The sequence below is a fragment of the Chelon labrosus genome, assembly GCF_963514085.1.
Source record: "Chelon labrosus genome assembly, chromosome: 11".
In the NCBI taxonomy this organism is placed as follows: Eukaryota; Metazoa; Chordata; class Actinopteri; order Mugiliformes; family Mugilidae; genus Chelon; species Chelon labrosus.
In genome coordinates, this window is record NC_140344.1 from 30,071,267 (window position 1) to 30,140,922 (window position 69,656).

The 69,656-nt window shown below is 47.3% G+C and overlaps 6 protein-coding genes across 10 annotated transcripts in view; 1 reads left to right on the forward strand and 5 right to left on the reverse strand.

Moving 5' to 3' along the window:
• gpia (glucose-6-phosphate isomerase a) overlaps window positions 1-5,616 on the reverse strand; it is a 6,678-nt gene extending 1,062 nt beyond the window's left edge. The window contains exons 1-16 of the mRNA XM_084555887.1: window positions 5,042-5,616; window positions 3,915-4,005; window positions 3,547-3,615; window positions 3,123-3,242; window positions 2,912-2,995; window positions 2,659-2,805; window positions 2,501-2,572; window positions 2,354-2,398; window positions 1,981-2,034; window positions 1,796-1,856; window positions 1,654-1,697; window positions 1,366-1,518; window positions 1,130-1,259; window positions 937-1,013; window positions 723-851; window positions 112-187 (exon numbers count right to left, since the gene is read on the reverse strand). Coding sequence (XP_084412013.1) covers window positions 112-187; window positions 723-851; window positions 937-1,013; window positions 1,130-1,259; window positions 1,366-1,518; window positions 1,654-1,697; window positions 1,796-1,856; window positions 1,981-2,034; window positions 2,354-2,398; window positions 2,501-2,572; window positions 2,659-2,805; window positions 2,912-2,995; window positions 3,123-3,242; window positions 3,547-3,615; window positions 3,915-4,005; window positions 5,042-5,160 — 1,471 coding nt within the window. The 5' untranslated portion in view covers window positions 5,161-5,616. The remainder of the gene's footprint in view (window positions 1-111; window positions 188-722; window positions 852-936; window positions 1,014-1,129; window positions 1,260-1,365; window positions 1,519-1,653; window positions 1,698-1,795; window positions 1,857-1,980; window positions 2,035-2,353; window positions 2,399-2,500; window positions 2,573-2,658; window positions 2,806-2,911; window positions 2,996-3,122; window positions 3,243-3,546; window positions 3,616-3,914; window positions 4,006-5,041) is intronic.
• A 1,863-nt stretch (window positions 5,617-7,479) lies between these two features.
• Window positions 7,480-15,831, reverse strand: lsm14aa (LSM14A mRNA processing body assembly factor a). 3 transcript variants are annotated; one of them, XM_084554436.1, is made up of 10 exons: window positions 15,521-15,831; window positions 13,996-14,159; window positions 13,075-13,234; window positions 12,503-12,571; window positions 11,542-11,730; window positions 10,485-10,667; window positions 10,228-10,396; window positions 9,752-9,790; window positions 9,365-9,605; window positions 7,480-9,268 (listed from the first exon to the last, which is right to left on the reverse strand). In XM_084554436.1, the coding sequence occupies exons 1-10, from the start codon at window positions 15,639-15,641 to the stop codon at window positions 9,248-9,250; spliced, it is 1,356 nt and encodes a 451-aa protein (XP_084410562.1). In that variant the 5' UTR covers window positions 15,642-15,831; the 3' UTR covers window positions 7,480-9,247. The 3 variants fall into 3 exon arrangements, with proteins under 3 accessions (XP_084410562.1, XP_084410561.1, XP_084410563.1); XM_084554435.1 differs by having other exon boundaries at window positions 7,480-9,271; window positions 15,521-15,830; XM_084554437.1 differs by lacking the exon at window positions 12,503-12,571 and having other exon boundaries at window positions 7,480-9,271; window positions 15,521-15,829.
• A 699-nt stretch (window positions 15,832-16,530) lies between these two features.
• On the forward strand, window positions 16,531-31,793 carry LOC311495102 (transcription initiation factor TFIID subunit 4-like). 2 transcript variants are annotated; one of them, XM_084554434.1, is made up of 15 exons: window positions 16,531-17,771; window positions 19,984-20,150; window positions 21,164-21,247; window positions 21,340-21,516; window positions 22,464-22,586; window positions 24,679-24,768; window positions 25,973-26,167; window positions 26,271-26,343; window positions 27,175-27,277; window positions 27,756-27,925; window positions 28,174-28,304; window positions 28,507-28,632; window positions 28,839-28,895; window positions 29,154-29,276; window positions 30,116-31,793. In XM_084554434.1, the coding sequence occupies exons 1-15, from the start codon at window positions 16,637-16,639 to the stop codon at window positions 30,275-30,277; spliced, it is 2,916 nt and encodes a 971-aa protein (XP_084410560.1). In that variant the 5' UTR covers window positions 16,531-16,636; the 3' UTR covers window positions 30,278-31,793. The 2 variants fall into 2 exon arrangements, with proteins under 2 accessions (XP_084410560.1, XP_084410559.1); XM_084554433.1 differs by having other exon boundaries at window positions 16,532-17,771; window positions 21,337-21,516.
• An 86-nt stretch (window positions 31,794-31,879) lies between these two features.
• On the reverse strand, window positions 31,880-34,985 carry LOC311496142 (BTB/POZ domain-containing protein kctd15-like). The gene is made up of 5 exons (XM_084555908.1): window positions 34,913-34,985; window positions 33,860-34,035; window positions 33,628-33,772; window positions 32,237-32,539; window positions 31,880-32,115 (listed from the first exon to the last, which is right to left on the reverse strand). Exons 1-5 carry the CDS (start codon window positions 34,937-34,939, stop codon window positions 31,954-31,956), a joined length of 813 nt encoding a protein of 270 aa, XP_084412034.1. The 5' UTR covers window positions 34,940-34,985; the 3' UTR covers window positions 31,880-31,953.
• Window positions 34,986-35,972: 987 nt separating this feature from the next.
• LOC311496287 (carbohydrate sulfotransferase 8-like) lies at window positions 35,973-59,006 on the reverse strand. 2 transcript variants are annotated; one of them, XM_084556085.1, is made up of 4 exons: window positions 58,647-59,006; window positions 50,733-50,926; window positions 38,580-38,620; window positions 35,973-38,485 (listed from the first exon to the last, which is right to left on the reverse strand). In XM_084556085.1, the coding sequence occupies exons 2-4, from the start codon at window positions 50,899-50,901 to the stop codon at window positions 37,499-37,501; spliced, it is 1,197 nt and encodes a 398-aa protein (XP_084412211.1). In that variant the 5' UTR covers window positions 50,902-50,926; window positions 58,647-59,006; the 3' UTR covers window positions 35,973-37,498. The 2 variants fall into 2 exon arrangements, with proteins under 2 accessions (XP_084412211.1, XP_084412212.1); XM_084556086.1 differs by having other exon boundaries at window positions 58,623-59,006.
• A 3,853-nt stretch (window positions 59,007-62,859) lies between these two features.
• tph2 (tryptophan hydroxylase 2 (tryptophan 5-monooxygenase)) overlaps window positions 62,860-69,656 on the reverse strand; it is a 9,008-nt gene continuing 2,211 nt past the window's right edge. Inside the window, exons 4-11 of the mRNA XM_084554438.1 lie at window positions 68,771-68,871; window positions 68,624-68,691; window positions 68,349-68,545; window positions 67,781-67,916; window positions 66,173-66,299; window positions 65,786-65,881; window positions 65,575-65,708; window positions 62,860-64,946 (exon numbers count right to left, since the gene is read on the reverse strand). Coding sequence (XP_084410564.1) covers window positions 64,772-64,946; window positions 65,575-65,708; window positions 65,786-65,881; window positions 66,173-66,299; window positions 67,781-67,916; window positions 68,349-68,545; window positions 68,624-68,691; window positions 68,771-68,871 — 1,034 coding nt within the window. The 3' untranslated portion in view covers window positions 62,860-64,771. The remainder of the gene's footprint in view (window positions 64,947-65,574; window positions 65,709-65,785; window positions 65,882-66,172; window positions 66,300-67,780; window positions 67,917-68,348; window positions 68,546-68,623; window positions 68,692-68,770; window positions 68,872-69,656) is intronic.

The window sequence follows — 69,656 nt, forward strand, 5'->3', positions numbered from 1 at the left end:
TTATATATTATGTCTGTGGGTTCGGGTTAGGAGGTAAAGCAGCTGTTCACGCCTCCTTCATCCTGATGATGATGATGTTCTTTGGTCACATGATCAGAGTCGTCCACTCACCAACCAGAGATCCCAGGATGAACGGAGTCAACTTCTTGAAGACGATGGAGTTACTGGGCTTGTTCCCCTCAAACACCTGGAGGAGCAGAGGAGGAGGTCAGTCTGAGGAGGAGTGGGAGGAGTCTGAGGAGGAGTGGGAGGAGTCTGAGGAGGAGGTCAGTTTAGTCTGAGGAGGAGTGGGAGGAGTCTGAGGAGGAGTGGGAGGAGTCTGAGGAGGAGGTCAGTTTAGTCTGAGGAGGAGTGGGAGGAGTCTGAGGAGGAGGTCAGTTTAGTCTGAGGAGGAGTCATGAGGAGTCTGAGGAGGAGTGGGAGGAGTCTGAGGAGGGGTGGGAGGAGTCTGAGGAGGGGTGGGAGGAGTCTGAGGAGGAGTGGGAGGAGTCGTGGGAGGAGTCTGAAGAGTGAGGAGTCATGAGGAGGAGTCTGAAGAGTCTGAGGAGGAGTGGGAGGAGTCATGAGGAGTCTGAGGAGGAGTGGGAGGAGTCTGAGGAGGAGGTCAGTTTAGTCTGAGGAGGAGTGGTAGGAGTATGGGGAGTCTGAGGAGTCTGAGGAGGAGTGGGAGGAGTCTAAGGGGGAGTGGGAGGAGTCTAAGGGGGAGTGGGAGGAGTGGTTACCTTGTGAGGCAGCAGCTTCTCCAGAGCGTCTCCTTTCAGTCCTCCGGCCTCCAGCTCCTTACGCGCCTCCTCCATCGTCTTCCCCTTCATCAGAGCTTCAGTCTGGGCCAGGAAGTTAGCCACCAGGATCTAGGACAGGTCAAAGGTCAACACAGTGGACAGACAGGCAGGGACAGGAGGCATGGACAGGGACAGGGAGACATGGGGGCGTTACCTTGTGGTGCAGGTTGTCTCTGATTGGATGCTGAGACTGAGCAGGAATGAGGAAGTCAGCAGGAATCATACGAGTCCCTGAGGAGGACATGTTGGACATTAGAGAGGACATGTTGGACATTAGACAACAAGAGGACATGATGGACACTGGATCTCTCCAGCTCTGTCTCCATGTCCGTCCATGTCTCAGAGACCTTGGTGGATCAGCTGGTAGAAGGCGTGCTGTCCATTGGTCCCTGGTTCTCCCCAGACGATTGGTCCAGTGTGGTAGTCCACTCTGCTGCCGTCTTTGGTGATGTACTTCCCGTTGGACTCCATGTCCCCCTGCAGAGACATAGACAGAGAGGACAGAGACAGAGTTGACTGATCAGTGATCAGAACAACCAGCTGTCTCCAGAGAGACGTCTCCTCCCGTCCCTGCGTCTCTGACCTGTTGGAAGTAGGCAGCGAAGCGGTGCATGTACTGGTCGTAGGGCAACATGACGTGAGTCTCCGCCTGGAAGAAGTTGATGTACCAGACGCCCAGGACGGCCAGGAGGACGGGGACATTCTGGTCCAGAGGGGCGCTGCGGAAGTGGTTGTCCTGCAGAGACAGATTCATGAGACTGATACGTAAACAAGAAGAGTTTCTATTTATTTCTGTTCTGATCTTTAATAATTAATTAGTCACTGATTCATTAATTAAATCATTTAGAACAAATTAAAAACGTTGTCGTACCATCCAGTGAGCTCCGGACAGAAGCTGCTCAAAGTTATCAAAGCCTGAAACAAACAAACATTTACATTATATTATATTATATTATATTATATTAATATTAACATGGATGTAAGTGTTGCTGGACTCTGGTCCGTCGTCGTACCGATGTGCAGAGCGATGGACAGACCGATGGCCGACCACAGAGAGTAACGACCTCCGACCCACTGAGGACAAACAGGACGTCACAGACAGAGACCGTCAAAATAAAAGCACCAACAGGAAACCTCTGAAATAAATCGGCTGATGGAATGTTAGCGAATGCTAATGCTAATGCTAAGGAACACTTACATCCCAGAACTCAAACATGTTCTCCGTGTCGATGCCGAAGTCCTTCACTTTGACCTGAAGAGAAAATGGGAAACATGAACTTTGAAGAGAACCAGGAACTAAACACAGTTCCAGCTGAGAACCATCAGACGTCTCAGAATTAATTAAGATTCATAATAAATGAAGTTGAGACGACTTGAGAACTTGATCAGAACCAGCGATGAGAAACTTTAGATCAGTCAGTTTAGTTCCTGGTCTCCTGGCTTTAGGGGAGCTAAAGGGTCCCCTGGTGGGAACCAGGCGTGCTGATGTGTGGAGTTAATCCAGTTTAATCTGGTTCCTGTAAACCAGTTCAGACTAATGGCTCAGTGTAAACGCTGCGGTAGGAACTCACTGCGTTGGTGGAAAGAGCCACGAAGTGTTTGGCTACGGCAGATTTCTGTGGAGGAGAGAAGAAGAAGAAGAAGAATCCTCAGACTGACCCAAGCTAACGGCGCCGTTAAGGTGCTTCCTGTAATCAGATTACTTCACATGCACTCACATCTCCAGCCGTCTGCAGGAACCAGTCTCTGGCAGACTCGGCGTTGGTGATGGTCTCCTGAGTGGTGAACGTCTGGAAACAGAAAAACACACAGTTCACTCACTGTGAGCATGCTAATGCTAGCTAACGTTAGCATGTTTAATCCGTCACGTCTGGACCTTGGAGGCGATGATGAACAGCGTGGTCTCGGGGTCGAGCTGGGCCAGGGTCTTGGCCATGTGAGTCCCGTCGATGTTGGACACGAACCAGACCTTCGGTCCTCCGGCAGAGTACGGCTTCAGAGCCTCGGTCACCATCAGAGGTCCCTGAACGCACCACGACAACACACGTTAACAGCAGCCGGGTCTGAGGGATGCAGTGACTGACTGACGATGAGCTCAGGTTCAGGTTCCTCCTGAGAACCGGACTCACCAGGTCAGAGCCTCCGATGCCGATGTTCACGACGTCAGTGATGCTTTTCCCGCTGAAGCCTTTCCAGGCGCCGCCGCGAACTTTCTGCAAACGCAACACAGACAGTGCAGTGATGGATCCCTGGTTCCTTAGCCCGACCAGAACCAGAACCAGAACCAGAACCGGCCTGTAACCCAACTCTGAACCCTCTAAACACTGAGGACCAGCTCACCTGACAGAACACCTTCATCTTGTCCAGAACCCGGTTGACCTCCGGCATCACGTCTTTTCCGTCCACATGGATCGGCGCGTTGGATCGGTTCCTCAGAGCGACGTGGAGCACGGCCCGGCCCTGAAACACGCCACACGTCCTCTACTTCCTCAAACGTCCTCTACTTCCTCAAACATTCCCTACTTCCTGAAACACCTTAAACTGTTGCGTTGTGTTGCGTTGTGTTGCGTTGTGTTGCGTTGTGTTGCGCTGTGTTGCGCTGTGTTGCGCTGTGTTGCGTTGTGTTGCGTTGTGTTGCGCTGTGTTGCGTTGTGTTGCGCTGTGTTGCGTTGTGTTGTGTTGTGTTGCGCTGTGTTGCGCTGTGTTGCGCTGTGCGTTGTGTTCAGGTGCGCTAGCTGCAGTCCTGATGATGTGTTCACTGTACCTCGGTGAAGTTGATCTTCTGTCCAGAGAACATCTTGTCCCGCGCCTCCTCCACGCCCCTGGACTTGGCCTGAAGACAAACAGTCGTGATTATCTGAAATCTGGAGGAACGTGTCTCAAACCTGATCTGAACAGGAAGTGGTTTCGTTTCGTTTGTTTCCTTCGTGTCGACATCGAGTTTCAGGACAAAGAAGCTCAGTTTCAAAATCTGCTGTTGAAATGTTCCGGTGGTGAAATCTGAGTTTGTTCAACGCCTCAGACGATAAGACACGGCAGCACCGAACCCTTCACACCTGGCTGGACGATTCACCTGGCTGAGTACAGGATGTGTGACTGGAGTTTCAAAATAAAAGCAGAATGCTGACGTACCATGGCGAGCAGCAGCGCCAGGACGTCCTGGTTGATGAGGTTCTTGGAGAAGTCCAGGAGGATCTCTCCATCGTCCGTCTGCAGAGTGGTGCTGTGGACACGGACGTAGAACTTTAATGAACTTTAAACTTTATTCATTTAAATAAACACTCATTTAAATATGTGAAATAAAACATGAAAACTAATCAGTAAATAGATTCAGGATCTTCAACATGAACTCAGACGATTCTTCTGATTGATCGACAGATTCTTTAAAACATAACATATATTGAACTAATCCATCTAGAACGGATGAACTGGACCTGGACCAGGACCAGGACCAGGACCAGACTCTGATGATGTGCCGCAGAGCACGTAGCCGCTCAGACGAGCCCTCGGTCGGCCGCACGAGGAGCTGAATCACCGCTCACTGCTGTTGTGTAACACGCTGCGTCCATTATCGGACACGTGCAACAGGTCGTTGGCACGTCCCGCGGATCAATACATTAACCTGTTAGCATTAGCGGCTAGCTAATTAGCGGCTAGCTTGGTGCTCTAATCATATGATTAATTACTTATGAGACGTGTCACACACACGAACCGACCGGAAGTAGAGACGGGAAACAGGTAGAGACGGTTCTGATGGGACACGAAGGATTTTAATTATTAACGAGCAACTAACCAGCAACTAACCAGCAGCTAACCAGCAACTAACCAGCAGCTAACCAGCTAACGAGCTAACGAGCTAACGGTGTCTTCATCATAATCCACAGTTCACAGACACCTGAGCGAGCGGGCGGGTCTGTCCGATAATGGACGCCGTGACATTAGCACGCCGCTAACCGCGGCACGGAGGCTCGTGAGGCGGAGACAGCGGCCCGTCGCCCCGTTTAACGGGCCGTCGCCCCGTTTAACGGGCCCACGGAGGAAGGAGGAGGCGGCTCGTGAGCCCCGAGACCCGGGGATCGATCAGAGATGATTAACGGGGACAGGACGGACACGGATGATGACCTTGTAGCTGTCAGGAAGAGGAAGAGGAGGAGGAAGAGGAGGCTCTAACATGATGGATCCAACATGCTAAGGTCATGTCAGCAGCGGGATCATGTCTGGACTCTTCCTCCTCCTCCTCCTCCTCCTCTTCCTCCTACCTGAACTTGCTGAATCGCTCCTTGTCTCCGTCGAACATCTCCCTCATGTTCAGGTTCGAGCCCTGGGCCTTGAACCACTGCTGCAGCTTCTGGAAGTTCGGGTCGGCGGTCAGAGCCATGATGGCGGCGGGGAAGGAGGAGGTCCTGGTCGGTGCTGGAGGTCCTGGTCGGTGCCGGAGGTCCTGGTCGGTGCTGGAGGTCCCGGTAACCGCTGATACTCCAACCTCTGCAGCTGGTGTGGACTGACAGGACAACGAGGAGGAGGAGGAGAAGGAGGAAGAGCCACAGGGGGCGGAGCTCCTGGTCAGACCGTCTGGACCAATCACAGCAGAGGCCGCGCAACGTCACGTACAGCGGGACAATATGGAGGAGGATTAGTGCCGTAGTACGCGGCAGCTTCCTCACGTAGAGCAACATGTATGTATGGAGGCGACTTAGTGCCGATAATATTAATCTAAACGGAATTCAAGCAGAACTGGTGCTCGAGCTGTATGGTGGTAGATTAGTGCCATAATACAAGCTGCTCATTCTATGTATGGAGGCGAATTAGTGCTAATAATATTATATTAGAAATTAAAATTTAATATTTAAACATTTAATAAAATCAAAAACAAAATGGAAGTCAAACGAGTCGTTTATCTGAGTTAACTGAGTTTTAGTTTTATTTTGTTTCATATTTCTAAAACTGCTAATTTTATCTTTAAGCGCTTTGTAACGATGATGATGTTGCTATAGAAATAAATGAATTCACCTTTATATACTTTAAAATGTGACCTTTGCTTGTTTTAATATTTTTATGTAGTGCTGTTTCAGTTTCTATTTTGTTGTAACTTTGTTTCTAAAAGCTCCAAATGATGTATTTAAACATTCTGTTCTAATTCACTTCTTATACTTTCAAGTTTTATTCAAATGTTTTATGACCTTTTAATGTTCTGAAAGACGCCTCTGAATGAAATGTATTATTAGTGTCTAACACATGAACTATAGTCAAAATTGACATGAAATCAAACATGACCCCCCCCACACTAATAAACTGATTTAATATTTATTACTTATATTACCTTTATTTTTTCTATGCTACATGAGAAGCTGCCAAACATAATAGTGTTGTATTCTTGTACAGTGACGATAAAGCTTCTTCTTCTTCTTCTAAGCTGCTGCTGAAGGTCTGTGAAGGACCTTGTTGACGTATGGTGGCAGATTAGTGTCAGGTTAGAGCGGAGCGTCAGGTGTGTTTGGAGGTAAATACAGACAGCTTCTGATTCCAGAGGTGGCTGTTGTCTGGTTGTAAACGTTCAGACTGAGAACCAACAGGAGAGGATTCTCACAATCCAAAAACACAACTAAGATAAAAAACAAGAAGTAAGATCTACAAAAAGATAGAAGAATGAAGAGGACGATATGAGATGTTTTTTCATTTATTGTTTTGATGAAGGCCCAGGCTGAACAACGCCATCACCTCCTCCCACCCCCACGTTAATGTGAACAACTTCCTGTGACTCAGGTGGACGCCAGACACGGAGCGGCGTGGGGAGATCAGTCGGCAAAATAAAACTGTTCTGTTTCACAGCAGATTTATTCTAAAGAAGAAAAAATAAACAAGTCGTCTGAAACCGTCCACTCGCCTCAGCAGGAAGGTTTCAGACGGACGTCCAGGACGGAGACTTCTCACCAAAGGTTTGACTTCAGAATCATCCCAAACAGGAAATGAGAGGTTCAACATCATATACACACATACACACACACACACACACACACACACACACTGCAAACAAACAAGATGGCAGCAGACCATCCTGTAATCTGGAGACCAGAGATAAGATATGGAGGATAGTTAGTGGCCAGAATGTAATCATTAATATGATTGATTTACGTTTAGAGGTGGTATGGAAGGCCACTAGTGCCCATGATGCACGTTGAACATTGGTTATGTAAACTGGAGGTGATCAGGTGACATAACGGGACAGTTAATGTATGGAGAGTGATTAGTGCCAATTAGACCGCTGCCTCTGAAAATGAAAATGCTGATGTGAGCGTCAACAGTATGGCAGAAGATTAGTGGCAATAATACAACAGCTCACTACCCATGTACAAAATAACAGCGATATGATGCCACTGACTGGTTGTGATGAAACGACCCCACAATGGGATTATGAATGTATGGAGGCAGATTAATGTCACAAATATAAACTCAGTGTTCATTAATTTATTCGTGATTAACAAACCTTGATGCTTCTGATAGCATGGAGCTGTGTGTGTACGGAGGGTAACTAGTGCCTTACCTCCAACCAGAAATATAAACATCATTAAATTCTGGATTAGAGGATAAAAACAGTTGTTGATTCCACACTGAGAAATAAACAGAATGATCTGTTAGATTAGCTCTGATGCTAACTCAGGTTACACTTTAAATAAGGAGGAACAACACAGACTCAAAATAGTGAACATCGGTTTATTGTTTGCTCTTAATAAAAAGTCCAGTCCGCTGAGAGCGTTACAGGATGGAGGTGGAGGACCAACGTGACCTGGTCCAAGCGGATCTGCCCCCCATTGCACCAACAACACTTCCACCGTTTGTTTTCTGTAAATTTAGCCGCGACTCACAGACACAACCGTCCCATGTTGTGTCTTTGTTTCATTAACGCTACTGGAGCCGGATTTGCCCTCTCTGAGGCCCCGGGGCCCCGCTGTATTAAAGAACATTCACTTTTTAAACCAGTTTAATTCAAACCTATTCTGTCTGCATGCTAGCACATGATGCTAGAGCAGCAGCTAGTTAGCTTAGCATGCTGAGAAGCCGGTCCTCTGAGGGTCTGGTTGTTTATCCGGCCCCGTCAGTAGAAACTTGAATTTCATTCCAGTAAAAATAAAACAGTTTTGATCTGTGAAATAAATGAGAGTGAACCTTCAGAATAATGTGACGTCTGCAGCTTTTAATCAGATTAGATTTAGAGATTAACAGAAATTTAACATCCTCACTGATCTTCATCAGATTTAATCTTTAAGAAAACTGACTCTTTAGCACACGACTCCTTTTTAAATGTTTTTATTTTTTAATGCATCCTTTAAAGCAAATTATTAATCTGGATTATGAAGCAGTGTAAAAGTTCTGCTTATTGTGGCGACACGCTCCACCCTCCATACCGACACCTGACAGGTGTAAATTAATGTTTAAATTTAAATCCACTGAAGATCAATAAACGCGTTTCTCTGATGGATGATGGGACGTTAGCGGTTAGCATTAAGGCTAATGAAGAAGTACCAGTCGTTTCTCTAGGTTTCCTGAGCAGTGATGAACTTTAAAGGAGCTCTGATGTTCTGGAGTCAAAGCCGTGAAGCAGAGGACAGACGTGGACCAATCACAGCCTCCTCATCGTTTATTAACTGATTATTATCTGAATGAATCCGTTAAATGTCACAGATGTCGTTTAGATCAGTGACGAGTCTGGAGGAACATTAATCAGCTGACGTCCCGCCAGGCCTCGTACACATCAGGCTTTTATTTTGAAGCTCTGGACCAGGTTAACTTCCTGTGGAGCTCTGAGCAGCAAGACGTCAGGTTATTAAATGTTTTACTGTAACAGGACTGAACAAAGTTAATTAATTAGAGTTAATTAGTGCGTGGAGCAGATAATAATAACAGAAGCTGTGGAGGAGATAAAACACTCAGATTAAAACTAATCAAGTTATTTTATTAACTGTGGTCATGATGTTTAATTATTAAATAAAAGCTTTAATCTGAGTACTTCACGTCCTCCGTGTCCATAATTGTCTTGGATGGGATGAAAACAAAGCGTTGACCTTTGACCCCCTGGAGTTATAAACTACTACCAGCAGCTGCTAACGTGCTAACTGATCAGCTGAGAGGAGAAAGACGAGGAGGTGACGGCAAAGAAACGGTAGAAAAACAGGTGAGAAAGGTGAAGGTCTACGTCCAGGTGAGAGGAGACGGCTAAACGGCTAACAGGGTCCAGAAAACAAGCGTCCCTCCAGACACAACGTGGACTCGAGGGGTTTCTGAAGAACGTCGTCGTCAGATGTGGGAAGTTACGTCGCATTCAAGGAGTCTACCTCAGTGCTGGTGACAAATATACAACTAGGAGACAATCTTCATCACTGTAGTCAACAAATATCAACCAACTGTGTCTCCTCTGGAGAGGCTCCTCCTCCTCCTCTGGAGAGGCTCCTCCTCCTGCAGGCTCCTCACTACGCCGCCACTTTATTGTCCTTCTGGAACAGAGTCAGACATTCACAGTTAATTATCTGGTGACACAGTTACAGCTCCGTCTGGTCGGACACAGTTCAACATGATTAAAGCTTCACCCTGTATGCTGATAAGTCGGCGAACTCCCGGCCGGCCTGGTTTCCTCTGTATCCTCCCCTGTAGCCACCTCCTCCCTGGGGAGGCCCAAAGGACCCTCGGCTCGCTGAACGACCCCGACCTCCTCGGAAACCCACGCCGCCGCGACCCCGGTAACCTCCACGACCTCGGCCCTGACGCAGAGGGAGGCCGAACGTTTCAGCGTTCATCCTCCTCTCCTCGGCCCAGGTCTGCCTCCGCTCCCTGCAGGAGGAGGAGGAGGAGGAGGAGGAGGAAGAAGAGGAAGAGGAAGAGGAGGAAGAGGAAGAGGAGGAAGAGGAAGAGGAGGTTCAGGTCAGGAGGTCAACGTCAGTGAAGCTGATCAACCTCAACATCAGGTCAACACTCACCTTGGGAACACGGAGCCTCCAGCCTTGTCATTAGCTTTCCTGGTGGACAGAGACGCATCTAATTAACATCTAATTAACACATGATAAACATCTAATTAACATCTAATTAACATCTAATTAACATCTGATGAACACATGATTAACATCCTGATTTAAACCTTTTAATTAGAAGTTAGACTTTCATCAGATCACCTACAGAGACATTAACCAGGAGCCGTCTGCCATACTTCCTGATGGTCACTCTCTCTCTGCCATACTTCCTGATGGTCACTCTCTCTCTGCCATACTTCCTGTCTAGCTTCACTGCTATAATTAAAGAAATAAAACTACAAATAAAATAAAATAACTAAAAGCAAATGAATGATAACATCAATAAAAAGAACCCTAACTGATAAAAATAACAAATCTGTTGTTGAATCAGTTTGAGGTTTTCATCTTTCAGACGGATCCAGGTATGGATCAGTCCAGACTCGTACCTGGTGTCGTCACAGGAGATGTTGTCGAAGAAGGACTTGGACTTGTCGTAGTAGCAGTTGGGCCCGAGCGGGTCGCCCCCCTCCTCGTCAGCGTTGCTCTCGCTGTTCTGAGTTTCAACGCCGGAGTCGCCTTTGTCCTCCCCGTTCAACGCCTTCTCTGCCTTCTCATCTACGCCGCAGAGAGAAAGTCGTCTTTATTAATCAGATTAAATTACTGGATGCTGTGAACGATGTTCTAATGTTGATAACGTTTCCACCTTTCAGCTTCAGTTTGCTCTGAAACTCTCGGTCGATCTCCTCCTTGTTGAACTGGGCGTTGGCGCTCTCAAAGTCAAAGTCCTTCTCAAACTTCATGGGCCCGTCTCGCCGTACGTTGAAGCGCCCCCGGCCGCGGTGGCCGCCCCCCCGGCCGCGGCGGTTAGGCGGAGCGCCGGCGGCTGCTGAACAAAGCGAGACGCAGCGTTAGCCGGCGTGATGCAGACGTGACGACGGAGCAGAACCAGACCAGAGCTCATGATAAAACACTTTCACTATGATGTTAGCAAACACGTCAGAACATGGAGGAAGCAGTCAGAGGCTCCGTTGACATGAACCACATGTCAACATGTAAACACTGAGGCATGATGGGAGCGGCTGCAGGGATGGAGGATGGTCCAGGGTCTGGAAGCAGGAACATGCAGAGTGTGAGTTAACCTGAGGAACGTTTACTGGCATCTCTGCCTTCGCCTCGCTGCTCAGCCTCTGGTCTGAGGACTCTGTGGACGTCTGAGCCTGGAACAGCAGAGTCTTTTAGTCTTCACAGCAACAGCCTACACCTACACGCTAGTACACGCTAGTACACGCTAGTACACGCTAGTACACGCTAGTACACGCTACCATCAGCCCGACCAGACTCCACCTGAGCCTCGTCCTGAACACAGACAGGTTTATCAGCCCAGACCGAGTCTGATGTGGAGATGAAGCTTTAAGTTAAAAACAGCGGCTGAGATCTTTAAGACTTTTATCAGATTAATTCATGTGTTTCTTCTAAACACGTAAATAAAAGCTTTGATTCATTCATTGAGAATCAACCGATAACTGAACCAATCATTTAGTAAAAGAATGAAAACATGACCTGAAACATTCATTCTGTTAAATTCATGATGTGAAAACGTTTTCAGTTATTCTGTCAGCGTAGCAGATGAGTCTCTATCGTTCTGATCCGGTCCAGTTTCATTAAACCTGGTCAACGTTAACGTGGATCAGATTAAAGAGGAACCAGTGCTACCTGGTCCAGGTCTATCTGAGTCCTATCTACAGCAGTGATCCTCTCACCCCTCCTCATGTCCATGCCGTCCTGGTGCTGAACCTTCTGGATGCTCTGGACGCCAGCGGAGGAGGCGATGCGTCCCAGGCCGGGGGCTGGAGCCACGGTCGCGGAGGCCGGGGCCGACGGGGCGTTCTGGATCACCTGTTCCAAGGTGGGGCTCTTCCTCAGGGGGTCCATGCTGGGGCTGCTGGGGCCTGGAGGAGAACCACGTCTATCAACCAATCAGTGATCAACAGTCACACAGACTGGAGCAGCAGTCAGCTGATCCACACCAGGCCGTCCCAGACACATTTATTAGAGTCCAGACTACAGACCAATAACTGGGGGCTCTGCCTCCGATCAGAGCAACAGCAGTCATTTAAATCTGGTGAGAGCAGAGCCGGGAGCTACCGGTACCGGCAGCTACCGGTAGCTACCGGCAGCTGCTAATAGCTGCCAATAGCTGCCAATAGCTGCCAATAGCTGCCGGTAGCTGCTTGTAGCGCTGATTCAACACTGATCCATTCAGAGGTATTTAAAAATAAAACGTCCTCTCTGGTTCCAGAGGTTTGTGGAAGTCTCCTCCATCTCCTCAGACTTTTTAAATCCTGACGCTGCTCTCAGAGCTGGAGCTTCTGTCCTGATCTAAGATTTATCAGCAGAGGACGAAGGAGACGGAGGAGATTTAAAGATGAATCAGAGGATTTAATGAATCTATAGCAGATCTTTAAATGAAGATTTAAAAGGTAAACCATCCAACGATCTGAGGAAGTTGGGTGTTAAGTTAAGGTGAGAGAAAATACTTCAGGCTTGATGACATGTCTGAATCAACAGACTCTTCATCTGTACTGATCTCTGGCCTGGTTAATAACAGTCAGAGGAACGTGACTGAACAGGACATGCAGGTTATCACCAACACGGCTGGAGATGTTAGAGCAGAGCCTCCACCGAGCCGCTGTGATTCACTACGACCACACACATCTTTACCTTCGGTCCCCAGAGAGTCAGGGGGGAGAGTCTGAGACTGGGCCGAGGGAAAGGAGGGCACTGATCGTCCTGTATGGAGGGACAGGAGGAGGACAGCAGGAGGACAGCAGGAGGACAGCAGGAGGACAGCGCTGATCAACAGTCATTTACTGACCAGACACCCCACCCCCCTTTACTGACCCGTCACTGGTCATTTACAGAACCTGATCCAGACTGAAACAGATAACTCTCGTCATTATTCAGGTCTGAGTGTTTTATTATATTTAATCTAATTTATTGATATTAATGTTTAAAACCAGCCTGTTAAATGAAGACCTGATATCACTGACCTTCTAATAACCTGTGAGACACTGATTATTATTATTATTATTATTATTATTGTCTCAGACTCATGTGGAGGAGACGGTGGAGACCTCGACCAAAGCGGCCGGCGTCGTGAACCAAGCGCTCCTCGTTCCTGTGGCATGTTCAACGTGGAGCAGACCCTGAACCCTGAACCCTGAACCCTGAACCCTTGGATGTTCACGCCCAGCTCTGAAACTCTCTGAAACTCTCTGGACCAGAGGACTCACCAACTCCCACCGGTCCAAACTGGGGGGACACCAGAGGGCTGGAGCTGAACTGGTTGTAGGCAGGAACCGGGGCCCGGTTGAAGAGGCCGTAGGACCCGGCAGACTGGAACGGGGTCGGGGCCGAGGCCACGGCAGACGAGGAGCTGGAGCTCATGGAGGACTGAGAGGAAGAGGAAGAGGAAGATGAACTCACAGTGAGCATGTCTGTAATCTCTCTCTGTGACTGGTCAGAGGTCTGTGGATATAAACCAGGTACTGGTCCAGATCTCCCGTCTCCGGTCTAAACGCTGTGTAAACAGACAGGTGCAGACAGAGCGCCACCTGCTGGACAAACCGAGACGCCACTGTGTCTCAAGGCTCCACAGCTGAGGAGCGACCTGCTCAGCTCAGACGTTGATGCTTTTAACTGAGTTTCTTTTGTCCATGATATAACATTGATGACTGGATCTCAGTCAACAGATGATCATTATCCCATCACATTTAACTCAATGTCTGTTTTATCTATTTTAACTGCAAACGACAACGTTCCACCAAAACCAGTTTAATTAAACGACTGGTTTAATCAGTGATCCAGGTCACAGTTCATCTAAAACACACAAAGACATCTGGACTTGTTAACTCACATGACCCGTGTCTGTTAAGGACACGGGTCATGTGAGTTAACAAGTCCAGATGTTCCTGATAAAAACCTAAACACTCGGAGGAAACGTCTTCTACAAACACAACAAGTCCACATGACTTTGTCTCCTCTTTGGGTGTGTGTGTGTTTATTGTCCGTGGTACACAGAGCTTTAAAACTACAAAACGTTTCTATGACATCCTCCTCAGCAGAACAACGCATCTTATAGCTGGTTGGTTTGTTTCGTCTCCACGTTGTTGAGCATGTTCCTGCTGCAGTAATCGTGTGCAGGGAGAACGTACCTGGACGATAGCGGGGTCCTGAGGCAGAGAGCATGTTGGTTTAGGAGGCTCACACACCGTCAGGTCTTTGATGTCGCTGCCTCTGAAGATGATGTACTCGAAGGTGTCATCGCGAGGAGGGATGGGTCTGTCGGTGGGACGGTCCTCGGTCCCGAAGGAACGAACTGTCACAGAGGAAACAGAGACCCAACTTTAAAGTAAGGAAACTCATTAAACGTGAACCCTGATGGTCTGAAAGCTCTCTTCACCGAGCATCTGGAGTCTTCCAGAGTTCAGTCTGATGGTCGTCGGTCAGAGCCTCCAGAGCAGATCCTAACAGAGATGCTAATGTAAATGCTAACGGATAGCATGGTTCTGCTCATACAGACATCTAAAACTAAACCAGGTATATTTACAGTAATGCTACGCTCTTAGTGGGTGTTAGCATCCTTTAGCAGGGTTAGCATCACAGCGTGAAGGTTGTGGGTTCTAAGCTGCTCCAGCTGGGGTCTGATGTGTTTCCTCTCAGAGACCTGACGGGTTCATGAGAGGATGAATGGTGACATCATGGTGACATCATGGCGACATCATGGCGACATCATGGTGACATCATGGCGACATCATGGCGACATCATGGCGACATCATGGCGACATCATGGCGACATCATGGTGACATCATGGCGACATCATGGCGACATCATGGCGACTCTCTACATCATAATACACTTCACCATCACACTCAACACTATGTAAACATGTGAACTAATCAAATGAACTTTAAATTTGGTTAAATAGTATTTTCTTAGTAAACCTTCATTTATAGATGTATTATAATTATATCTGAATTAAAGTTTATTATTAAATGCTTAATGAAAGGATGAATGAACTCACTGATTCACGTCATTTCACCTCGTACCTGCTCGTCACGGATAAACCTGTGACAGGTGTCATTTCTCTAATCCGCTGACGGACAGGTGAGCTGAGGGCGCCCTCAGTGATGTCACACGTCCAGGTTAGAAGCTTAGTGACGTTTCTTTCCTTCCGCGGTACTTTTCATCAACACCTCTCTCTCTCTGCGTGCTGCTAGCCCACATGCTAACGCTAGCTGACTCATGTCACAAACTCACACTATTCAAGCTACAAACACAACATTAGCTTCAGAGCTAACTTCTTCTTATTACACCTAATGTCAGTGTATCCCTCCAGATGAAGTTAAAGCTCGAGCACACCAGAGCCTGGCAATGATAACCCAATGAATGTTAGCTTATGCTAGCAAGCTAATGCTAACAACTGAGCTAACCTTATTAATCTGTTCAGGCTGTAGAGGCGTTGTTAACATCCTCCGAGTATGAGACCGTAAAGCACTGTTCTCGCTGTATTTATTTATTGGTGAAGTTAGAATAACGACCCTCCGCGGCTAGCCGCCGATGAAGCAGCGCTAGCCGCCGATGAAGCAGCGCTAGCCGCCGATGAAGCAGCGCTAGCCGCGTTAGCATCGCTAGCCGCGTTAGCCGCGTTAGCATCGTTAGCCGAGTAGCGCTGTTACCTTTAGCAAGTGCGACAGTCGAGTTCTCGGTGTCGATAGTGTAAAGGATTCCTTCGTAGCGGATCTCGGCCTTGGAGATCAGGCTGATTTTGCTGCCCAGATAAGGCGTCCCGCCGCTCATGGTGTCTTCTCCGTCTCAGCTGTCCTACCTGGGGACAGAACCAACAACCCTCCGACCTGCGCAGTCAGCAGAACCGCTTGAACAGCAAATCTCCCGGTTTGTTTCTCTCCACCGTCTTCGCTGGTTCTCTCAGCTACAACATGGCTACCTCCTCCTCCATCGAATACCTCTGCGCGCGGGGGCTAACGAGAATTCATGTTATCGCGGGATTTTGCTGCCCCGTGAACTCTAGATCTGCACAAGATAGAATGTGCGCTTTAAGAAACGCTTCAAGCGGATCAAAGTTACTCAAGTAAAACAATAATAATATCAGACTATTAAAGAGATGCTACCGCTGTTAAAGTATGATCAGGAAAATGTGTCAGAAACACAAAACAACAGTGGAGAAAATGTTATGAATAAACAATTATTTATTGTTAATAATGAGCACATTAAACAAAAACATGTCCTGAAAACAAATGACAAATTATTTCATCTCATCGATATAAATACCATGTCAATAAACCATCCGCCTTGTTAACCAGTCATCAGCAGTTACCGTATTTATCATAATATACACAATGTGGTTCTTCTTCCTGCTTGATTTTACTCCTCAGGAGTAAAGTAGTCTGTCAGTTCATTAGGGACACTGAGCTGCAGTAAACTGCCAGAGAATAACTAAATAAATAAAATATAAACACACATATATATGTATGTGTGTATGTTCTGTATCTTTAGTCTACGAGTCAAACACGCACCACGTCCAGTCACGTGACTTTACCTTCAAATCCTTTCTTAGTTTAGATAAATTCCTGCACAGCTGGACTATAAAACCGTTTTAGACTTGATTCCGGTTTTTCCTGCAGACACACCTGAGCGTGAGAAGGAAAACACACGGAGAACCGCAGCTGAGTTGGAAAATCTGTGTCTTCTATTTCTATGCGCTAAATCGAGCCTCGGCGTCCGCGCATGCGTACATTCTAAAATACGATTTGCACAACGGTCTAACATCAAAGATGGCGGGAGCCTCCGACCCACTGGAGGACATGCTCTTCAATGAGGTGGATGAGAAAGCGGTGAGCGACCTCGTTGGCTCCCTGGAGTCTCAGCTGGGCGACAGAAAGACTCTGTCCGCTTCTTATCCCGAAGCGAAGCGGGAGGCAGCTCCAGCCGCCGCCGAACACTTCTCAGGGAAAGTGCGCGATCAACTGGGGTCCGTGGAACAACCGCAACAAGGACATCCGAAAGCGGGCTTGACCCAGGAACCCGGCGCTAATGAGCCGCTGTCCGGCAGAACCTTGTCCTCGTCTACCTCCGCAGCCGGCGCCGGGGCCGCGGTGACTACCGGAGCCTCCCCGCAGCCTGTTTCCTCCGGACCGGGACCCGTAACTTTGACCAGTCAGCCCGCCGCCCCTAGCTTCCTCCGGGCTGCCGTCCAGGCTCCGAGCGCGGCTCCAGGCGCCTCCGTGGTCCCCGCGGCGGAGTCGGTCCGGACCTCCTCCTCCCCCGGCGTCCAAAGTTTGAACGGCGGGGCGGTGAAGTTGGTCAACTCGCCCGCTGCGCCTCCTCCCGCCGGGACCAGCTCCGTGATCAGTGCGGTCAGCGCGGGCGGCTCCGCCATCATCGCCCCCATGGCCGCTCAGCCCGGCTTCCCCCAGGCTTCGGCGGGCTCCCCCGCCGTGGCCCCGCAGAGACACCCCAGCCCGGCCCCAGGCGCCCAGAACGGAGTGGACCCTAAAGGGGCCCCGCTGGTGACCCAGGGCGGCCCCTCCAGCCAGGTGTTGAACCACAGCACCCCCGTGATGCACACCAAAATGCTGGTGCCCAGCCAGCCCGTCTCTGGGGGCTCCGTCATCCTGACCAGCACCCCCCCTCCGGCTGCAGCCCAGGCCCCCGTCAGCCAGACTCAGACGAGCTCGGGGGCCGTGGTGACGCTGGGGGCCAAGCCTACGGTGAACGGGGTGGTTCAACCTGCCACGGTGGCCGTGGTGAGGCCGCCGGGCGCTCCGGTGGTGGCCACCTCCATCCAGCAGCAGAGACCCGGGCTGGTGGCCACCTCCACCCGGGGGGTCGCTCCTCAGCCGGCGCTGGCGGTCCGGCCCCAGCAGCAGACCACCATCCAGCTACCCCCAGGATTCAGCATGCCTGCTGGTGAGAGGCTTCATTACCTGATGGTCACCTGTAGGGACGTCCCCCTCTGGTCCTAAATGTCCTAGAGTTGGTCTCCTGTAGCGTCCTAAAGTCTGTCCTTGTCTTCTCCTAGAGTTGGTCTCCTGTAGCTTCCTAAAGTCTGTCCTTGTCTTCCTTGTCTTCTCCTAGAGTTGGTCTCCTGTGTCTTCCTAAAGTCTGTCCTTGTCTTCCTTGTCTTCTCCTAGAGTTGGTCTCCTGTGTCTTCCTAAAGTCTGTCCTTGTCTTCCTTGTCTTCTCCTAGAGTTGGTCTCCTGTAGCTTCCTAAAGTCTGTCCTTGTCTTCCTTGTCTTCTCCTAGAGTTGGTCTCCTGTAGCTTCCTAAAGTCTGTCCTTGTCTTCTCCTAGAGTTGGTCTCCTGTAGCGTCCTAAAGTCTGTCCTTGTCTTCTCCTAGAGTTGGTCTCCTGTGTCTTCCTAAAGTCTGTCCTTGTCTTCCTTGTCTTCTCCTAGAGTTGGTCTCCTGTAGCGTCCTAAAGTCTGTCCTTGTCTTCTCCTAGAGTTGGTCTCCTGTAGCGTCCTAAAGTCTGTCCTTGTCTTCCTTGTCTTCTCCTAGAGTTGGTCTCCTGTAGCGTCCTAAAGTCTGTCCTTGTCTTCTCCTAGAGTTGGTCTCCTGTAGCGTCCTAAAGTCTGTCCTTGTCTTCCTTGTCTTCTCCTAGAGTTGGTCTCCTGTAGCTTCCTAAAGTCTGTCCTTGTCTTCCTTGTCTTCTCCTAGAGTTGGTCTCCTGTGTCTTCCTAAAGTCTGTCCTTGTCTTCCTTGTCTTCTCCTAGAGTTGGTCTCCTGTAGCTTCCTAAAGTCTGTCCTTGTCTTCCTTGTCTTCTCCTAGAGTTGGTCTCCTGTGTCTTCCTAAAGTCTGTCCTTGTCTTCTCCTAGAGTTGGTCTCCTGTAGCTTCCTAAAGTCTGTCCTTGTCTTCCTTGTCTTCTCCTAGAGTTGGTCTCCTGTGTCTTCCTAAAGTCTGTCCTTGTCTTCCTTGTCTTCTCCTAGAGCTGGTCTCCTGTGTCTTCCTAAAGTCTGTCCTTGTCTTCCTTGTCTTCTCCTGGAGTTGGTCTCCTGTAGCTTCCTAAAGTCTGTCCTTGTCTTCCTTGTCTTCTCCTAGAGTTGGTCTCCTGTGTCTTCCTAAAGTCTGTCCTTGTCTTCCTTGTCTTCTCCTAGAGCTGGTCTCCTGTGTCTTCCTAAAGTCTGTCCTTGTCTTCCTTGTCTTCTCCTGGAGTTGGTCTCCTGTAGCTTCCTAAAGTCTGTCCTTGTCTTCCTTGTCTTCTCCTAGAGTTGGTCTCCTGTGTCTTCCTAAAGTCTGTCCTTGTCTTCCTTGTCTTCTCCTAGAGTTGGTCTCCTGTGTCTTCCTAAAGTCTGTCCTTGTCTTCCTTGTCTTCCTTGTCTTAAACGTTCAGTGTTTGTTGTTGTTGTTTGGGTGCAGCCTTTGACTGAGTGGACTCCATGGATTCTGTTCAGATGATCAACTACTACCACCTCACCACACATCCACACTAGTTACTGACTAACAGAGGACGACCTTCATCTACACAGCACACATGGATACACACTGGGTTCTAACGTTAGCATTAGCATTAGCATTAGCCAACCACTACTTAAACAGAAGAAGAGGTCTTGATGCTGCAGGGACGTGGTTCTGGTTTTATATCAGACCTTATATCAAATAACTACTAAAGATCAGACTTGGCTGAAACTTGATCTGATGAGTTTAAAAATGCCTGAATCAGTCCGACACTGATCAGAACCTCCCTAGACACCTGTCGGGTCACCTGACGGTCACATGATCAGGATCTCGTTTGGTTCTGAGAAGTTTTCTCATATTTTTTTTATATTTTATAGACGATCGATCGATGAGTCGATTTAAAAACGTGAGAACTTTGTTAACAGAGGAAACCATCAGAGAACTTCAGTTGAAGCTGCAGACGGAACCGGATCAGAACATTAAAATGACGTTGGACTGATTCAGGACGTCCTGACTCTGATTTTGTTCTGATGTTTTCTTCATTTACTCAGAACGCTTTTTCCGCTAAATATCGTTTATAACGCTCATCTCTCAGAACATCTGAAGTTCTGCTGAGAATAGAAGTGGTTCCATCTCTGGCTTGATCCAAACAAAGTTGGGTTGGTCCTTGAATCTGTTCAGAACGTTTTACCTCAGAATACTGATCTATTCTCTCCTCCTCCAGGTATGGTTCTGGTCCGGACCGAAACGGGTCAGTTGGTCATGGTTCCCCAGCAGGTTCTGGCTCAGGCTCAGGCCAAGACTCAGCAGAGCCAGACGGTGACCAACATCACCCAGAGACCCGCTACGCCCACGGCCACCACCACCATCCGGGTCAGCACCGCCACCACGGTAGGTCCGGTCCCAGGGTGGGTCCGGTCCCAGGGTGGGTCTGTTCATGGTTAAACTCGTTCTGACAAGTGTTAAAGGGCCCCCAGGTTCTCAGTACGCCCAGACTGAAGGTTGGAATAAACTCTGGAACATCACCTGTCTCGGGCCCCTGCTCCCCTGCTCCCCTGCTCCTCTGACTCCTCTGACTCCTCTGACTCCCCTGCTCCTCTGCTCCTGACTCCTCTGACTCCTCTGCTCCTGACTCCTCTGACTCCTCTGCTCCTGACTCCTCTGACTCCTCTGCTCCTGACTCCCCTGCTCCTCTGACTCCTCTGACTCCTCTGCTCCTGACTCCTCTGACTCCTCTGCTCCTGACTCCCCTGCTCCTCTGACTCCTCTGACTCCTCTGCTCCTGACTCCTCTGACTCCTCTGCTCCTGACTCCCCTGCTCCTCTGACTCCTCTGACTCCTCTGACTCCTCTGACTCCTCTGACTCCCCTGCTCCTCTGCTCCTGACTCCTCTGACTCCCCTGCTCCTGACTCCTCTGCTCCTGACTCCTCTGACTCCTCTGCTCCTGACTCCCCTGCTCCTCTGACTCCTCTGACTCCTCTGCTCCTGACTCCTCTGACTCCTCTGCTCCTGACTCCTCTGACTCCTCTGACTCCCCTGCTCCTGACTGCTCCTGACTCCTCTGACTCCTCTGACTCCCCTGCTCCTGACTCCTCTGCTCCTCTGACTCCTCTGCTCCTGACTCCCCTGCTCCCCTGCTCCTGACTCCTCTGACTCCTCTGCTCCTGACTCCTCTGCTCCTGACTCCTCTGACTCCCCTGCTCCTGACTCCTCTGACTCCTCTGACTCCCCTGCTCCTGACTCCTCTGCTCCTGACTCCTCTGACTCCTCTGACTCCTCTGCTCCTCTGACTCCTCTGCTCCTGACTCCCTGCTCCTGACTCCTCTGACTCCTCTGTTGACATCAGACCAGGAGTCAATAAAGTTGTTAATGGTTCAGACTTTTCCCTCTCTGTCGCCTGCAGGCGCCTGGTACGCCTCAGACCGTCCGCCTGGCCTCTGCCACTCAGACCAGGATGGTCCAGTCTCCCGCCACCACGTCTGTCCAGGTGTGTGTCTCCGTGTCTTCCCACCTGTTTGTCCCGCGGTGTCCTCTGAAGGTCGGTCATAGCTAACTGATCTGTGCTGCTGTCTCCAGAAGGCCCTCACCGTGGCCCCCAGCGGTGCCGTGTCGGTGAAAATTCCTCCAAAGGCTGCGACAGTGATCACAGCAGGGGGGACGCCTGTAGCCAAACCTGCCGGGACGCCGTCCGCCCCCCCAACCAGCACCAACCCCACCCCTACCGCTGCCGCTGCCAGAGTCACCGTGGTGTCGCAGGTCGGTTTAGTTCATTCAGACAGTTTAGACGTACGTGTTAGTTTGATCGTACGTGTTAGTTTGATCGTACCTGTTAGTTTGATCGTACCTGTTAGTTTGATCGTACGATCGTACGCGTTAGTTTGATCGTACCTGTTAGTTTGATCGTACCTGTTAGTTTGATCGTACGATCGTACGCGTTAGTTTGATCGTACGATCGTACGCGTTAGTTTGATCGTACGTGTTAGTTTGATCATACGTGTTAGTTTGATCGTACGATCGTACGTGTTAGTTTGATCGTACGATCGTACGTGTTAGTTTGATCGTACGATCGTACGTGTTAGTTTGATCGTACGATCGTACGCGTTAGTTTGATCGTACGTGTTAGTTTGATCGTACGTGTTAGTTTGATCGTACGATCGTACGTGTTAGTTTGATCGTACGTGTTAGTTTGATCGTACGATCGTACGTGTTAGTTTGATCGTACGTGTTAGTTTGATCGTACGATCGTACGCGTTAGTTTGATCGTACCTGTTAGTTTGATCGTACGTGTTAGTTTGATCGTACGTGTTAGTTTGATCGTACGATCGTACGCGTTAGTTTGATCGTACGATCGTACCTGTTAGTTTGATCGTACGTGTTAGTTTGATCGTACGTGTTAGTTTGATCGTACGATCGTACGTGTTAGTTTGATCGTACGATCGTACGCGTTAGTTTGATCGTACCTGTTAGTTTGATCGTACCTGTTAGTTTGATCGTACGCGTTAGTTTGATCGTACCTGTTAGTTTGATCGTACGTGTTAGTTTGATCTTACGATCGTACGCGTTAGTTTGATCGTACCTGTTAGTTTGATCGTACGCGTTAGTTTGATCGTACGCGTTAGTTTGATCGTACCTGTTAGTTTGATCGTACGCGTTAGTTTGATCGTACGTGTTAGTTTGATCAAACGTCTGCTGGTTCTCAACAGGAGATGCAAGAGAACGTGAAGAAATGTAAGAACTTCCTGGCGACGCTCATCAAGCTGGCGTCCCATAACTCCCCCTCCCCAGATACCTCCAAGAATGTGAAAGGCCTGGTCCAGGACCTGCTCGTAAGTTCTTCCTACAAGAGGAGGAGTCATGTGTCCATCCACGTCTGTGTCCATGTGTGTCCATGTGTGTCCATGTGTGTCCATGTGTGTGTTTATGTGTCCATCCACGTCTGTGTCCATGTGTCCATGTGTGTTCATGTGTGTCCATGTGTGTCCATGTGTCCATCCATGTGTGTGTTCATGTGTCCATTCACGTCTGTGTCCATGTGTCCATGTGTCCATGTGTGTCCATGTGTCCATGTGTCCATGTGTGTCCATGTGTGTGTTCATGTGTGTGTTCATGTGTGTCCATGTGTGTCCATGTGTCCATGTGTGTCCATGTGTCCATCCATGTGTGTGTTCATGTGTGTTCATGTGTGTGTTCATGTGTGTCCATGTGTGTCCATGTGTCCATCCATGTGTGTGTTCATGTGTTCATGTGTGTGTTCATGTGTGTTCATGTGTGTGTTCATGTGTGTCCATGTGTGTCCATGTGTCCATGTGTGTCCATGTGTCCATCCATGTGTGTGTCCATGTGTCCATCCACGTCTGTGTCCATGTGTCCATGTGTGTTCATGTGTGTGTTCATGTGTGTTCATGTGTGTGTTCATGTGTGTCCATGTGTGTCCATGTGTCCATGTGTGTCCATGTGTGTGTTCATGTGTCCATTCACGTCTGTGTCCATGTGTCCATGTGTCCATGTGTGTTCATGTGTGTGTTCATGTGTGTGTTCATGTGTGTGTTCATGTGTGTCCATGTGTCCATGTGTCCATGTGTCCATGTGTGTCCATGTGTGTGTTCATGTGTGTTCATGTGTGTCCATGTGTGTCCATGTGTCCATGTGTGTCCATGTGTGTGTTCATGTGTGTTCATGTGTGTGTTCATGTGTGTGTCCATGTGTGTCCATGTGTCCATCCATGTGTGTGTTCATGTGTGTTCATGTGTGTTCATGTGTGTCCATGTGTCCATCCATGTGTGTGTTCATGTGTCCATTCACGTCTGTGTCCATGTGTCCATGTGTCCATGTGTGTTCATGTGTTCATGTGTGTGTTCATGTGTGTTCATGTGTGTTCATGTGTGTGTTCATGTGTGTCCATGTGTCCATGTGTCCATGTGTGTCCATGTGTGTGTTCATGTGTGTGTTCATGTGTGTTCATGTGTGTCCATGTGTGTCCATGTGTGTGTTCATGTGTGTTCATGTGTGTGTTCATGTGTGTGTCCATGTGTGTCCATGTGTCCATCCATGTGTGTGTTCATGTGTCCATGTGTGTTCATGTGTGTGTCCATGTGTCCATCCACGTCTGTGTCCATGTGTCCATGTGTGTTCATGTGTGTGTTCATGTGTGTTCATGTGTGTGTTCATGTGTGTGTTCATGTGTGTCCATGTGTGTTCATGTGTGTGTTCATGTGTGTGTTCATGTGTGTTCATGTGTGTCCATGTGTGTGTCCATGTGTGTCCATGTGTGTGTCCATGTGTGTTCATGTGTGTGTCCATGTGTGTCCATGTGTGTGTCCATGTGTGTTCATGTGTGTGTTCATGTGTGTGTTCATGTGTGTTCATGTGTGTCCATGTGTGTGTCCATGTGTGTCCATGTGTGTCCATGTGTGTTCATGTGTGTGTTCATGTGTGTCCATGTGTGTGTCCATGTGTGTCCATGTGTCCATCCATGTGTGTGTTCATGTGTCCATGTGTGTTCATGTGTGTGTTCATGTGTGTCCATGTGTGTGTCCATGTGTGTCCATGTGTCCATCCATGTGTGTGTTCATGTGTCCATGTGTGTTCATGTGTGTGTCCATGTGTCCATCCACGTCTGTGTCCATGTGTCCATGTGTGTTCATGTGTGTGTTCATGTGTGTTCATGTGTGTGTCCATGTGTGTCCATGTGTGTGTCCATGTGTCCATCCATGTGTGTGTTCATGTGTGTTCATGTGTGTGTCCATGTGTGTCCATGTGTGTGTCCATGTGTCCATCCATGTGTGTGTTCATGTGTCCATCCACGTCTGTGTCCATGTGTGTCCATGTGTGTCCATGTGTGTTCATGTGTGTGTTCATGTGTGTCCATGTGTGTCCATGTGTGTTCATGTGTGTTCATGTGTGTTCATGTGTGTCCAGGATGCTAAGATCGAGCCAGAGGAGTTCACCACTCGGCTGCAGGCTGAGCTGAAGTCCTCCCCTCAACCCTACCTCATCCCCTTCCTCAAGGTACCGCTCACCTTACTATTACTACTACTAGTACCTCTAGTACTGGTACTACTGATACTGATACTAATACTACAGCTGCTGCTGCTGCTGTAGTATTACTACTAGTACCTCTAGTACCAGTACTACTGATACTGATACTGATACTACAGCTGCTGCTGCTGTAGTATTACTACTAGTACCTCTAGTACCAGTACTACTGATACTGATACTGATACTACAGCTGCTGCTGCTGTAGTATTAGTACTAGTACCTCTAGTACCAGTACTACTGATACTGACACTAATACTACAGCCACTGCTGCTGTAGTATTAGTACTAGTACCTCTAGTACCAGTACTACTGATACTGATACTGATACTACAGCCACTGCTGCTGCTGTAGTATTACTACTAGTACCTCTAGTACCAGTACTACTGATACTGATACTAATACTACAGCCACTGCTGCTGTAGTATTAGTACTAGTACCTCTAGTACCAGTACTACTGATACTGACACTAATACTACAGCCACTGCTGCTGTAGTATTAGTACTAGTACCTCTAGTACCAGTACTACTGATACTGATACTGATACTACAGCCACTGCTGCTGCTGTAGTATTACTACTAGTACCTCTAGTACCAGTACTACTGATACTGATACTAATACTACAGCCACTGCTGCTGTAGTATTACTACTAGTACCTCTAGTACCAGTACTACTGATACTGACACTAATACTACAGCCACTGCTGCTGTAGTATTAGTACTAGTACCTCTAGTACCAGTACTACTGATACTGATACTAATACTACAGCCACTGCTGCTGTAGTATTAGTACTAGTACCTCTAGTACCAGTACTACTGATACTGATACTAATACTACAGCCGCTGCTGCTGCTGTAGTATTACTACTAGTACCTCTAGTACCAGTACTACTGATACTGACACTAATACTACAGCCACTGCTGCTGTAGTATTAGTACTAGTACCTCTAGTACCAGTACTACTGATACTGACACTAATACTACAGCCACTGCTGCTGTAGTATTAGTACTAGTACCTCTAGTACCAGTACTACTGATACTGATACTAATACTACAGCCACTGCTGCTGTAGTATTAGTACTAGTACCTCTAGTACCAGTACTACTGATACTGACACTAATACTACAGCTGCTGCTGCTGCTACACATTGTGTTGATGTGAATTCTCCGTGTCTCCTCAGAAAAGCCTTCCTGCCCTTCGTCAGTCTCTCCTCAGCAGCCAACAGTCTCTGATGACCGCCCCCCCCAGCACCTCTGCCCCACCCCTGGCCGCCCCCGGCTCTGTCACCACCACCGCCATCCGACCACGGCTTCCCATCAGCCCGACGGGCGGCGCCGTCCGCCTCAACGCACCAATCACAAGCACAGCAACTCTGGTACAGTGATCAGCAGGTGTTTCTACCTGCGCTTCACCCACGTGGTTTAAATTAGAAATGAGTAAAAAAGATGATGATGATGATGAAGCCGTCTCTCCTCCAGGCTGTGAGCAGACCAGGAGTCCAGACTCTTCAGACTCGTCCACATGTTGTCGTGGGTCACTTCAGACCTCCAGGTGAGTTTTTACCTGTTCAGTCCAGAGACTAAAGACACATTCAGAGTCAGTTTATCTCCAGTTGTTCAAATTTAATCTGGATCAAAACGATCTGGATTTGGAAATCCCGTTCTTTGTTATCCAGGATCAGGTAATCCGTTTTACGTTTATACCGGTTTTTCAAAGCAACATTGGATTGGATCACCCTGATCCAGATCCAGTTTTCAGGATTACCAAATCCAGATTACCAGCGCTCTAAATGGGACAACATGTCACACTGTGGGTGGAAGAGCCAACATGGCGTCACTTTATTCTCTAATCTGAGCCACAACAAATAAAAAACAAATATTATTTAACAAATACATTGTGGATACTTTGAAAATGAATAATTATAATAAATACTAATTAAATGGAGACGCTGTGCCTTCACCCCAGGGAGCATGCAGCGTAGTAGTGTTGTGTACAACATCAGCACCAGACACAGGGTCCCTCTGTGATGATGATGATGATGATGATGATGAAGATGATGAAGATGAAGACTGGACGTGTAGTCAGGGGTTATTAAGGGTTCATCTCTGAAGTTAATATACAGTGATGAATGACAGAAACATTTAATATATTATTTTTGTTTATTATTGAAATCTGTTTGGGGATTATTTCATCGGGACAAGATCATTTTTATTTTACTGAAAGGCTTAATGTCTACTTTATTTATCACTGTAACAGTTGAAGAAGTCAAGTGTAAAATATAAATAAAAGTAAATACACTAACTTTAAACCAATTTTAAAGTTTCACTACGTCACTAGATGGCAGCAGATCATCACACTAACAACCATCACTTTCTTTTTCAGGGACACTTGTGAGACCCACAACCATTGCAGGAAAAAGTCCTGTGAACCTGGCAGCTCAGGCCAATCAGAAGAAGCTGAGCGACCCTGGGGGCGGGACATTCAGGTGAGTCAGTGCTCCTCATGTCCGTCCTCATAGCGTCCAGCAGGGGGCAGCATGTCCCTCAGGTTCAGCCATCATGTCCGTCCTCATAGCGTCCAGCAGGGGGCAGCATGTCCCTCAGGTTCAGCCATCATGTCCGTCCTCATAGCGTCCAGCAGGGGGCAGCATGTCCCTCAGGTTCAGCCATCATGTCCGTCCTCATAGCGTCCAGCAGGGGGCAGCATGTCCCTCAGGTTCAGCCATCATGTCCGTCCTCATAGCGTCCAGCAGGGGGCAGCATGTCCCTCAGGTTCAGCCATCATGTCCGTCCTCATAGCGTCCAGCAGGGGCAGCATGTCCCTCAGGTTCAGCCATCATGTCCGTCCTCATAGCGTCCAGCAGGGGGCAGCATGTCCCTCAGGTTCAACCATCATCAGACAGTTCAGGGGACCAACCATGTCCCTTCAGATCACTCATTAATTATCTGTCCTGTCGTCCTCAGAGATGACGATGACATCAACGACGTGGCGTCCATGGCCGGCGTCAACCTCAATGAGGAAAACGCCCGTATCCTAGCAACAAGCTCGGAGCTGGTCGGCACTAAGATCCGGTCCTGTAAGGACGAGTCCTTCCTGCCCACGGGTCTGCTGCACCGCCGCATCCTGGACACGGGTCTGTCTCTGTCTCTCTGTCGTTGCCATGGAGACTCAATCCATCCAGCAGCGCTTGATTATTTCGGTCTGATTGGCTCAAATCTGCTGGAACTCTTCTTCTCTTCCTGTAAAACCTGTAGATAGTTCTTCTTCTGTGTTTCCTGCCTGAGTGTTCAGAACCACAGAAGAAGAACAGTGGGTGTGTCTTCCTAGAAGACAGACAGAGTTGAGGTTTCCTGTGTTGGTGACGTTGTCTCTCGTCCTCAGCCAAGAAGCTGGGAGTCAGCGAGGTTCCTCTGGAGGTGGTGAACTTCATCTCCCACGCCACCCAGACCAGACTGCGCTCGCTGCTGGAGAAGGTCACGGTCGTCGCTCAGCATCGCACAGACGGCGGGAAGGCAAGACCCCGGCGCTCCAGATTAGATTAAAGATGAACAGACGCATCAGGAATAGTTATTGACTTAAAGTGGCAGATATTTGAATGGAGTCTGGTCCGTGTGTGTTTATTGTTGTTTTCTCCCTCCTCTTCCTCCTCTCCCTCCTCCTCTCCCCCCCTCCCTCCTCCTCTCCCCCCTCTCCCTCCTCCTCTCCCTCCTCCAGGATGAAGAGCATCATGAACAAACGTCTGACGTTCGCTCTCAGCTCCGGTTCTTCGAGCAGCTGGAGAGGATGGAGAAGCAGAGGAAGGACGAGCAGGAGAGAGAGATGCTGCTGAAGGCGGCCAAGGTGAGAAGAACAAACCGGTTTCACTCTGGATTCAGACCTAGTGTGATCACACCTCCACCTCCACAACTCTATAAATGAAGCGCTTTATTTTGAAAGGACAGAAAAATGACTTCCTTCTTCACTGAATGAGTTTTAAAGATGTTCATCAGGAGATGGTCACAGGTCTGATGCTTACACCTCCAACGTGATTATTGTTTCTCCTCCAGAGTCGAGCCAGACAAGAAGATCCTGAGCAGGCTCGGCTGAAGCAGAAGGCCAAAGAGGTACACCTGTTAAACACCTGTTAAACACCTGTTAAACACCTTTAAACATCTGTTAAACACCTTTAAACATCTGTTAAACACCTTTAAACATCAGGGCCCGTGTTCCTAAAGGTTCTTGCTCCTAGAGACCAAACTCTAAGAACATTCCTAGAACCATGATGTTTCCTCAGAGTAGATCCTGGTGAAGATAAAAGGTTTTCCTAAAGAGTCTCCTAATGTGTTGATGAGGTACTGAAGACTCTTGTTTGTCCCTCTCAGATGCAGCAGCAGGAGCTCGCTCAGATGCGACAGCGTGACGCCAACCTCACGGCGCTCGCCGCCATCGGGCCTCGCAAGAAACGCAGGATGGACTCACCGGGAGGAGCCACGAGCGGAACCGAGGTACCAGAACCATGCAGCTGTGGTCCGGTCTCACTGAGACACAAGCTGGAGACACAAGCTGGAGACACAGATAGATATAACCCTGAAGAGTTAGCTAGCTGAGCTAACAGCCTGACAATGCTAACAGTAGTCTACTGCTGCTGTTAAAGTCCTACTGCACCTGAACGCACCTGAACCCTTCACTGACCTGCTCATCTCTCTGGCCACTTCATTAGGTACACCAGTGAAACCTGTGAAGGTTCTGTTCAGCTGTTCTGTGTTCCTAATATATTGACATTAGAACCCATTTACTAGTGTACCTAATGAAGTGGCCAGGGAGGGTATTTACTGCTGATATCAGGCAGACACTCATGACCCCCCCCACCCCCCTCCTCCCCCCAGTAATCTAGTGAATGTGACGAGAGTTGAGTGAAGGGGGTCACAGTCTGCCTGGGGGGTTGTAGGAGTGACTCCCCCCTCCTCCCCCTCCAGGCTGCCATAGATTGAGCTCTGTGTAAATGAGCTCGGGGCTGGATGGACGGGGAGGGGGTTACTGCCTGGAGCGCCCGCCCCCCATCCCCCCGCCCCCCACTAACAAAGAGACCCTACAGAAAAATCCAGCATTTCACTTTCAGATGCAGCAGCTGTGCTTGCCCCCCCCCCCCCCAAACAAGCTAACGTTAGCCTGAAAGACTTCACCTAGCATTAGCGTGGTTAAGCTAACACTAGCCTTCGTCTAAAGTTGAGATCTGGATGTTTTAACTGATCAGAGACACTCGTCGATAAATGCTGCCTTCAGGTGTCTCAGGTGTTGTGGGACACGTTGCTGACTCTCTTCTGTCTCCCCCCTCGTCCCCCAGGTGGCGTCAGGCTCAGGTGCCTCGTCCTCGTCGCCGTCCTCGTCCCGGCAGCAGCTCCGTCAGCGGATCACCAGAGTCAACCTCAGGGACTTCATCCTGTGTCTGGAGCAGGAGCGCAGCACGTCCCGTTCTCTGCTGCTCTACAAGGCTCTGCTCAAATGACTCCTCCTCCTCCACCTCCTCTTCATCGTCAGCTCCTCCTCTCAGACTGCACATTACGCCTCAGCCTCACCACTAACTCCAGACGACACGGCTCTCTGAGCTAACTGCTACCAGGCTACCTTAGCTCTGGTTGAACAGGCTACATTAGCGTGTAGCTGGCTAAACAGGCTAGGCTAGCTCGTAGCTGGTTGAACAGGCTACATTAGCGTGTAGCTGGCTAAACAGGCTAGGCTAGCTCGTAGCTGGCTGAACAGGCTACATTAGCTCGTAGCTGGCTAAACAGGCTAGGTTAGCTCGTAGCTGGCTAACAAGCTAGGCTAGCTCGTAGCTGGCTGAACAGGCTACATTAGCTCGTAGCTGGCTAAACAGGCTAGGTTAGCTCGTAGCTGGCTAACAGGCTAGGCTAGCTCGTAGCTGGCTGAACAGGCTACATTAGCGTGTAGCTGGCTAACAAGCTACATTAGCGTGTAGCTGGCTAACAGGCTAGGCTAGCTCGTAGCGTGTTGTTCCAGCTGACTGTAGCTGGTTTGTTGACTCAATCTCAGGTTCTTGGTGGTCGACTGCTCATAGTTCCTGTCTCTGCTGCTTCCTGTCTGGTGGTCAGCTGACATCTGTCTGAGTGAAGATTTAAAGACGTAGTGACCTCGTTAGCGTCTAACGACTTTTTATCACCTGTTACCCATAATGCACCTGAACCTCTAATTAGTTGATGAACTGGACGGTAAAGTCTGGTTGGAGTTAAATGTGTGGGTGAGTAATGTGCAGCTCTGAAGGTTCACACCTGGACGGGAACCAGAGCGGGAACCAGAGCGGGAACCTTGACCTCAGGACGCCGGTGCTCGTCTGAACGCAGTCAGAAACGTGGACGTCGTCGTTTTAATGTGTGAGAGATAATCATGAAATCATCAGCGACACTTAAAGGGACAGTTCCACATTTATCTGAACAGACGTCATCAGGGCTTCACTTTAAAACGTTCTAAACTAATAATAATCAGTCAGATAGAAGCTGATGGTGTCTTGATTGATAATAAACGAGGTTTTAATACGTTCATCTTCAAACATTAAACTTATTCATTCATTCATTTTTAGTGAACTGTCCCTTTAAGTCTCTGGAGGTTCCTCCTGACAGAGAGCTGGCTCTCAGACAGACGTCACTCACTCAGGCTTCCTTCAATCATTCCTCCTCCTCCTCCTCCTCCTCCTCTTCATCATGGCTGACGGGTCACATGACTATTAGCTCATCTGTGTCTCAACTGAATGTCGTTTCAGAACCAGTCTGTCTCCTGTGATGCTTTTAAGGAGCCGTTTTGGACTCTGTGGTTTTTAACGCTTTAACTGTCTTTACTTTTCTCGGTTGGTTAGCGACTAGCTCGACTCGCTGCCTGAAGCTGAGCGTTCACATCGACTCGTCTGTGGAAGGACTCGATTTTTCAACTATTTATATTTCCTAGATTCTGAATTCAACCTGATGCAGTTTTACAGCCGTTTGTACCTTTGCTAAAAAAGAAATAAAGAAAAGAAGAAGACGTGTTGTGTTTGTGTTTTTATCCGTTCAGAGACATCAGACGGCCTCTTTAGAAAAGAATTAAATTAGAGATAAAAAAGAGACGCGGGTCACTGTTGAGTCTTTACAGTCGGACCGATGTTTGGATCCAGATCCAGATCCAGGTGTGGCCTCAGTCCAGAGGTTCTTGTTTGATCCGGATCGGGGTGCTGTTCAGGGACCGACTCAGACGCAACTCACGACACACGACGTACTCGCTGAACTGGGACGAGTCGACGCCTCCACCGCAGGACGCCTTGACGCTGAAGCCTTTCTGGAAGAGACGTTCAAGGACCTGCAGGACAGACGGACGCTGGAGTTACCCAGAGTTCAGTGCAGCGGGAGGGGCTTCAAGCTTTAAACTAATGAATCAGTGAGTTTATTTATGTTATGAATAAACGTTCAGGGTCACTGACCTGCACCGAGTTCAGCCTGCAGTAGCCGTTCAGGGGGAAGCGGATCACGTGGGTGGGGTCCTGGTTCCAGCCGGCGTTCACAGAGTTACACATGACGTCTCCGGTCTCCGGGAAGACCTCCTCGATCAGAACCTTCTCCCCGCTCAGCGCGATCCTCTCGCCCAGATCGGGCGTTACTCGGACCACCAGACACTCGCAGGGCGCCGCCCGCCGGGCCTCACGCTCCGCCTGCCAGCGCTCCAGCTCCCGGACCATCGGAGTCAGCTGGTAGAAACGAGCCTCCTCGTACAGCTGGGGGAAGTCCTGTTCAGACAGGAAGTAGAACATCTCAGACAGGAAGTGGACCGTCCTGACCTCTGACCTCTGAGACCAACTCTTCTCCTTAAATCTGATTAAATCTTAGTGATGTTTCAGTTGTTTCTGGTTCTTGGAGCCGAGATGAGATGAGATGTGTTTTTTCTCACTCCGTTAGCCCGAGGCTTCATATCCTACCCCCCCACACACAGCCCCACCCCACCCCACCCCACCCCACCCCACCCCCCAGGGTAGCAGGGGTAGATGTGTTTTATGAAGAGGAACGTGTCCTCGGGCCGTTTGACTCATCGTCTCCAACTACAGCAGCAGATTCATGGATTCATTTAGTTAAACCCACTGGTGCTGCAGCCGTCGGCTCTGACGAGAGGACGCCGACTAACCGAGACAACGAGACAGGTGAGACCGGTGAGGACAGGTAGAGACAGGTGAGACCGGTGAGGACAGGTAGAGACAGGTGAGACCAGCGTCCAGACCAATGTTGTGCATGAACACGTTCATAGTTTTTTGAACTGATCATTTTTCCAACAGAGTTTCGTTCAGTCTGGAGGAAAATGTCAACAGCTGTCAGTCGACATCACGGCTGGTGCAGCTGAAGGAGAAGCCTCCTCTGCTACAGGAACAGCTGATCCACACAAACACTGACTTATTTCCTAATGTATTCTAAAAAGCAGGGGACGGGCTGGGGACGGGCAGGGAGGGACGGGCTGGGGACAAGCAGGGAGGGACAGGCTGGGAGGGACGGGCTGGTCAGAGATTCTGTTCAACAAGAACAGCTGGAACAAACAAATGAACATGAAGTAGTTTAGTCAAGACGATGAGACAATAATCAGTTGTTCCATTCATGGACATGATGGACATATTGGACAGGGTGGACGTACCTGGACGTACCTGGACATGATGGACATATTGGACAGGGTGGACGTACCTGGACGTACCTGGACATGATGGACATATTGGACAGGGTGGATGTACCTGGACGTACCTGGACGTACCTGGACATGATGGACATATTGGACAGGGTGGACGTACCTGGATGTTCCTGGACATAATGGACATAATGGACAGGGTGGACGTACCTGGAAGTCTTCGGGCAGCAGCAGTTTGCAGGTGCGCAGGAAGCTGAGGACGTATCTGAAGATGTCTCCGTCTCTGTCGATGAAGTAATGCTGCTTGAGACTGTCCAACACGATGGGCTCCGAGCCGCTGAAGAGACGACCGATCCTGGACACAGACACGGTCAGAACCCTGAGGACTTCATTACCCACAGTGCCTTTCACCTGCCCACAGCTGGTCTCAGGTGTGACTCACCTGGACTCAGGGAACTTGGTGAGCGTGGCCAGGCTGCTGGTGTACATGTGTCCACCCACGTCGATGTGGACGGGGGCGTTGGCTTTGGTCAGCTGGGCGGGCGATGGGATGCCCTGGGTCGTCATGGGCGACACAGGTGAGCGGCTCAGAGACATCCTGGACAGGCTCCGCCCCTCCTGTCACCGGGGACAACAGGTGAGGAGAAGAAGAAGAAGAAGAAGAAGAAGAAGAAGAGTCAAAACACTGGAACAAGAACTGGAACCATGAGACGCACAACAGACACAAGGACAGACACACAACACACAACACACACACAACAGACAACAGACACACAACACACAGGAACACACAACACACAAGGACACACAACAGACACACAACAGACACACAACAACACACAACACACAAGGACACACAACAGACACACAACACACAACACACAACAACACACAACACACAACAGACATCAACACACAACAGACATCAACACACAACAACACACAACAGACACTAACTGTTGAAAATAAATCGAATTGAATTCGGATCACGTGTAAACTCGTTCTTGGAAACCGGTCTCTCTCCCTGACATGGACCAACGACGCACACCAGACTCCATTAGAATATCTAAACATTTAAGGCGCTGATGCTAATCGGTGGAATCCGCGTTTGACCTTAAATTATTTGAGACACTTTCTCTACACATTTCGGCCTTCCGGTGAATTCGGGACATAAACATTGACTGGAGAACATTTTAATTCGATCGTTTTACGATCAGAGTCACACAAGACCCACAGCAGCGGCTCGACGCTGGAAGGCGATGGACCGGGCGAGCTAACAAGAAAAGTCCCGATTTAGTGGAAGAATATTCCGCTTAAGATCATTTACTGAGAGCCGAATTTACCTCTGAGTTATGATATTAATATTACATTAACGCTTTACTGCTCTGTGACTATTTATTTTCTAAACCAGCGAAGATTTAAAACGAGTGTTTTTTAAAATGGAGTCTGGTGTGGTATTCAGACACGTCGAACCGTCCGGCTGGAGCGGTCTTACCTGAGAGGACACCGACACGGTCGACATGTGAGCGGCGTCGAGCTGCTGCGTCTCCCCGCTTCTGGTCTCTGGGTCCCGGCTGGACTCACCGTCCTCAGTCTCCGGGTTCTCCGGAGTGTGTCGGTGTGTGTGAACCAGCCCGTCCGCGTCTCCACAATAGAGGGGAGGACTGAGAGAGGAGCGTCGCCCGGGGCCCCTCAGACCCCCGGGGCCCCCCAGACCCCTGGGGCCAGGATTAGGTTACAGCGAGTCTCTGGGAGAGAACAGACACATCCTCCCGGAGACCAGCAGCCTCGGCCGGCTCTCCCTCTGCAGCGGAACCCCCTCCCCCTAGACCCCCACCGACCCCCCACGTCCTCCGGCTCTGCGGACAGATGACGTCCATCGTCCCGCAGCCTGAGGACAAATGCGCCATTTCAATTATGGTGCACTGAGGATGGAGATGTGCGCCGGGAGGCTGCGCACATGGAGCCGCTCTCTGCTCCTCATCTGAGCCGAGATCAGGGTTTATTCCCAGAAATACAACTCTGATCATATAACAGGGTATTTTAAATAATATATATATATATAATGTAATATATGAAACATAAAAGAGGTCATAATGTACAGTTATATGATATATATTTATATATATGCCATACTAACAATGTGAATCAGTCTGATGTCTCTGGCCTCAGGCTGAAACTCCTGTTCTTTAAAGGAACCCTGCACAGAACCAGGGAACCATGTTCTCAGTTTAAAGATTTAAACATCTGATGGAGACGCTGCAGGCTGCAGCTCTAATCTTCATCAGGAAGAGGATGATGATGGAAAGGTTCATGTTAGACCAGGACCTGAGACCAGATCTGATCTCAGTGTGTGTGTCTGTAAATCAGCAGCGCCATCATGTGGTCACAGCTGCTGTCTCTAATGGATCTCTACCTACCGCTGGATCAGAACCATCAACAGCTGCTGGTTGACTTGGAGACATGATCCAGATGTTGGAACCAGATGGAAAGACTCTCACATGTTAAGATCTGATTTATTTCCTGATTGACAGAAACACAGATGTGGTTTTATTGACAGTCTAATGATCCATCCTGAGCTTTAATGATAATTAATGAGGCACAAAGATCAGATCACAGCAGGAACCTCTGACATGAACAACTTCCAGCTGCTTCCATTTATTTATCTTAATTATTGTTCATACATGAGAGAATGAACATTTTACAACATCTGATTTGATCTTGTGCTGTAGATTAGAAATGAATTTCCTCTGGTTGAGTTGCAGCTGTTTTCTCTTGAGAGAATCTGAGGAACATCAGATTATTATTATTATTATTATTATTATTACTAACAGTAGTAGCATTAACAGCATTACTATTATTATTATTGTTATAATAATGATTAAATGGTTCCAGTCATGCTGTAGCTGCTGCTGCCACTAGGTGTCACCACTGACTCAGGTCCAGGACAGAAGCTGCAGCAGCTGGAGTCTGAAACAGGAACATGTTCTTAACATCATTAGATCCATCACTAACAGATAAAAGATAACCACGACCTGAAATAAGAGTAATAAGAGTCTCTCACCAGTCATCACTGAGACTCATCATCATCATCATCATCAGCTCATCTTCATCTGTAGCAGCTGCTGCTCCACTGACACCATCAGGTCAGGTGGTGAACTACACCCTGTGACAACGCTGCTATTTTAAAGTCAAACATGAATAAAACCAGAAGATTCAGTTCTTTATTCATTTTATTGTCGTTACACAAAGTGTTAAGGCCTCGAGGTCGTCGTTAGAAGAAAGGAACATCATTCATGTTCTGTCCTGAACCAAAACCTGGGGTTACAATTCATAACCAATAGCAGCAGCAGTAGGTGGCAGTTAAGAAGACGAAGAAGACGAAGAAGATGAAGAAGAAGAAGAAGAAGAAGACAAAGAAGAAGAAGAAGAAGGCTGGTGGCGGTGGGCAGGTTAGCTGGCTGCTAATAGAGGAGTGTTCTGCTGATGAGACGTTTCAGACATTAACCTTTAACCTTCTTCACCTGGAAGACTGGTGGAGCTCAACATGCTAGTAGCATGCTACATGCTAGCAGTGCTAGTAGCATGTAGCATGAAGCTACAGTATGTCTCTTAGTTAAGATGAGCTCCTTAGATGATTTGGCCTCAGAAGATGAAGATCAGAATGATGAAGGTCACATGACTGATCAGCTGACCAAGCTTCAGATCATCAATCACTGAGGAAGAACATGTCTGTCTCTCTGTATGTCTCCATCTTTGTCTGTCTCTCTTTGTCTCTTTGTCTGTCTGTCTCTGGAGACGCTGCTGGTTTAAAATGTTTCGGCCTCAAAGATGAAACTTCACAGAAGTTGATAAATGTTGAGGATCCAGACTCTGATCAGCTGATTGATCTGTGACCAGCTGGTATCAGCTGATTGATCTGTGACCAGCTGATTGATCTGTGACCAGCTGATTGATCTGTGACCAGCTGATTGATCCATCAAACTCACCTGAATGTTTCAGTCGGATCAGAGCCGGTGTGGTTCTGATCCAGAGACGTGTTTAAAAGAACACGTCTCTGATGTCTTCTTCATCATCATCATCAGTGCAGGTCTGTGAAGGGTTTGCTGTAGTTGAACATGACGTAGTCCATGTAGTAGAAGTCAAAGACCTTCTGTCTCTCGGTGGTGTTCAGCTGGAGGAAGTATTTCTGGGTGATTCTGGAGGACGTCCGTTCTTCCAGCGGGTTCCTGTCTTTGAAGTCGGGGAACGTAAGGTTGTCCGGCGCCCCGACGCTGTGCAGCAGGAAGTTGGCTTCTTCCTCCAGACTCTCAAACTTCCCGATGAAGTCGTAGCGGAGGACGCAGGGGTGGCAGAGCTGGCTGACCGGCTCCCAGTGGATGTCCATCCCCACCGGCCGCCGCACGTCCAGCAGGTACTGGACGAACTCCCTGAAGGTGACGCCGGCGCCGGTGCGGAGGGCGGTGAGCGAGGCGTTGGCTCGGTACCTGGAGATGATGGGGCGTCCGAACACCGGGTGGTAGTACGAGTTCGGACTCTCAAACTTGTCCCTGAACGCCGACACCAGGCGCTCGAAGGGCTCCCGCACAAACAGCACCTTGGTGTAGGAGGCGAGTCTCTCGGCGACACCGGCGCCGCCGTAGCTCTCCAGGCGCCGCAGGCGGTTGGCGTAGTGCGCCGCATCGTGAGGAATGTCTTGGGTGGAAGTGGCGCTGCCGCCCAGCACCATCAGCACCCGCTTCCAGTTGGAGCAGCCAGCCTTCGGGACCTCACAGTACAGCAGCCTGGACCGGTCCTCCACATAAACTCTGGACACCTGCCGCCGGGACACCACGCGCCCAGAGACGCCCGGCTGGTACCGGCTGCAGATGTCCATCAGCAGTCGGCGCCGAGACGCCAGAGTCCTCGCCAGCTCGTCCTGCTGCTCCACCTCCTTTCCACCAGGGGGGGCGCCAGACGTCATTACGCTGCTCTTCAACAACTTCCTGTGACGTTTGGTGACCGGAGGCTTGGAGACGAGAGACGAGACGGACGAGGCGGATGGAGACACAGGAAGACGTCCAACGTCCTGCAACACACCACACACACATTAACACACACACATTAACGCACACACATTAACGCACATGTGATGTGAATGTGATGCTGTGAGTGTCTCTCACCTTCTCTACAGGCCACCTCGGAGCCGCCAGCACCTGGAGACCTGAAACACGCCAGACCAGACCAGATGAGACCAGACTAGTAGAGACCAGATTAGACCAGACCAGACCAAATGAGACCAGACCAGACCAGATTAGACCAGACCAGATGAGACCAGACTAGTAGAAACCAGATTAGACCAGACCAGACCAAATGAGACCAGACCAGACCAGATTAGACCAGACCAGATGAGACCAGACCAGACCAGACCAAATGAGACGTGATGAGTGGTGTGTTTCCTGTGGAGCTCTATACTACATCTGTTGTCGTGGTCTCATCAGCCTGCCCAGTCTTCATGGAATCCTGCAGTTATCCACTCCTACCTGAATGAACAATTCTCCAACCTGCCTATGATTCCTCTTACATTTTCAAACTGTCATGTAACATCATCAGTTTGTATCATCAGATTCCACATGTACGCTTTAGTCAGATATGTGTATCTATGACAGATGGATGTTTATCTTGCTGTTCTCTTCTCTCTTTCTTCTGTCTGTACCCGGCTGGCCTTAGGCAGATGGTTCCTCCATATGAGCTGGTTCTGGTTCTGGTTCTGCTCGAGGTTTCTTCCTGTTAAAAGAGAGTTTTTCCTGCCACCGTTGCCTTCAGGCTGCTCTGGGGGTTTCAGGCCGGGTTTTTGTAAAGCGTCTTGAGACGATTTGTATTGTTATTGACGCTATATAAATAAAACTGAATTGAATTGAATGAGACCATACCAGACCAGATGAGACCAGACCAGATGAGACCAGACTAGTAGAGACCAGATTAGACCAGACCAGACCAGATGAGACCAGACCAGTAGAGACTAGACCAGACCAGACCAGAGGACACACACATCTAAGATACGTTGATAACCGTCTCTTTGATCTTCCTGACAGTTGTTATAATCTCACTGATCAGCATCTCCCATGATCCTCTCTGCTTCCTGCTGACATGTCTGCATGAGGTGATTTATATTAAAATCACACCTGCTTCCTGTTTGTGACACACACACACACACACACACACACACACACAGTGTGTCCAGATGGCCTCTCAGCAGCTTCCTGTCTCTGAAGGTCAGCGGCGTTGTCCTGCAGCGGCTGCTGGTTATTTATTACCCAGAATGCACCTCAGTGTCACAAACTGATGATCTGAGATGTTTGTCTGGATCTGGTTTTAAAAGTCAGAACCAGAATAAATTAGTAATCAACAGTAAACAGAAACGGTTCAGAAACGGATTAAACTGGATTATAAACTGGATTATAAATCACTCCCCCAACAACCTCACTCCAAAACCAACACCATGATCTGAGTCTGAATTCATTTTCATTCTTTCTACCACACACAGACGAACGCTGCTTAGCTGTTAGCTGCTTAGCTGTTAGCTGTTAGCTGCTAGCTGTTAGCTGTTAGCTGCTTAGCTGCTTAGCTGTTAGCTGCTTAGCTGTTAGCTGTTAGCTGCTAGCTGTTAGCTGTTAGCTGTTAGCTGCTTAGCTGTTAGCTGTTAGCTGTTAGCTGCTTAGCTGTTAGCTGCTTAGCTGTTAGCTGTTTACCAACTCCTCCCTCTGGACTCTAATTAATGAGCGGCCTGCCGTGGTTCTGCTGAGCTCAGGTGACCCGGGGGTGTAGCGCGCTAAAGCTAACGGGAGGAGAGGAGCTGTTCTCCAGGGCTCCAAACACATTCTACAACGGTTCTAGTAAAAATAGAACCAGGCCAAGTCTCCATTTGGACGTTTTATTTAGCCTGGACGAGAGAGGAGGACAACAAGAGGAGGACGAGAGAGGAGGACAGGAAAAGGAGGACGAGAGCGTCCTCAGCGTGACCTCATCGTAGTCTGTGTGAGAGACATTGTATCATCATCATCATCATCATCATTTCACATTCAGGGGACATGTGGTCCAGAGACGTCTCCCGGCGTCCACTCAGAGACAGGAAGCAGCGTTTATCATGTTAAACTAGAACCTCTGCCCTCAGCCACCAGGGGGCGCAGCACATGATGTTACTCCACGGGTTCCACGGGTTCTATGGTATGTGGTCACGCCTCGTGTCCTCACCTCGTGTCCTCACGTTTCAACGTGTCTCTGATGTCTCAGATAACAATGATCCAGATCTGAGACACGTTCCAACACGTCTGCAGCTGCTCTTCTCCTCTGTCCATGTGACACATTCATTCATCACAACCTGCCATCAACGGAAGAACGACACCTGATCTCACCTGTGTTCACACCTGGTGTCTTCAACCAGCCGTAACGCCACACACTGTCACACACTACCACACACTACCACACACTATAACACACTACAACACACTATCACACACAGTCACACACAGTCACACACTACCACACACTGTCACACACTACCACACACTACCACACACTATAACACACTATCACACACAGTCACACACTGTCACACACTACCACACACTATAACACACTACAACACACTATCACACACTGTCACACACTACCACACACTATAACACACTATCACACACTATAACACACTATAACACACTACAACACACTACAACACACTATCACACACTACCACACACTGTCACACACTACCACACACTATAACACACTACCACACACTACCACACACTGTCACACACTACCACACACAGTCACACACTACCACACACTACCACACACTATCACACACTACCACACACAGTCACACACTACCACACACTACCACACACTATCACACACTACCACACACAGTCACACACTACCACACACTGTCACACACTACCACACACTGTCACACACTACCACACACTATCACACACTACCACACACAGTCACACACTACCACACACTACCACACACTACCACACACTACCACACACTATCACACACTACCACACACTGTCACACACTACCACACACTACCACACACTACCACACACTATCACACACTACCACACACAGTCACACACTACCACACACTATCACACACTACCACACACTATCACACACTACCACACACTGTCACACACTACCACACACTATCACACACTACCACACACAGTCACAGACAGTCACACACAGTCACACACTACCACACACTGTCACACACTACCACACACTGTCACACACTACCACACACTACCACACACTACCACACACTATCACACACTACCACACACTACCACACACTGTCACACACTACCACACACTACCACACACTACCACACACTATCACACACTACCACACACTACCACACACTGTCACACACTGTCACACACTACCACACACTATCACACACTACCACACACAGTCACACACTACCACACACAGTCACACACAGTCACACACTACCACACACTACCACACACTGTCACACACTACCACACACTGTCACACACTACCACACACTACCACACACTACCACACACTATCACACACTACCACACACTACCACACACTGTCACACACAGTCACACACTACCACACACAGTCACACACAGTCACACACTACCACACACTACCACACACAGTCACACACAGTCACACACTGTCACACACTACCACACACTGTCACACACAGTCACACACTACCACACACAGTCACACACAGTCACACACTACCACACACTGTCACACACTACCACACACTGTCACACACTACCACACACTACCACACACTACCACACACAGTCACACACTACCACACACTATCACACACTACCACACACTACCACACACTGTCACACACTACCACACACTATCACACACAGTCACACACTATCACACACAGTCACAGACAGTCACACACAGTCACACACTACCACACACTGTCACACACTACCACACACTGTCACACACTACCACACACTGTCACACACAGTCACACACTACCACACACAGTCACACACAGTCACACACTGTCACACACTGTCACACACTACCACACACTACCACACACAGTCACACACAGTCACACACTACCACACACAGTCACACACAGTCACACACAGTCACACACTACCACACACTACCACACACTACCACACACTATCACACACTACCACACACTACCACACACTGCCACACACTGCCACACACTATCACACACTACCACACACTACCACACACAGTCACACACAGTCACACACTACCACACACTGTCACACACTACCACACACAGTCACACACAGTCACACACAGTCACACACTACCACACACAGTCACACACAGTCACACACAGTCACACACAGTCACACACTGTCACACACTAACACACACTACCACACACAGTCACACACAGTCACACACTACCACACACAGTCACACACAGTCACACACAGTCACACACTACCACACACAGTCACACACAGTCACACACTACCACACACTACCACACACAGTCACACACAGTCACACACAGTCACACACTACCACACACTGTCACACACTACCACACACTGTCACACACTACCACACACTGTCACACACAGTCACACACAGTCACACACAGTCACACACTACCACACAGTCACACACTACCACACACTATAACACACTGTCACACACTATAACACACAGTCACACACAGTCACACACTACCACACACTATCACACACAGTCACACACTGTCACACACTACCACACACTATCACACACTACCACACACAGTCACACACTGTCACACACAGTCACAAACAGTCACAAACAGTCACACACAGTCACACACAGTCACACACTACCACACACTGTCACACACAGTCACAAACAGTCACAAACAGTCACAAACGTCAAGCACCCTGTTCTTCACATGTAGAGGCAAGAAAGAGGCATCTAAACTGGGCTGGGTTTACCATCACGTGAGTAAGCGTATTGCGTCATTTCCTGCTTCTGCACCGTGTGGTATTGCTGTTTACAGAGTGTTAGCGTCGCTCAACTTCCAAAAAACGTTCTGTTTATTGCGGGGAATTCTTACGCATCTTCAACCACCTGTCCTCTATAGCTACTTTTTGAACCACACACTCTCTCTCTCTCTGCTAAGCAACTTTGTCTGCTAACGTTAGCGAATTAACCATGGCTTCTCCCTCTGCTTCCTCTTCTCTCTCCTGCATCTCGTGCCACATGTTTAGTTACTCCTCTGCCTCCTTTAGTGGTAATGGTGTGTGTAACAAATGTAGTTTATTCGTAGCACTGGAGGCGAGGCTTTCCGAATTGGAAGCACGGTTCCGCACCATTGAAAAACAACCAGCAGCTAGCCAGGGCCCTGTAGCCGGTGCGGACCGACCAAGAGTAGCTCCTGTTAGCATAGCTCCAGTTAGCATAGCTCCTGTTAGCATAGCTCCAGTTAGCTGTCCCCCAACAGCTCCCGAGCAGCCGGGAAACCAGGGCGGCTGGGTGACGGTACGAAGGAAGCATAGTCCCACAAGGCCCGTGGATCACCACCAACCCCTTCACGTCTCCAACCGATTTTCCCCACTCAGCGACACGCCCGCTGAGAAACCAACTCTGGTGATTGGCGACTCTATTTTGCGGAACGTGAAGATAGAGAAACCAGCGACCATAGTTAGATGCATTCCAGGGGCCAGAGCGGGCGACACTAAATCTTACCTCAAACTGCTGGCTAAGGCTAAGGTTAAATACAGTAAAATTGTTATTCACGTCGGCAGTAACGACACCCGGTTACGTCAGTCGGAGGTCACAAAACTTAACGTGGAATCGGTGTGTAAGTTTGCTAAAACTATGTCGGACTCCGTAGTTTTCTCTGGTCCCCTGCCCAACCTGACCAATGATGACATGTTTAGTCGCACGTCGTCATTCCATCGCTGGTTATCTAGGTGGTGTCCAGCAAACAACGTGGCCTTCATTGACAATTGGCACACTTTCTGGGGAAAGCCTGGTCTGATTAGGCGAGATGGCATCCACCCAACTTTAGCGGGTGCTGCTCTCATCTCTAGGAATATGGCCGTTTTTATTAACCCCCCGAAACCATGACAACCCAGAGTTCAGACCAGGAGGCGGAGTTGTAGTCTTACACACTTCTCTGCCGCTTCTCTAGGACTGTCTCACACCCTAAACTCTATAAACTCTATAGATGTTCTGTCTGCTCCCAGATTATTTAAACCAATAAATAACAACAGAGGAGTTTCTCATAGGAACCTTATTCAAATCAGTACAAGTTCATTGGTAGAACAGAAGAATAGGAAAATTAAATGTGGTCTTTTAAATGTCAGATCTCTCTCATCTAAATCTCTTTTAGTGAATGATCTGATAACTGATCATCAGATTGATCTTTTTAGTTTGACTGAAACATGGCTACAGGATGATGAATATGTTAGTTTAAATGAGTCTACTCCACCCAGTCATAGTAATTATCATATTCCTAGAAGCACAGGTAGAGGAGGAGGAGTGGCAGCAATCTTCCACTCTGATTTATCTATTAATCCTAGACCTAAGGAGAGCTTTAATTCATTTGGAAGTCTTACTCTTACTCTTGCTCATCCAGACCAGAAAATACAAAAACCAATTCTTTTTGTTGTGGTGTATCGCCCACCTGCTCCTTATTCTGAGTTTTTAGCTGAATTCTCTGAGTTTTTATGTGATTTAGTTCTTAGAACAGATAAAGTCATTATAGTAGGTGACTTTAACATCCATGTTGATTTTGTCAGTGACAGCCTTAGCTCCTCATTTACATCATTATTAGATTCAATTGGCTTTTCTCAGAACGTAAACGGATCAACTCATAGTTTTAATCACACCTTAGATCTTGTCCTAACATATGGCATAGAAACTGAAGGTTTAACAGTATTTACTCATAACCCTCTTTTGTCTGATCATTTCCTCATAACCTTTGAATTTGCAATAATGGATTACACAGGAACTGAAAAGACATTTCATTACAGTAGATGTTTATCTGACAATGCTGTAACTAGATATAAAGAATTAATTCCTTCTTTATTTACCTCAGTGCCATGTACCAATGTTGTGGACGACAGCAACCACAATTTAACCCCTGCACTAATAGATTATTTTGTCGATGGCACTGCAGCATCGCTTAGTTCAACTTTAAACTTAGTTGCTCCTCTGAAAAAGAAGGTCATAAATAGGAGGAGGCTAGCTCCATGGTATAATTCACAGTTGCGCTGTTTAAAACAGGCAGCCCGAAAGCTAGAAAGAATTTGGCATTCCACTAATTCTGAAGAAGCTCGCATAGCCTGGAAAGATAGTTTAACAACTTATAAAAAAGCTCTCAGTAGTATTAGAACAGCATATTATTCATCATTAATAGAAGAAAACAAGAACAACCCCAGATTTCTTTTCAGCACTGTAGCCAGGCTGACAAAGAGCCACAGCTCTGTTGAGCCATCTATTCCTTTAGCCCTCAGTAGTAATGACTTCATGAGCTTCTTTACTAATAAAATTGTCGGCATTAGAGAAAATATTCAAGGCATCCTTCCAACAGCTGTTAAAGATGCAAGTACAGCGACATTAGAAACTTTTGTAAGACCTTATCAATATCTGGAATCCTTCTCCCCAGTAGATCTTCTTGAGCTCTCTTCAACAATTACAGCATCTAAACCATCAACCTGTCTTCTAGATCCAATCCCAACTAAATTGCTCAAAGAAGTTTTTCCATTAATTAACACCTCCATATTGAACCAGATAAATTTATCTTTATTAACAGGATATGTGCCTCAGTCTTTTAAGGTTGCTGTAATTAAGCCCTTACTCAAGAAAGCCACTCTAGATCCAGATGTTTTAGCCAACTATAGACCAATCTCCAACCTTCCTTTTATTTCCAAAATTCTAGAAAAAGTTGTTGCTAATCAGTTGTGTGACCATTTAAACAGGAATGGTCTGTTTGAAGAGTTTCAGTCAGGTTTTAGAGTTCATCATAGTACAGAAACAGCTCTGGTTAAAGTTACCAATGATCTCCTCATGGCTTCAGACAGTGGACTTGTCTCTATACTTGTTCTGCTAGATCTTAGTGCTGCATTTGACACTATTGATCATAATATTTTACTACAGAGACTTGAAAGTGAGGTCAAGATTAAAGGAACTGCATTAGACTGGTTTGAATCCTATCTATCTGACAGATTCCAGTTTGTTCATGTCAATAATGATTCCTCTACTTATACAAAAGTAAGTTATGGAGTTCCTCAGGGTTCTGTGCTAGGACCAATACTCTTCACGTTATACATGTTGCCATTAGGCAAGATTATTAGAAAACATGGCATAAACTTTCATTGCTATGCAGACGACACCCAGCTATATTTATCTATGAAACCAGATGAAACTAATCAGCTGGTTAAACTCCAAGCATGCCTTAAAGACATAAAGGCTTGGATGACCTGTAATTTCCTACTCTTAAACTCAGACAAAACAGAAGTTATTGTATTTGGTCCTAAGCATCTCAGAGATTCATTATCTAATCACATGGTGTCTTTGGATGGCATTACCTTGGCCTCCAGTACTACTGTAAAAAACCTTGGTGTTATATTTGATGAGGATATGTCCTTTAAATGTCACATAAAGCAAGTGACCAGGACTGCCTTCTTTCACCTGCGTAATATCGTCAAAATTAGGAACATCCTGTCTCAGAGTGATGCTGAAAAACTAGTTCATGCATTTGTGTCGTCCAGACTGGATTATTGTAATTCATTACTGTCTGGCTGTCCAAATAGCTCTTTAAAAAGCCTCCAGTTGATTCAAAATGCCGCAGCAAGAGCATTGACAGGAATTAGCAAGAGAGATCATATTACTCCAGTTTTAGCTTCTCTTCACTGGCTCCCTTTAAAGTCTAGAATAGAATTTAAAAACCTCCTCCTTACATACAAGGCCCTTAAAGGCCTAGCTCCATCGTATCTTAAAGACCTTATTGTACCATATCATCCCAGCAGATCACTTCGGTCTGAAAGTGCAGGCCTACTCGTGGTTCCTAGAATTTCAAAAAGTAGAATGGGAGGTAGAGCTTTCAGCTATCAGGCTCCTCTCCTGTGGAACCAGCTCCCAGTTTGGGTTCGGGAGGCAGACACTCTCTCTATTTTTAAGGTCAGGCTTAAGACTTTCCTTTTTGATCAGGCTTATAGTTAGGGCTGGACTAAACCATCCCTTAGTTATGCTGCTATAGGCCTAGGCTGCTGGGGGACGATGCACCAAACACATGTCCTCCTTCTTTCTTCTCTCTCCTCTCTCGCATCCTCCACTTTCTTTTCTCTGGCACAGAGCTCTTGCCCTCTAATTTCCTATATACTACTAGTCATGTAATTCTGTGCTATTACTATGTAGAATGTTTACTGCTGTGTGTGTCCCACCCCCCCACCCCCCTTCCCCCCTCTTCTTGTGAGTATCTCTGGCCTGGAGTGGTGTGTTTCCCGTGGAGCTCTATACTACATCTGTTGTCGTGGTCTCATCAGCCTGCCCAGTCTTCATGGAATCCTGCAGTTATCCACTCCTACCTGAATGAACAATTCTCCAACCTGCCTATGATTCCTCTTACATTTTCAAACTGTCATGTAACATCATCAGTTTGTATCATAAGATTCCACATGTACACTTTAGTCAGATATGTGTATCTATGACAGATGTATGTTTATCTTGCTGTTCTCTTCTCTTCTCTCTTTGCTGTTCTCTTCTCTCTTTCTTCTGTCTGTACCCGGCTGGCCTTAGGCAGATGGGTCCCTCCATATGAGCTGGGTTCTGCTCGAGGTTTCTTCCTGTTAAAAGGGAGTTTTTCCTGCCACCGTTGCCTTCAGGCTGCTCTGGGGGTTTCAGGCCGGGTTTTTGTAAAGCGTCTTGAGACGATTTGTATTGTTATTGACGCTATATAAATAAAATTGAATTGAATTGAATTGAAACAGTCACAAACAGTCACACACAGTCACACACAGTCACACACAGTCACACACTACCACACACAGTCACACACTACCACACACAGTCACACACAGTCACACACAGTCACACACAGTCACACACTACCACACACAGTCACACACAGTCACAAACAGTCACACACAGTCACACACAGTCACACACTACCACACACAGTCACACACAGTCACACACAGTCACACACTACCACACACAGTCACACACAGTCACACACTACCACACACTACCACACACAGTCACACACAGTCACACACAGTCACACACAGTCACACACTACCACACACAGTCACACACAGTCACACACAGTCACACACTACCACACACAGTCACACACAGTCACACACTACCACACACAGTCACACACAGTCACACACAGTCACACACTACCACACACAGTCACACACAGTCACACACAGTCACACACTACCACACACTACCACACACAGTCACACACAGTCACACACTACCACACACAGTCACACACAGTCACACACAGTCACACACTACCACACACAGTCACACACAGTCACACACAGTCACACACTACCACACACAGTCACACACAGTCACACACAGTCACACACTACCACACACTACCACACACAGTCACACACAGTCACACACTACCACACACAGTCACACACAGTCACACACAGTCACACACTACCACACACAGTCACACACAGTCACACACAGTCACACACTACCACACACTACCACACACAGTCACACACAGTCACACACTACCACACACAGTCACACACAGTCACACACAGTCACACACTACCACACACAGTCACACACTACCACACACAGTCACACACTATCACACACAGTCACACACAGTCACACACTACCACACACAGTCACACACAGTCACAAACAGTCACACACTACCACACACTACCACACACTACCACACACAGTCACACACAGTCACACACTACCACACACAGTCACACACTACCACACACAGTCACACACTACCACACACTATCACACACAGTCACACACAGTCACACACTATCACACACTACCACACACAGTCACAAACAGTCACAAACAGTCACACACTACCACACACTACCACACACAGTCACACACAGTCACACACTACCACACACAGTCACACACAGTCACACACAGTCACACACAGTCACACACAGTCACACACTACCACACACTACCACACACTACCACACACAGTCACACACAGTCACACACAGTCACACACTACCACACTCGTCTAATCGACAGTTTTTCTCGATGCTCAGACACGTTTCTCCTTTTCTCTAAACTGAACAGAAAACCTCAGACTCTTCTTGTAAAACCAAACTTTCAGCTCTAAACTGTTTCTTCTGAGCTCAGAACATTCACTTGTTGTCAAATCGTGCCCCGAGTCAATCAAAATTAAAAACTCTACTGAGCAGTCACTAAACACTACGTAACACACAAAGCTCAGGACATGAAGCTGTAGAAGTAAATGTTCATTGTTCACCTGTACATCAGCACCTGTACATAGTAAAAAACATAAAAAGGACAATAAACAGAAATCTTGTGCATTTACACGTCTCACATGAACTCCTCTCAGATCTCCATCCATCGTAGAGTCTCACTAACCAGTGCTGATATATGTCCCTCACATCATTAACCACAGGTGTGATCAGGTTTGAGTTGTGTTCAACCGGTGACACCAGTGTTTTAATTGTGTTTGACTTTTGCCACCTGTGCTCACCATTATGCAACACAGGTGCATCACAGTGAAAATGTGTTGGCAAGTTGTGTTTAAACAGGTGAAAGGTGCTTCTGGTTTTGATAAAGGAGTGACTGGTTCAATCAGTGGGTTCAGCAACTGAGCGTTTGGTTCAGCAACTGAGCGTTTGGTTCAGCAACTGAGCGTTTGATTCAGCAACTGAGCGTTTGGTTCAGTAACTGAGCGTTTGATTCAGCAACTGAGCGTTTGGTTCAGTAACTGAGCGTTTGATTCAGCAGCTGAGCGTTTGGTTCAGACGAGACGTTTAGTGTTTTAGCAGCTGAGAAAAACTGGAACTGAATCTGGTTCAAGTTTATTTTAATGATATTCAGTCAAAGCTTTGATGGGTTTTCGTTTGTTAGTCGTGTCCTCTGGTCTCTGACCATCCTGCAGATTGACTCACGTGTCTCTCACTTGACTCACTCAACATGTCTCTTCAGTGTCCATCTTTACTCCTGAAGACAGATGAACTGAGACGTACTGGACAAAGGAGACGAGGACGAGGACACTGACCTGAGTTCTGCTGCAGTACCGTCTCTGTCAGGTCCTGGAGGTGGACCAGCAGCAGCAGAGATCCAGCTCCCAGCAGCACCAGGACCCACCAGGACCAGGACACAGTGAGGGACAGCTTCATGAGGACGGACAGCACCGAGTCCTGCAGCCTAGACCCCACCCGGCTCATCCCAGATCAGCCACAAACGACCAGCCTGAGGACAAAACAAACACACTACGCCTGAGGAGACAACGAAGAGGGCCAATCAGGTGGCTCCCTCTGGGGGACAGCAGCCAATCAGATGAGACCTCTGTCTCTAAACTATAACCAGAGCATCAGCAGAAACTTTATTATCATCACACAGACAAACGAGGACATTTAGTGACAGAGGAGCAGGAGAAAACAGACGGAATAAAAAATAAATGAAAAGATAAAGAGTTAAATAAATAAAGAACTGATGTTGTTATTGCAAGACTGGAAGAGAGCAGCATGTTCTAACACATCTGAGTGTGTTTGTTATTGTGTGTTATTGTGTTATTGTGTTATCGTGTGTTATTGTGTTATCATGTGTTATTGTGTGTTATTGTGTGTTATATTCCTCTCCTGCTGACGCTACACTTCCTGTCCCATGAGGCCGAGCAGGAACATCTGCTTCTTTGGAGTCAGACAGCAATAAACACACACACACACACACACACACACACACACACACACACACACACACCCACCAATACACACACACCCCCACCCCTACACACACACACTCCCCCCTCCCCCCACACCTCTCTGCCTACTGATATTAATGACGGTTTGTTCTGACCTGAGATGTTCAGAGGAGAAAATACAGGAAGTAGCTCAGCGCAACAAACAGGCGGCCATTTTGTAAATCTGAAGTCAGCGATGACCACTCACTATGACCAACCCCCGCCTCCACCCACGCCTCCAGCCACGTCTCCACCCCCGCCTCCAGCCACGTTGCCACCATCGTCTCCACCCACGCCTCCACCCACGCCTCCATCCACGTCTCCACCCACGTCGCCACCATCGTCTCCACCCACGCCTCCACCCACGCCTCCACCCACGTCTCCACCCACGCCTCCAGCCATGTCTCCACCCCTTCACCTCACATCAGATCAATAACTGAATCTGATTAAATCAATGTGAAACCAGATCAATGTGAACAGGTTTCACATTGATCTGGTTTCAGATCGGTGTGAACAGCTGTTGTGATGTCAGAGCTCAGTCAGAGATCAACAACCATGTGATGAGTTGCAGAAACAGGAAGTGATCGTTCATGTTGAGATGCATCAATATTAGGATCTGACCCAAGTCTGAGTCAGCTGATTGGAAACTCACCAGAGAACTAGACAGGGGACTAGACAGGGAACTAGACTGGACAGGGAACTACAGAGGGAACTAGACTAGATAGGGAACTACAGAGGGAACTAGACAGGGAACTACAGAGAGAACTACAGACAGAACTAGACAGAGAACTAGACAGAGAACTAGACAGGGACCTACAGAGAGAACTAGACAGGGAACTACAGAGAGAACTAGACAGGGAACTAGACAGGGAACTACAGAGAGAACTAGAGAGAGAACTAGACTAGACAGGGAACTACAGAGGGAACTAGACAGGGAACTAGACAGAGAACTACAGAGAGAACTATACAGGGAACTACAGAGAGAACTACAGAGAAAACTAGACAGAGAACTAGACAGGGAACTACAGAGAGAACTAGACAGGGAACTAGACAGGGAACTACAGAGAGAACTAGACAGGGAACTAGACAGGGAACTACAGAGAGAACTAGACAGGGAACTACAGAGAGAACTAGACAGGGAACTAGACAGGGAACTACAGAGAGAACTAGACAGGGAACTAGACAGGGAACTAGACAGGGAACTAGACAGGGAACTACAGAGAGAACTAGAGAGAGAACTAGACTAGACAGGGAACTACACAGGGAACTAGACAGGGAACTACAGAGAGAACTAGACAGGGAACTACAGAGAGAACTAGACAGGGAACTACAGAGAGAACTAGACAGGGAACTACAGAGAGAACTAGACAGGGAACTAGAGCCCCATGCTGATGATAATAGGCTGCGCTGCTTGTTAACTGAGCCCTGCTCCATGACTGAAGGCGAACAAACAGCTGCTCCACTCTCAGACACTGAGCTCAGACTTTATTAAAATATCTTCAGGATTTTAGAGGTCTTATTAAAAACAGACGTCTAGTGAAGTTCCTGGTTCCTGGTCCTCATCGGGGGTTTAATTCTCTCTATAGTGTTAGATTGTGATCTGTTCATATACGTTATCCCATAAGATTACCGACTCATCAGCGAATGGAGGCCTCTAATCTTCTTAGGCCGTGGCCAAGGGGCTCGGGGCTCTTTGTTTATTGTGGCGGAGGAGGAGGAGGTTATCAACTCACTGGATTTACAGATTATATTCCTGGTGCTTTGTATTTCAGCGCTCTGCAATCATCCCTCAGTCCTTCCTCGTTTACTGCTGAGGTGATCATCAACCTGAGAGCTTCATCACATAAAACATCATGAAATCAGCAAAGACAGGAAGGAAAGACTTTAGGAAGCTACAGGAGACCAACTCTAGGACGTTTGACATCAGAGAGGGACTCAGTGTTCAAAGATCAGGATCAGAACGCAGCGTCCTGATTGGTCAGAACCTCAGCATGTGACTGTTTTCTGTGTTGAGGTGGTTGATGCAACGTAGATAATAAACAGCAGGTGCAGCATGGACAGAGACGTGGGGACACGTCCTCGTCAGTCTCTAAGAGACGCATGGTCTGACCTGAGTCTTGTTGCAGGAGATGAAGGAAGAGTTACCAACATCATCTGAAAGGTCAGCGGCAGACAGAGATGACTTTCAGGGAATCTTTCTGATGTATAATTAATGGCCGGCGCCCATAAATAACCGTCCTGTGTAGAGCGACGGTGGAGTGTGGTTGTAGTCATCAGCGTGGGTGGAGGGGTTGTGTTTCCTGTGTTCAGATCAAAGGTTCTTGTGGTAATTGAATCCTTCATGTGAAATGATTTAAATAACACAGCTCATATTCCTGCTGCAGCGTTACCCATCAACAACCAGACTCTCTCTGACTGTGAAGCTTCAAATCAGAAGAAGAAGAAGAAGAAGACGACGACGACAGCGTTCAGAGTTCTGACTCGTCACTAAAACACCTCCATGATTAAACAGACTCTGATGTTTGAAATGATTCTCAGGTTTATTCAGAGACGACTCCAGACGCTGGACGCTCGCTTCATTAAAGAATAATAATAATAATAATAAATTTTATTTATAACGCACTTTACATCAAAGCAATGACCTCAAAGTGCTACAATGCACATAAAACAACATAAAGACTTTAAAACTAGACATTAAAAATAGCAGTTTTAGCCATAGGCTTTTATAAAAAGATGAGTCTTAAGGCCTTTTTTAAAAGAGTCCACAGTCTGTGGTGCCCTTAGATGCACAGGTAGAGTATTCCACAGGCTGGGTGCAGCTGAACAGAAGGCGCGGTCGCCCATGGTTCCAAGCCTTGTCCTTGGAGGCTGGAGGAGGTTGGCCTGTCCAGTGCGGCGATGGCGTGAGGAGGAAAGGGGGGTGATGAGTTGTTTGAGGTAACCGGGGGCAGTGCCATGGAGGCACTGGTGGGTCAGAAGGGAAACTTTGAATTCAATCCTGTACTGGACAGGAAGCCAGTGAAGGGATTTGAGGATGGGTGTGATGTGGTGGTACTTCCGCACCCCCATCAGGATCCTGGCAGCACAGTTCTGGATGTACTGCAACTGCTTGATTATTAATGATCTGACATTCATTCATTAAAACATGTTCAGACTTCAGCAGAAACACCAGTTTTACAAGAAAATATGATGAAAACCACAACTCCTCTGTTTGTTCTAGAAACACAACAGAAACTAAGACCTGGATGAACCCTGACAGATGAACGAGGGGTTAATTAATGGACCAGAGTCGTTAATTAAGATGTAGAGCTGGTGTTTGTGGGGTCTCCTCCATCTCCTCGTCTTTCATGTGTCTTCACTTTTGTCCTCAGACATTTTAAATCCTGACGCTGCTCTCAGAGCTGGAGCTTCCGTCCTGATCTGGATCTAAGATGTAAAAACTTTATGAACTGATACCAGATCTTTAAATGAAGATGGATTAGAACAGTAAAGATTTATTTTGTAAAGCCAGCTCTGAGTCAACCAGCAGGAACTACTGATTATAACCCTGAGCATGCTCAGATGAATGAAGGGGGCGGAGTTAGCATCTGATGACCAATCACAGACATTCAGTCTACAGAGAGGAAGTCCAGACTCTGGAGGACGGTCATCCTGGAACTGGAATGCATTCTGGGATACCTGCTGATGATAAAAGGGACGGGGCCAGAACACAACCAGGCATCTGGACTAGACCTGGTCACATGGTCCTTTGGACTGGACCAGAACTTGGACAGAGACTGAAGAAGAAGAAGGAGGAATGTGACTGATGACCATCCAGCGTTCGTTGTTGTTGTCTCTGGTTACTTCCTGTCTGAGGACCCGGGTTCAGGAGGATCTTATTTCATGTTGATACCGGCTTCACTGTCACACCGAGGGTCGGGTTATGTCCTCAGGACTGTTCAGGTCCACAGAGCGAGGAGCAGCTCAGCAGGGTCGACTATTTTTAGCAGCGAGGAGAGAAATAATTCAACACGATCACGGAGCAGCTCGCTCTACGTTTCCCTGAGAGAGGAGACGAATCCTGGGACGTGATCTCAGCTCTGAGTCAACACATTCACTTGGTCCTGGTCTGACAGAGACATCATGTGTTCATGCCTTCACACTAAATGTTCAAGACGTAACATCCTCCATTAATCTGCTGCCAGGCAGCGGTTAGCATGTAGATGCTACAGAGGCTAACAGTTAGCATGCTATATACCACAAATACAAAGAAAACGACCAAAACACAAAACTTGAAGCTAACATGTGAGAACTCCTGACCTTTGACCTGGAAAGATAATTCCCACTCATGAGGTTGTGAACGCCACTAGAGGGCGCCACTCACACCAACTCAGTAAACACGACTACACGTTAACGTCGGTTCTAGACGAAGACGTTCATGTCTCTGGATTTTAGTCCATCTGATCGGTTGCTAATGCTAATGCTAATCCATAATCTCCTTAATCCTTGTGAAGTCAAGATTCTCAAACATAAACTAATTGTTTTAGTTTTGACTGATCAATGACCGGATCTGTCTACGTCCTGGTGTTTCAAGTCTAAAATAAAAACAAGATTTTAGTTTAAAAGGTGAAGAAGAAGAAGTTGTTTCCAGTGAAAAACGTTTGTGTTGATCTAAACGGAGCATGGACACGACTTTTTAGGCTGCACAATAAAAGACAGGTTTATTTTTCAATGAATAATCTAATAACAGTTGTTTTTATAGTTTTTGTTTCTTAAACAAACTTTAAATAGTAAATAATGCACAGACCAGACTAAACCCACCGTCTAAATAAAGAGTGGACGGAGACCAGAGGACAGCTGAGACAGCCGAGACACGTCTAAATATAACCACACACTGACCAATGTCTGGAATGGACAGCTGACACGTCCACACCACGTGTCCTGACACCAGAACCAACGTTCATGAAGCTGCTTCTGTTCTGGTTCTAATGCGTCTGAAGACTCATGAACAGAGAGACAATAAACAGTGGACGTTCAGGAACCTGTGGGACGTCCTCCTGGGATCTTCTGGGTCAGGTTCTACTTGTCACATGACAAACTCCTCAGAAACCATTGGTTCCAGAGAGCAGACAGGTGGCGTCCTCCAACGCTGCTGGACTTTGAATGAACTTCATGAAGTTTGACACCAGAAGCAGCTTCAGACGGATCTGAACATCTTTAGAAGCTGTTGTTATGAACGTGTCCTCAACACGTCCATCACTGTCCATCACTACGTCCATCACTATGTCCATCACTACGTCCAGCACTACGTCCAGCACTACGTCCATTACTATGTCCATCACTATGTCCATCACTACGTCCAGCATTACGTCCATCACTACGTCCATCACTGTCCATCACTATGTCCATCACTACGTCCATCACTGTCCAGCACTACGTCCATTACTATGTCCATCACTGTCCATCACTATGTCCATTACTATGTCCATCATACGTCCATCACTATGTCCATTACTATGTCCATCACTATGTCCATCATACGTCCATCATATGTCCATCACTACGTCCATCACTATGTCCATCACTATGTCCATCATACGTCCATCACTACGTCCATCACTACGTCCATCACTGTCCATCACTATGTCCATCACTACGTCCATCATACGTCCATCATACGTCCATCACTATGTCCATTACTATGTCCATCACTATGTCCAGCATTACGTCCATCACTACGTCCATCACTACGTCCAGCACTACGTCCATTACTATGTCCATCACTATGTCCATCACTACGTCCAGCATTACGTCCATCACTACGTCCATCATACGTCCATCACTATGTCCATCACTATGTCCATCACTACGTCCATCATACGTCCATCATACGTCCATCACTATGTCCATTACTATGTCCATCACTGTCCATCACTATGTCCATCACTATGTCCATCATACGTCCATCATACGTCCATCACTACGTCCATCACTATGTCCATCATACGTCCATCATACGTCCATCACTATGTCCATTACTATGTCCATCACTATGTCCAGCATTACGTCCATCACTACGTCCATCACTGTCCATCACTATGTCCATCACTACGTCCATCACTGTCCAGCACTACGTCCATTACTATGTCCATCACTGTCCATCACTATGTCCATTACTATGTCCATCATACGTCCATCACTATGTCCATTACTATGTCCATCACTACGTCCATCACTATGTCCATTACTATGTCCATCACTACGTCCAGCACTATGTCCATCACTATGTCCATCATACGTCCATCACTATGTCCATCACTATGTCCATTACTATGTCCATCACTACGTCCAGCACTATGTCCATCACTACGTCCATCATATGTCCATCACTATGTCCATCACTATGTCCATTACTATGTCCATCACTACGTCCAGCACTATGTCCATCACTACGTCCAGCACTACGTCCATCACTACGTCCATCACTACGTCCATTACTATGTCCATCACTGTCCATCACTATGTCCATTACTATGTCCATCATACGTCCATCACTATGTCCATTACTATGTCCATCATACGTCCATCACTACGTCCATCACTATGTCCATTACTATGTCCATCACTACGTCCAGCACTATGTCCATCACTACGTCCATCACTATGTCCATCACTATGTCCATCATACGTCCATCACTATGTCCATCACTATGTCCATCATACGTCCATCACTATGTCCATCACTATGTCCATCATACGTCCATCATATGTCCATCACTATGTCCATCACTATGTCCATCATACGTCCATCACTATGTCCATCATACGTCCATCACTACGTCCATCACTATGTCCATCACTATGTCCATCATACGTCCATCACTACGTCCATCATACGTCCATCACTACGTCCATCATACGTCCATCACTATGTCCATCACTATGTCCATCATACGTCCATCACTACGTCCATCATACGTCCATCACTACGTCCATCACTACGTCCATCACTGACCCAGATCAGTCCAGACCTCCACCTGACAGAGGACTGGGACCAGCTCATGTCCACATTCTGTTTCACTGACTCCATCCATCTGATGAAAAGACTAAAGTGTTGTTTTCATGTTTCCTGAAACATTTTCACCTGCGACGTTTCTCACCTGAACACTGAAGCCGGAAGTGAACCAACCTGATAATACTGATAACGTGTTCCGTTCTCCAGCTCACCTGAACCTCCCCGCCTCCACTCACCTGTGTGCGGCTCAGCATGGACGCTGTCGGCGGAGTTCTCCGGTTCTCCGGGAAAACAACCAGTAACGGGTTCAGACCGCGGACGGGACACCGACACCGGGACCGGGGACGGAGACCTGCCGGCTCCGCGGGGGAAGACCGGTCCGCTGAGATGAAGCCGGAGGGCGGGAAGGAAAACGCCCAAAGTTCCGCATAAAGCTCCGGAGAGAGTTGAGTGTGGACGGCGAGGAAGACAAGATGGCGTCAAGCTCCAACAGAGAGAGGAAGACACCGGATGTTCACCAGTCAGACCTTCACAATAAAAGCACCGGATTCTAACGAGGTTAGAAAAACTCACAGACTTTAATTTATCTGATTCAATGAGACAAGGACCTGAAGGTCACGGTCCGTCTTTGGTTCTGATTCATGAGTTAATCAGTTAAAGACTGACTCAGGTTCTTCTTCATTGTGTTTCTGATTTTAATTCTGCTCATGGTTTAAAACACTGATCTGCTCCTTCACAGGTTACAAGACTATCTGCACTGCTGCTAAATACTACATAGTACTTTATTTGTACTATTATTAGATAGATAATTCATTGTCCAGTAGCATCATTATAAAGTTGTTCACCAGATTCTTGTCCTCCTCCTCCTCTCCTTCCCTGATACACCCCACGCTTCCCTGTCCTCACAACCTCCACCAATGGTTCGGTTCGAGGAGGTTCGCTCACTCTGCAGTGCTCCCAACACAAGCCTCCGACACATCTGCCAGGCTGCAAGACTGCCCTCTCCCAGGGACCCTATAGATGGCGCCATGACCAGGTCCTGAGGAAGCTGGCTGTGGTGCTGGAAGGGTGCCGACGGGGCAGCAAACAACCATCACCATCAGTGAACCACACCAACTTTGTCAGGGAAGGGGGAGGACAAAGACACATCAGCCCAAGAGAGACACCAAGGCCTTTTTCCCAGTAACCCATAAAGTGCTGTTACATTCATACAGAATAAACCTGAACTGAGCAGCAGGTAAAGGTGACAGTAACTACACAAATCTGGACTTTTATTTTTTGGCAGAGACCGGAAACTTAGACTCTTATTGTGGTGACTTGACAGTAGATTAAACCTGTGTGTGTGTGTGTGTGTGTGTGTGTGTGTGTGTCTCCCCAGGGACCTCCTCCTCTACCAGGCAACAGAGACTCGGAGATTCCGGGGGGGGGGGGTATAAAACACATGAAACACATGTTATAAAACACATAGATGATGAACACTGCAGCTCCTCATGCAGCAGATCATCTAAATGTTACTGCGACAGCACTGTAGAAGTTAATAAAGTTAATAAGAACACAGTAAATATGAATACAGTCACAGTAGATGACAGTAGATGACAGTAGATGCTGTAGCAGAGCTGCCACTCATGTACAGTAAATGTCCACCAACATGTCCACGTTGTGAACAGTCAGCTGTTGAGTCTCTGTTGTGTTTCTGATCAATGATGTGATTTATTCTAAAGTTTATCTTTAGAGACGTGAAGGGATTTGACCTGATGATTTCCGGTTGTGTCTTCGTTGTTTCCTCCGTCGCCCCCTGGTGGTTGAGGTGGAGGACAGCAGCTGTCCCTGTGCTGAGCTGTAGTTTCTGATCCACAGGTTTGAATCCAGACATGAATGAATGTCTGAAGGCTCCTGGGGAAGGACTGCGAGTCTGTGTCTTCATTCAGGTCCAAGGCTTTTATTCTGAAGGGAAGAGAACTTTTATTTTGGAGGGTTTCTTGAACTGAAAAGACAGAATGTTTTTATTTGAGTTTTTTCAAAATAAAATCACTTTCATGAAGCAAAGTGGGTTTACAGTGGCAGAGATAATCAACTACACATGGAGACGGTAAGAAAACTCTTTATTCATTTAATCAGAATTTATTTAATATTAAATGTTTTAAAGACTCAACAACAAGAAAACCACTTCCAGAGACGAGTCACTTTATCATTCCTTACTGATTCAGGACATTTTCTATTTCAGCTTCATTTTTAAAAACGTTCACTTTATGCTACAGCTCCGGATGTAGTTATATAATGAATTAAACTCAGATAAAAGATATGTAAAATGGAGACTTTGTCCAGTTTGTAAAATGCAGATGAATAAAGTCTGACCAGTAGGAATAATGAAGTTGGCATCAGATCTAATTCAAGATCATTTTTAAAAATCAACAAGTACATTCTCACAGTTATTCACAGAAACATAAACATCTACCTTAAACGAGAACATATTAAATTAGTTTCTCTTCTCATTTTACTCCTGAAACATTGTCAGACATGTTTACTTCAAACCTTGAGCCCACATTTCCCACAGTGCACCTGGATTCAGACAGGTGTGTCAGTGTTTGATGCTAGTAGCTCATTTAAAGCTAACCCGAGTCTTGAATGTAAAGAACCTCAAGGATCAGGTTTGGGTTCTGGTTCTGGTTCTGTGTTCCCGGGTCGTAGATGTGTTATACAGTGAATCTGTGAGTAGACGTGAACAGATGTTGTGACTGTCACCAACAGAAGAACCCGACGGAGGAGTGTGACAGGCCGGTTCTGATCCACGGTCTGACGGTGGATCGTTACAGAACCATCTATGACTCGGTTCTGCAGCGGTCGGTTCTCGCTGCTCTGAGCTCAACTAAAAATACTGTAAGACTTCAACCAGCTGATCTATGAATGATGGAATATTTAAAACTGACTCAGAGGCAGAGGTTGCGTTTTTCGTTGTCTGTCATTTTGACTGACAGGGTCATAAAAATCCCGTCATAATCTATTTTTACCGTCACTTTAATCATTTTTTAATGATAACAATCACATATTCAATAGCATTTAATTTTCATTCATTTTTAATTAATATTCAGTAGCGGTGGAAAAAAGATTCGGTTCATAAAACCGGCCATCAAAGACGACTCAAGAATCATGAATCTAGAGTCTATTGAACCGGCTCAGTTGAGTCCGACCACATTTGATTGATTTATGATCAATAAATGGCTCCGTTCAAACATCTTACATCTCACTGGGCAGAGAAACAAAACGTACCACCTGACTTGACCACTAGCAAACTAAGACACTCAGACACTCACTCACTTACGCACAATACGCAGAGAAACGAAACTTAACCGACTCTTACACTAATCAAGAGACAAGAGCCAGTTAATATGCTCACTCGCCACCAAGTGGTCTGGGGTGTGAATTGCAATAGATTGCCTTCAGATTTTAATGGTCAGTAACGGAAAATATTCTGTTAACGCGACCCCTGCTCAGAGGACACCTGAGTCAGTTTTAAGGTATCCCCATTTCCAGACTTTATGCTAAGCTAGCAGTGTCCCCTTGTTTCCAGTCTTTATGCTAAGCTAGCAGCGTCCCCTTGTTTCCAGTCTTTATGCTAAGCTAACAGTATGTTTTCCAGGATTACGTCTGTCAGGTGCTGGAGCTGAAGCGGACTCTGTGGACGAAGCTGAGTCGACCTCGGCTGGAGGAGAAGCTGATGGAGGATGGACGGGTGGAGGTCACAGAAATACTGGACCTGACCTGAGACCAGGCCTCGAAGTTTGACTGGTGCAGATAAATAAACTGATCACATGGTTCAGAGTTTAGCATCAATGCTACGCTAAATAGACATTAATGAGGTTGACTCCACAATCAACAACCTTATTCATCAGTTTGACTCTCATGATAATCTGATTGATTGACTGATTGATTGACCTTTAGGTTGAGTTAGTTGTAAAAAGGAAGATCTTAGTTCCTGTTAGCTCCAATCAGGCTGACCTTTGACCTCTGACCTAAACCGGGACATGTTGCTTCATCAGTAATTGTAACTGAAGTGGTTCTGTTCTGAGGAATGGGCTAAAATTCCTCCAAGCTGCTGTAGACCACTGATCAGCAGTTACCAGAAACATTTAGTGACAAGGAGGTCACAGCAGATACTGGAGACAAGGAGGAACTGATATGTAATATTGGCTCACTTTAGGATGTTTTGAGTTATTTCTATGAAGAAAACTCTGAAGTTAAACTTTTAAGCTGCTCTGTACCTGATGGTGTGTGTGATGTTTCTAGACTGGTCCCGGTATCACGGCGAGGTGTTTGTTTCATCTCTACTACACTTTATTTCTGTTGATAGATAACATTAACATTCACTTTGGTCTTCTGGAGGTAGTTCTTCACCAGCAGTGATGTGTGTTTTGGGTCGTTGTCGTGTTGGAAGACAAAGCGATGACCCAGACCCAGTTTTGATGCTGACTGCTTGACATTTTCTTTCAAAATCTTCACATATCCGTCTTTCTTTATGATTCCTTCCACCTTGACCAGATTCCCAGTTCCAGATGCACTGAAGCATCCCCACAGGATAATACTCCCACCACCGTGTTTCACTGTGGGGATGGTGTTCTTTGGGTTATAAGCCTCACCCTTCTTTCTCCAAACATAAGCAACGTCTCTATCGCCAAAGAGCTCTAGTTTCATCTCATCTGACCAAAAGACATGCTTCCAGTATGCATAATGTTTCTCCAGGTTGTCCTTAGCATACTTCAGTCTGGCTTTAAAGGGAAACTACTGTTATTTACAACCTGGACCTTATTTCTAGCATAAAGTACAGTCGTTTTCTCACCTGTATCACTTTTGTTTCATTTGCACTTGTTCAGGAGATAATTAGATCAGCGTATATCCATATAGTGGGAGTGGTCAGGACATCAAAACACAGCCTCTAAATAACATTATCTGCAGCGAAACCTGTTAATTTCATCAATATTTAGTTATGATACTCCTCTAGTGCTATTCCCCGTTGAGTCCGGAGTTCCCTGTTATCATCATCCGGGGTCTGTAGACTGACCTACAGTCCGTGGATGATGTCTTCTGACCTGGACGATGTCGTCTCTGAGCGGCGCGTGCACCCACGACGGTCGGCTTGTTTACCTGTAATTTGCTACTGCTAGTTTTTTGCAACATGGCTGAATATTTTTCCGATTCTGAGGTTTTGGACGAACCATAGCAGTAGCACATTACAAGTAAATAAGCCGATACTGTCGTTACTGTCGGGGTTCAAACAGTTAGAACTTAGCCATAGAACATGAAGAGGAAGAGGAAGAGGAAGAAGAGTTCCACACAGAGAGAGATGCTGAACAACACTCAGTGGTTTTAATGATTCTGTACAGAAGCAAACAGCAGCAGGATGAATCAGCGTGAAGGTCTGAGAGGAAACGAGCTGAAGGGTGAACAAGGACGTCAGCGCTGCCACAGAGGCTTCCTGTCTAGATTCATGACTACAGATCTTGATGACTATGACAAGACGTTTGGTGCTAACCTGCTGTGGCTGGACGTCTGTGGAGGCAAAGATCTTTGTGATCTCTCAGCTCCTCCAGCATTGAGACGAGCAGCTTCACAACAACATCTAAAAACGAAGCTTTAGCTTTGTCTCCTAGAAATGAAACATCTCACACTGAGACCAGATCTGTATTCTAGTCATCAACACTGGAAGCAAGATGGAAACATGTTGATCCTTTATCCAACAAAGACCAAGATGAGACATCTGGACTAGAAGACGTTTCCTCCAAGTGTCCAGCTCTAAATGTCTGGTGGGGAGTGAGGGTCACATGACTAGAGTCTGGTAATGACCTGATACTCACCTACTCTATTAATGTCCACAGACTCCAGGCTCAAGGTGTCAATCAAACGTTTTGGAAACAGATGTTCCTTCAGGTCAGGACTCATCTGTCCATCAGGGGACACTCTTGAGAGGACAACAATGCCCTCTTTTTGATCCAGAGAAGAGAGATGGTTTGAGAGAAGAGGAAAGGAAGACGGATGAAACGTCTTCTAGAAACCTAACATGTCCCGGTGTCTTTGTTGATCCTTGTGCTGGATCATGGTTCAGGAATTATTCCTCCATCCACCCTGACCTCTTCCTGTGAACCTCATCAGTTTCTAGGAGACAAAGCTGCAGCTTCAGTGACATCAGTTTATTTAATGAGCTTCATAGATTTATCAGATTTAGAACCCCCTGGACGTCCTCAGTGATCTCCTCATAGGTAAATGGTCTAACATGAATGAAGCGTGTAGTAACAGCGATACCTCCTCTCGGCTCAGAAGTACATGAACATGTGATGGTGGCTGGAATCGTTTGAACCAATCAGAGGCCTCAGATGCCCATGTAGGTGTTCATCTTCCCCAGAGCGTCGCACACCGTGGTCAGGTCGCTGCGCAGGTCCTGCACCACGTCCTCGATACTGCGCGTGTCCTTGAGCAGGTCGATGCTCTGAGTGTACGGGTTGTAGTACACCGAGAACGGCCTCTTTATCGTCTTCGCAAACTCCCTGGAGACCAAACAGGAAGTAGACACGTTACTCAAACGGCATTCAAACGCTGGAAACAGAAGAACTTTCTGCTGAAAACACAACAGTATCAATATTAAAAGTCCTGTATGTTGCTTCCTGTATGTGACTTCCTGTGTGACTTCCTGTATGACTTCCTGTATTTTGCTTCCTGTATGTGGCTTCTTGTGTGACTTCCTGTATGTTGCTTCCTGTATTTTGCTTCTTGTGTGACTTCCTGTATGTGGCTTCTTGTGTGACTTCCTGTATGTTGCTTCCTGTATTTTGCTTCTTGTGTGACTTCCTGTATGACTTCCTGTATTTTGCTTCCTGTATGTGGCTTCCTGTGTGACTTCCTGTATTTTGCTTCTTGTGTGACTTCCTGTATGACTTCCTGTATTTTGCTTCTTGTGTGACTTCTTGTGTGACTTCCTGTATGTGGCTTCTTGTGTGACTTCCTGTATGTTGCTTCCTGTATGTTGCTTCTTGTGTGACTTCTTGTGTGACTTCCTGTATGTTGCTTCCTGTATGTTGCTTCCTGTATGTTGCTTCTTGTGTGACTTCTTGTGTGACTTCCTGTATGTTGCTTCCTGTATGTTGACTTCCCTGTCATTGTCGTCTTGGTGTGTACCTCATTTTCTCCTTGGCCTCCTCGAAGCTCTCCGACACAAAGTAGACCTCCTGGAAGGTGGTGATCAGACACTCCTGGTTGCAGGTCGTCTTCGGGTCGAACATCTTCACGCAGGCTTGATCAGACAAGGCATGCTGGGAAAAACACCTGTCAGTCAGCTGACATCATATAACCAATCACATCCGCAATCAATAACTCAACCCAATGTTACCCTGAGCTCTCCGATGGACGACAGCAGTCCGGCTCCGTAAGCTCTCAGCTGTCCGTCCTGTTTGCAGAGTCCAAACTCAATGGTGAAGAAATAACACTGAGGAATCAATGAGAGAGGATAACTGATCACTGACTTATTGATTGATGGCTCTGATCTGTTTGATCACCTGAGAACATATTCAGAGATTCTTTTAAAATGTTCCTGAAGGTTCTGATAATTTACAGGCTTAATGAGTGTCAGATTATTGATGTTCTTGATGAGTTATTGATTTGTTAATGATTGACCATTGCCCTATACATTGCTGCTGCAACAGGGAAATTTCCCAGTTTGGGATTAATAAAGATCTATCTATCTATCTATCTATTGACCAGCTATGTGTGAACTCACCGTGGCCAGTTTCTGGACATCCTCGTCCGACGCTCCAAGCGAAGCCAGACCGATCTCCTGGGAGAACTGAGCGAACTTGGGATCAGCCAGAAGAGGAACGTGACCCAGCAGCTCGTGACATGTGTCCCTGAGAAGAGCAGCATTTATTGATGATCAACTTCCACAACTTTGGGTTTTAACGGATCAATCAATTAATGATGATGATGATAACTCAGATTTCTTCTTTGAAGATGTAAAAAAATAAATAATAGACTAGATGAAGGGGTCCATGCCGTAGCGAAATCGCCCCGAGCGGCAGTAGTACCCCTATAGACTGTATTGCACGAAACTTAACATCAAGCAGTTTACTGTGGTGGTTTGTGAGAAATAAACATGTAGTCATTGTAGCGCCTCCTACAGCCCGAATTTCACGAAACTTGGCATGACTGTACGCAAACATATTATAATGCCGGTTGCTAAGTTTCATAAGGATTGTGTGAATACTTCAAAGGTTAAAGGCCTTCAACCTATAGCACCCCCTGTAGACATTATGTGATATGAAGTTAGCTATTGCAGTTTTTGAGATATTGAAATGTTGCTTGTGTAGCGCCCCCTAGAGACCAAGGGTCACAAAAGTTGGAGTGCTTGTACAGAATCATATTATTATCAATGATATGAAGTTTGATTAAGTTTGGGTATATACTTCACAAAATATTAGCTTTGGAGTTATACTGCGCCGTGTCATAAAAATGAATTATCCATTAACGTTATAATCAATAACCCTGATAAAGTTCTTTTGAGAACTTTTTATTATCTTTGTCCATAAATGGTACATGCCAAGTTTGGTGAGAACTGGATGAACGGGCTAGGAGGAGTTGATTTTGCTTTGACTTGCAGTTTTTTCAAATTGGCGGAAAAAAATGGCAGACGGAAATGGTCGTGGCCTAGTCCATTAGAACCAGGGCTATATAAGGAATCAGAGGGAGGAAGAATTTTGTTTCTAGGGAACACGTTTCTGGAGATATGAGCCAAAACGTAATTTGGCTTATTATAGTGCCACCTAGCTGTAGGCATGTGTATTGACACCTTGGCAAAGTGACATGATAGGACTTCTACCACATTACCAGGTTTGATGCCTTTGGTCTCTGCAGTTTGTCCTGAGCAGACACTTTAGCTACGCAGAACATTAAGGCAAGAAATATAAGAAGAAGAAGAAGAAGAAGAAGAAGAAGAAGAAAAATCGGAAGAAAAATAATAGGGATCCTGCAACTTCGTTTACATGGATCCCTAATAAAGAGAAACTGTTTCAGGGAGAGGACGAGAGATCAGTTAGGTTAAAGATACAGGACGTAGTAGAGTGGAGGAGTTGGAGGTGGAGGAGGAGGAAGTGGAGGTGGAAGTGGAGGTGGAGGAGGAGGTGTAGGAGAGGAGGAAGTGGAGGAGAAGGAGGAGGAGGAGGAGGAGGAGGAAGTGGAGGTGGAGGAGGAGGTGTAGGAGAGGAGGAAGTGGAGGAAAAGGAGGAGGAGGAGGATGAGGAGGAAATGGAGGTGGAGGAGGAGGTGTAGGAGAGGAGGAAGTGGAGGAGAAGGAGGAGGAGGAGGATGAGGAGGAAGTGGAGGTGGTACTCACGGTTCAGGTGTGTAGAGCGGGTCTTTGCTGTGACGAACATATTGAGTGCAGTTAAACACTCTGTAGGCCAAACCAGCAAGGAAGTCTCTGGGAGAAAGATAACCTGCTACTGGACGAACCGTGAAACCAGAGCGCTCTGCAACACACAGGAAGTGAACAGGAAGTCAGACAGGAAGTCAGATGGAAGTGAAACAGGAAGTCACACAGGAAGTCACTAAGTAAGTGAAACAGGAAGTCAGACAGGAAGTCAAACACAGAGTCAGACAGGAAGTGAAACAGGAAGTCAGACAGGAAGTCACTAAGGAAGTGAAACAGGAAGTCAGACAGGAAGTCAAACACGGAGTCAGACAGGAAGTGAAACAGGAAGTCAGACAGCAAGTCACTAAGGAAGTGAAACAGGAAGTAAGACAGGAAGTCAAACGCCTTAGTTGGCACTGTATTGATCAGAATTATCTGTGAAGATATTCTTCATGGACTGACGGTTTAAAGTGATTTGTTGTGACCTTGGATCAATCAGTTCTTTTCTCGTCCCTTTAACATTAAGCATTAAGCTGTGAAGTGGTTCAACCTCTGAGGAACAGAGAGACGTCCTCCAGCTGAGGGATGTTGTCCTCCCTGTAGCCACAGTGCTTGGTGAGCAGAGGCAGGTTCTTCAGGTATTCTCTGCAGGCGTGGGTGGGGTACAGCTGGGTCAGCTCCCTGAACACCACCCCCCACGTTCTCACCTCCTCCGCTGTGTACTCGATTCGTGGAATAGGTTGCCCACTGGGGATGAGACAGGGACAAAGTCTCACAAACAAACATCAGAGACAAAGACGAAGAAGCAAAAACAACAGGACTCACAATTTATAGTTCATGGCCACCTCCACAAAGAACTTCCTGCGCTGGCGATAGACGTCATCTTTAAAGCCCTAAGAGGACGGAAAAGGACATTTAAAAAAAGACAGAGACAACACTGTCCATCATCATGAACACACAGATGAGACTCACAGGATGATCGGCGTCCAGCTCAGAGCCGTACATCAGCACTCGGTGAGAACACTGATCTAACTCTGAGATCTTCATGGGAAACCAGGGGACGTCCTCTTCATCTGTCAAGAGACAACAACACGTCCTCATGATCTATGGACACATGACATGTTCATACGTGAGTCTGAGCGTGTTCACGCCTGAGTCTAACCGTGTTCACACCTGAGTCTGAGCGTGTTCACACCTGAGTCTAACCGTGTTCACACCTGAGTCTGAGCGTGTTCACACCTGAGTCTAACCATGTTCACACCTGAGTCTGACCGCGTTCACACCTGAGTCTGAGCGTGTTCACACCTGAGTCTAACCATGTTCACACCTGAGTCTGACCGCGTTCACACCTGAGTGTATCCATGTTCACACCTGAGGCTGAGCGTGTTCACACCTGAGTCTAACCACGTTCACACCTGAGTCTGAGCGTGTTCACACCTGAGTCTAACCACGTTCACACCTGAGTCTGAGCGTGTTCACACCTGAGTCTAACCACATTCACACCTGGGTCTAACCACGTTCACACCTGAGTCTGAGCGTGTTCACACCTGAGTCTAACCACGTTCACACCTGAGTCTGAGCGTGTTCACACCTGAGTCTAACCACGTTCACACCTGAGTCTGACCGTGTTCATACCTGAGTCTGAGTGTGTTCACACCTGAGTCTGAGCGTGTTCATACCTGAGTCTGAGTGTGTTCATACCTGAGTCTGAGTGTGTTCACACCTGAGTCTGAGTGTGTTCACACCTGAGTCTGAACGTGTTCATACCTGAGTCTGAGTGTGTTCACACCTGAGTCTGAGCGTGTTCATACCTGAGTCTGAGCGTGTTCACACCTGAGTCTGAGTGTGTTCACACCTG

What these genes read in the sequence shown, in the direction of transcription:
- lsm14aa (XM_084554435.1), bottom strand. Translation starts at nt 15,641, where the DNA reads ATGAGCGGCGGGACGCCTTATCTGGGCAGCAAAATCAGCCTGATCTCC. An exon ending in GACTGTCGCACTTGCTAAAG is followed by an intron (nt 14,160 to 15,520) that starts GTAACAGCGCTA and finishes CCTCTGTGACAG; the next exon opens with TTCGTTCCTTCGGGACCGAG. An exon ending in CGGCATGGACATGAGGAGGG is followed by an intron (nt 10,668 to 11,541) that starts GTGAGAGGATCA and finishes CGCTTTGTTCAG; the next exon opens with CAGCCGCCGGCGCTCCGCCT.
- LOC311495102 (XM_084554433.1), top strand. Translation starts at nt 16,637, where the DNA reads ATGGCGGGAGCCTCCGACCCACTGGAGGACATGCTCTTCAATGAGGTG. An exon ending in ACCTCATCCCCTTCCTCAAG is followed by an intron (nt 24,769 to 25,972) that starts GTACCGCTCACC and finishes GTGTCTCCTCAG; the next exon opens with AAAAGCCTTCCTGCCCTTCG. An exon ending in GAGCCACGAGCGGAACCGAG is followed by an intron (nt 29,277 to 30,115) that starts GTACCAGAACCA and finishes CTCGTCCCCCAG; the next exon opens with GTGGCGTCAGGCTCAGGTGC.
- LOC311496142 (XM_084555908.1), bottom strand. Translation starts at nt 34,939, where the DNA reads ATGTCGACCGTGTCGGTGTCCTCTCAG. An exon ending in CCGTGTCGGTGTCCTCTCAG is followed by an intron (nt 34,036 to 34,912) that starts GTAAGACCGCTC and finishes CCCCGGTGACAG; the next exon opens with GAGGGGCGGAGCCTGTCCAG. An exon ending in TGCTGCCCGAAGACTTCCAG is followed by an intron (nt 32,540 to 33,627) that starts GTACGTCCACCC and finishes CTGTCTGAACAG; the next exon opens with GACTTCCCCCAGCTGTACGA.
- LOC311496287 (XM_084556085.1), bottom strand. Translation starts at nt 50,901, where the DNA reads ATGAGCCGGGTGGGGTCTAGGCTGCAGGACTCGGTGCTGTCCGTCCTC. An exon ending in GGTACTGCAGCAGAACTCAG is followed by an intron (nt 38,621 to 50,732) that starts GTCAGTGTCCTC and finishes GGCGTGTTTCAG; the next exon opens with GTCTCCAGGTGCTGGCGGCT. An exon ending in CGAGGTGGCCTGTAGAGAAG is followed by an intron (nt 38,486 to 38,579) that starts GTGAGAGACACT and finishes GGTGTGTTGCAG; the next exon opens with GACGTTGGACGTCTTCCTGT.